Source organism: Peromyscus californicus, unplaced genomic scaffold (genome assembly GCF_007827085.1).
Source record: "Peromyscus californicus insignis strain IS unplaced genomic scaffold, ASM782708v3 Scaffold_22__1_contigs__length_63687245, whole genome shotgun sequence".
Lineage (NCBI taxonomy): Eukaryota > Metazoa > Chordata > Mammalia > Rodentia > Cricetidae > Peromyscus > Peromyscus californicus.
The window spans coordinates 40,625,175-40,697,263 of record NW_026294525.1 but is presented as its reverse complement, the minus strand read 5'-3'; the positions used below and the strand labels follow the sequence as shown (position 1 = coordinate 40,697,263).

Below are 72,089 nucleotides of genomic sequence, written 5' to 3'. Positions count from 1 at the left end.
TTAGCTTCAGTTGTTAACTTGACACACCTGGGAAAAACAAACCTCAAATGAGGATCTGCCTCTTTCAGATTGGCATGATCGCTAACTGTTGCAGGAGGGCCCAGCCCACTATGGGTGGCTCTGTACCTATGCAGGAAGGCCAGGATGTATAACAAATATAGCTGAACCTAAGCCTGGAGTCCAGCCTGCCACCAGTGCCCCTCCATGGCTTTTGCTTCAGTTCCTTCTTCAAGCTTAGTCACTGATTTTCCTTAGCGATGAATTATTACCTAGAAGTATAAGATGAAATCAACCTTTCCTCCCCAAATTTCTTTTGATCAGGGTGTTTATCACAGCAGCAGAAACCTAATCAGAACACCCTAGACTGGTTTTACTGCAGTTTCCCAGGAAGCCGAAAGAAGACAAAGTTATGCAAGTCATACGTGAGGCTTCATTACAGGAATGTGCTGTCTTTTCAGAATTACCTACAACAGATGAAGTCACTGTTGTTTCAGCCCATGAGTTCACCCCTCTTCCTAACCCAAATTACATGAGTCTAATCGATCTTGCTGCTTTCTGGCTGCATGCCTCTGTCAGTAAGTAGCCCAACAAACTGTATTCTGTGCAATCCTAGACCTATCTATCTTCTTCAGTGGTCTCATGGCACCTAGGGCAGGGTGGAAGAAGGGGCAGTCATTCTTATACACGAGAGAGACTGAATTGTTCTGTAACATATAGTAGATGTAGCTATTTGGAACATACTGTTTAACAGCTTTGACAAATATGTAGACTCAGACACTCCCCAAAGTAATCAAGATGAAGAATATTCTCTCCACTCTCTTCTGCCCTTTCAAGAAATAACACAGAACAAGACTTCAAGGTTTTTTTTTCCTGCCTAGTGAAGGATCATTGTACTAAAGCCAATCTTGTCTCGTAACAATTTAACCACTTTACCGTTCTTATGATTCTCATTTGCATGATAAAATTTTTACTTCACTTGTGTGAGAGCCAAAGTTATGTTTTAAGTTTTAATTACTGTGCCTAAGAGATCCATAAAACAAAGATGCCTCTGATCTGTAAGTCCCTTGCCCAAGGACAGATAGTTCCTGAAATGCTGGAGCCTGTTGTTTATGGGAGATAACAAGCCACATGTTTTCACTCCCCTAAACATGTTTGTTTGGCCCATCTGCACCTGATCACGTGTGGACAGGAGGTACGTGATCAGGAAATACATCAGGGTGTACCCTTGCCCCTGATTGGATGTAGGTGAGAGTTACGCTAGCAGGAAGTATGTTAGGATGAGTGCTTGCCCCTGTCTGGACCTCCTGGGAAACACAGTTTAAAAAGTTTACCTTTTTAAACCCCTGCAAATGATGACTTGGGGCCATTTTCTAGGAACCTGGGTATGGACTTGGCCAGAGCTCATCCACCTGGCCAGTATTTAATTAAAGCGTGCTTCAAATTTGACTTTAAACAGTGGTAGTGATCTTATTCTTGACTGGAGTGATTAACACTTGTAATGATGTGTGACATCATACTTAAAGTAAATTTCTTATGGGCATTGTGTATGTGTGTGTGTGTGTGTATGTGTGTGTGTGTGTGTGTGTGTGTGTGTGTGTGTGTGTGTGTGTGTGTAAGAATGTGTGTGCTGCTGGGAACTTAAGGCTTGGTGCGTTCTAGGCAAGTACTCTACCACTGAGCTGTATCCCAGTCTTCAATGGTGTCAGGCTGGATCTCACTATGTAGTTCGGGCTGACCTCAAACTCTTCATCCTGCTGCCCATCTCTCCCAAGCGCTGAGATTATAAACATCTGTCACTATGTCTAGCTGACAATGATGCTGACCTGGGACTCTGTTTTCCATTTGCCCCATCCATCTGTTCTTCCTTCCCTTTGTCCTTTCACCTTTTTCTAGTTAGCTGACTTTCCTTCCAGTTTTGTGTTACAGTCATTCTTGACTGGTTTAGCTGTCTTTCCTTTCATTTTGATTCTGGAAAAATAAGATTGGAGACTATTTCATATTCATCATCCAGTTGATTACTTGCACATCTTGTTTTTTTATGAGTGATTCTTTCAGCAAAGAGTAAATGTCCTCTTTTTGTAACAGACTATTGACCCTTTTCCATTTATGGGATTTCCAGGCTAAAGTCAGGTTCATTTACCTGAAAAGCTCAAATATTGATGCCCAGCTCTGACTCCCTCCCCCATCTCTGTCTTTGAAAACATGAAAGACATTTGTATACCCAAGTGTTATTTCAGTAGAATTGTTTTTTATTTGCCTTGAATTAGAACCATGAAAGCATCTAGCGATTGCTTCATGAGGGTTAGGTAATGTTTTCCTACAAGTAAACTGTTAACATACACAAAGGTCAAAGATCTCTCCTCTTGTCAATTCAGGTTTCCATGAAATTAAACCTGAAAACTGGCAAAATAATGTAGACTTACCAAACAATTATAGGACATTAAAGAATAACCAAAGAGATGATCTAGGGGAACACTGTCATTTCCAAATGATGAATGACAAGTGAGCCTGGTTAAATAATTTATCTAAGGATATATTCTGTGCTTTGAACATGACCAGTAAACTTTTAGTCATAGAGAAAATCTTTTCATAATAGGATTCTAATGTAGGGCATTGAGAGATCAGTATATTAATCTAAGTACTGGATTTAACAGATTTAAGATTTATAGTACAAATCTCTGGTTGCCGAGCTTTGTTCAATATTGTGTCTGCTGTGTTCATTTTTTACAACCCTTAAAGATCGTAATCAGGCCAAGAACACAAACCTATGTAAACATGAGGATGTTACTGAAAGAAATATCAAACTTTTGAATAAATGGTTTAAAATCTCCTCGTGGCTAAACTGGAGACTAAGTATAATAATGACATGATATTCTCAGAAAGTGTATAAATTTTAATTCAATCGTAACCTATTGAATTTTTGACAAGAAACTATTCAAAGGAAATCTTGAAGTGAGACATTGCCAGTTGTTTATGATTTGTCCCCTCTTGGAAAAGATATGCACGTTTGGCTTTGGTGCTGAAGGTCTCAACAGTGTCAAGCAGCCTCAGTCTTTTTCCAGCTGAATTGAGTTCTACATGGACACAGAATCTTTTAGTTTGGGAAGGTGTTCACGTAGCTGTACCTTTCTTTTGAGATAAAATCATTGACTTAATGTATTTGTCATTGTTCACAAGTCTGGAGTTAAGCCCGAGATGTGGGAAACATGACTTGATGGCAACTTTGAGCGTATTTCAGGGGCAGACTCAGTCAACAACCTGTCTTGCAATAAGACTTCACTAAACCTACAAGAGATATAATTTCAGGGGAAAATGTGCACTGCCCAGTGGAGTTTGTTTCTACAGGTAAGTCACACGTGTTAAATGTTATACTAAAAGTGTCAATTAAAGGGTTTCCAAAGAAATGCTTTGCTTTCTACTCCAATAAGGAAATATCAAAATCTTACTGGTAAAGAAGATGGCAAAAGTTCTAGCTATTATTAAAATTGAAGCATCACTTTCTCTGGTCAGATACTTCCCTTATTTTTATGTGTACTAATTTGAATTATATTTGATTCAAATCATTGCTAGGGTTAGAAAATTTGAGGTCTCTTTCTTATCTGTTATCACAAATCGTGTGCCGTACTGACCTATATCAGTAATACTTAATCATCAGCTACAGAAAAACTTCCTCAGAATTTACCATATATCATTATTCCAGTTGTTTTCGTATATTTCTTTATAACACATGTATCTAGGTTGCACTTTTTTGCACTTCTCTAGTTTATAATGTTTCTGTTTATATTATTCATAATCCCTCTGGATTTTAGAAATTCTTCATCAATAATATTCTAGTCATTATTGTCTCTAAACTCATCTAATTTCTTCTATTTTATTATTATTATTTCTGAATCTTTTTTAAAACTTATTTATTCTTATTTTATATTTTATAATATATTTTAAATTTTTTTATAAAAATAAATACCCTATTTTTAAACTTTCCTCCCTGTTCATCTGACTCATCTTCTTACCCCAATCTCTTCTCTCTGGAGAGATTCTTGCTTTTGTTTTGTGGGGATCCTGTCCACCTATGATATACTAAAGACATTTGAGTTTTGTTTGTTTGTTTGGGGGGTATTTTTGCTTTGCTTTGCTTTAAGAAATCATTTTACAAGACTCTGTTTTTATTCTCTTTCTTTAAGGTAATGTATTATTACTATTATTGGTTTGTAGCGTGGATTTGATTGTTTTCTCATCTTTAAAGACAAGAAATATCCAACTGGAGTAGAATTGTTTTTATAAATGTGGGAGAATTTTCCATGTGTTGTGTGCTGCCCATATCGTAACTGACAACTCTTCTTTCAAATGTTTAGAGAGTGGGTTTTTGAAGCAGTTACCCTTGGGGAAGTAACTGTGAAATTAACTGCTATGTGCTTTTGCCCCCACCCCTTGATGCTTCTCTGAATTCATTTTTTTTTGCATTTTATTAGGTATAGCTATTATTTGTGCTCAAGATTATTGTTTAAGGTATTATAAACTACTTGTTCTATATGATAATACTTCATGTTGGCACCACACACTACTTTTAGCTATTGGCTTCCTAGAGATCTGATGTGACGTAAGTGCATTTAGGGAGACAGGACTCAACTTGAAATGTAGTACTCATGTTTGCAACATTCACGGAAAGGTGCCGTGGGATTTCTGGTTTAGACACTCTTACTATACCATAACCAGAAGGCCGGTGGTGAAATAAAACACAGAGCTATCCTAGGCCTCTAAAGTCCACACTATGTTAGATAATAAAAACAACAAAAACCTCATGGAATTTGTCAGCATATCCATTAATTATAAAAGTGATATAGGAAATTAGAAATTTAAGATGAATATATTTTCATAAAAATATTATCTATGAAACACCTGAAGACAACATAATAAGTGGATGAACATTAGAAGCATTCTTTTTTTTTTTTTTTTTTTTTTTTTTTTAAGATTTATTTATTACGTATACAGCATGTGTCCCTGCAGGCCAGAAGAGGGCACCAGATCTCATTACAGATGGTTGTGAGCCACCATGTGGTTGCTGGAAATTGAACTCGGGACCTCTGGAAGAACAGTAAGTGCTCTTAACCTCTGAGCCATCTCTCCAGCCCCCTAGAAGCATTCTTTTAAATATAAAAATGAGACAATAAGACAAGATTTAGTAAGTAATATTTGACTTTGAATTGAAGCATTTAGAAAATACAATAATATAAGAAAATTTAAATTGAAAAGAAAAACTTAAAGTACCATTAATTATATATGATATATTCATTTACATTGAAAATTGTTCAACAAATTATTAAGAATAATAGGATATGAGCCAGTGAGATGGCTTAGTGGAAAAATGTACCTGCCTCCACCATCCCTGACGGTCTGAGTTATATCCCCCACAAGGACTCACAGGGTAGAAAGTAAGAACTGACACCTGCAAGTTGCCTTTTGACTTCCACATGTGCACTGTGGCACAGTAATAATAACAGTAAATAATAGTAATTTAAAATTATTATTAAGAATATATAGAAACATTAAAGTTATTATAAAAATAATAATGCAGTAGTTTTTAAAAGAATAATAAGATTGCAGGAAGACTTCAGTTTGTAAGAATCAAATACATCTATCTGCATGTAGAGATATTGACCTAAGAATACCACTGAAGGAACTTTTTGCCCCAAAACAACCACTTAAAGAAATATTTTTCTAGACTCAGCTACCAAAGTACATAAAAGCCACCATAGATTTGGGAGAAAACGCCAGACAACATCCCAAACTAGAGACAGATATTGTAATCATCCACACAGTCTTGGTTTTTCAGATATTCAACATACAGGAGTTATAGAGATACAAAGGCCTTCACTGAGGTTTCTGAAAGCTGCTGAGGCCAAGCAATGGATAGCAGCATTGCATTTCCTGCAAGGGTGCCCTGAGAGACCATGCTGTATAGGTAAACCCTAGGTTTCAGTGAAGACAGCAGATATTGGAGGTATTGAGACTATACAGCATCTTCAAAGAGAAACTGCCAGCATGGAGTGGAGTTGGACTGAGCCAGGTTACTGTTTCATGGCAAGCAGAACTGTAGGACTGGACCTGCCCAAATCTGTTGGAGCCTAGATAGTGCTACAAAAAGTCTCAGAGAGAAGACATGGTACTGTGGGATTTGGTGCTTGACTTATTGGGTTCCATCTAACTTTGGCCCAACAGGCTTTCCTTAGGTGACAGCAGCAAGAATCTGTAAGTTACACTTAAAAACTCACCTTGAAATTTGATAACATCATGGTGGTAGCAAGGGCTCCTATCACAAATGGAAAGGTTCTGCAGGTAATGTCACTTACTCACCTCCAGTTTTCTCTTACATGCTACATTCTACGCTGTGAGAAAACCAGTATACACTCACCAAGACTCAGACATCTTCTGAAACTGCTGCTTATTTATCATCTGTACATCACGTATGTTGATAATTTATAGTTTAGGGAGTCATGCTTCACTGTAAGTTCATTCTTAAGAACATACAAATATGCAAAATCCATTCTCACGTACATTTTGCCATTCTCTTTGGTGACTACTACCTTCTTGTAGGTACCCATGGTAGTAGCAAAACACTTTCAGTGAATGTTTGAGTTTTAGGAATGCCTTAACTTACTGAGTTTTCTCCATAGATACAGATATTATCAAGATGTTACAATTCCTTGAAATATTTTCAAGGCATTAGCTTTTCCCAAATTATTTAAATATTAACATGGTAAAAAGAAAACTTAGGGAATTTTGCCATTTCCTAAATTATACAGTTTAAATATGTATAAATTCACTCCTGAGTGATTACAAACACCACCAAAAACAAGGTAACTGCAATGACTTCTATTTATCTTGTAGTTTTAAAAGGTTATTGGGGTTGTTGTTGTTTGTTTTCAAGATGTCTGCACAGTCCAGGGTTTGTAGCCTCTGAGGTTTTGAACCTGTCTTCTGTCTCCATCTCTTGAATGCTGGCATCAAAGGCATGCTTTACCATTGTCAGTTTTATGTGGCTTTGGAGATCACACCCAAAGCTTCCTGCATAGTAGGTCTATAAACTGATGACATGTGAGCTCCATGGTATGGTTAAGGGGAAGGATTGTTTGTTCGTTTGTTTGTTTGTTTGTTGTTGTTGTTTTATTGTAGATATGAAGGAGAGAACAGCCAACAGCATCTTGTAGAGTCTAGAGCAGAGATAGAAAGTAGTAGACTGAGCACAGCCGGAAGACTAGAACTGGCCATGAAAGAAGGCGCAGAGCAGAGAGAGGTGGCAGGAGAGGGGTGAAATCAAGAGATGACAACAAGGACAGTGGGCAAAAGAAAAGGCAAAAGAGAGCACGTAGCCAAAATAGTAGGGTTATAAGGAAAATAAGCTGAGGGGAGGAGAGCTCCTGAACTGGAGGAAGTTTAGGGTGAGGGCAGGCAAGAAGAGCTGAGAAGAGCCTAGCTGGGATGCCAGCACAGAGTCTGAAATGTACAACAGGTACTTGTGGTACTGGGGGAGCCTGGAGGCCAGCATGAGCTTTGGTATGCTAAAAGGTATCACAAATAGCCATTTGTTCCTTCTGCCAATGAAAAGGGAAGTAGTTCCTTTTGGGAGAGGGGAAATTGGCTTCACAAGTTTCTGAGGAATGATGGCTTTTGTCTGATGGCCAGAATTTGGGGGAAATGGAATTTCCTTTGGACCTGACAACAAGCACTCAACACAGACTGAGAAACATCCACAGCTTCTGAAAAGTTGTTTGCAGATGAAGAAAATATAAGTTAAAGGCACAGTGTCAAAAATAATACTATGCTTTCCAATTAACTAGCACAGGAAAAATAATCAGAAGTTTCAATGACCTATTTTCTGTTCATAACGATATTACTGTCCAAATTCTATTGGCACTCGCTCCCATAAATTGTCTAGAAAATAATATGCTGCAAAGGCTGTGGTGTTATCTTATTCGTGCAACCCAATAAAGTTTATCTGAGAATCAGAGGAAAAAGCCAGCTGCTGTATTAAACATGGAAGTCAGCAATGGTAGCACATGCCTTTAATCCTATCATTCAGGAGGCAGGGACTGTCTGGATCTCTGTGAGTTCAAGGCCACACTGGGAACAGAGTCAGGCAGGAAAAGGAAGTGATGTAGCTGGACAGAGAGAGTAAATGAGATAGCAGAACATAAAGGCATTTAGGCATGGATAAAGAGAAAGTAGGTCTCTTTTGGAAGCTGAAGGTCGGTAAGGTGAGGTTGGCTTGTGGCTTTTCCTATTCCTCTGATCTCTAGGTTTTAACCCTGATATCTGGCTCCTGGTTTTTTGTTTGTTTGTTTGTTTTTTTAATAAGACCATTCAGTAATTCATCTACAAAAGGCTTAAGATTTATCTGGAAGATATTTATGTAAAGTTCTCATAAGATTTTCTTTCTTCTGTAAAACAAATATGGAAATATCCATCCTAAGCCTGTGTTTTTCAGTAATCTCAGGTCACCTCTGTTGAAATCTTTGTGGGAGAACTTGGGGTTGACAGAAGCACACATATCCTAAAGTGTTTCTAACAATGACTGAATTTTAAAATCTACAACTCTCTAAAAGTATAGCCAGACATACAAGATCTTTTTACCTTTTATTGATTCTTCCCCATGGTCTGTGTGAGAGATGAAGTAGAGTTGATTGGCTTGTCTGTTATTCAGTGGGTTATGAATATTTGTCATTGTCAGGAAAAAAAGCTGAACAAAGGAAATTAGATTCAGGGATCTTGTTCTAAAAAGAAAAAGGGGGGGGGATACAGAAATAGGATAAAAGGGTAGATTATTGAATCTACTTTTCAGCCAAAAAAGCAACTACTAGTCTTAAATATTTTACATTGGTATGGATTTTTGTGTATTGATACAAATATGAGGTTACTTTTGTTATACTATATTATGATTCTACTATTGTTAAAGTACTTTTGTATGTTGATATAAATTTAAGGTTATTTTTGTTAGAACGTACTGAACATATGTTTCTACTCTTGTTCGAGCTATTGTACTTTTGTAGCTCATTTAACAATGTAACATAAATTTCTAGTCCTTGAAAGTTATTATTACAGACTATTTAGGATAATAAAGAAATGCAGGTTACTAATTAGTCACCTATTACAATCAAACTTGTAATCATGTTAGGTATGTTTTCAAGGTCAAATAGATATATTTTAGATAGACAGGTGGTATTCAAACACTTCCAAGATCTACAGAATATGACATTTAAGATGTTTTAGTAACATAAGGTTTTTTTTTATGACAGTGAAACATGTAATGCAGGAAATCCATAGATAATTGAGAAAAGGATTATCTATTAATGGATTGTATGAGGGAAGAACTTACTGATACAAGATAAGGCAAATTCAGTTGCAGAGTCCCTGGAAGGCTGAGAATTGGTCCCATGCTGCTTCATGCTGCCTGACTTGGTTTTCATCCTTCCAAGGGCTCGAGAGTGAAGGGGCCTGCCTATGTGCTCCCCAGATCTTAAGCTAGCCAAGAGACCATGCCCTAGGGGCTGGTATCCAAAGACCATAGGTAGAATGAACAGAAATGGATGATGTAGAAATGATAGGATAAAAATGTAGATTATTGAAAGTTAATTTTGTTATATTGTATATATATTTCTATTCTTGTTTAAGGTTTCATGTTCATGCAGCTCATTTAAAATATAATGTATAATTAAAAATACAAATTATAGTCATCTATAATAGTCAAACTTATAATCATGCTAATTAGTTTTCTAGATATGCAAGATATATTTCAGATAGGTAATCTTTAAGCACTTCAAAGACCTACAGAATATGGCATTTAAAATGTTTTAAGAATATAGACTTTTCTCAACAGTGAGACATATCTGTTCCTGTCAGCACCAATTTACTTCAAAGAGGAAGATGGGCATCAAAGACACTTCATATGGAAGTTTGCCTTTTTCTTGGCAAAACTGGCCATTTGGGCAAGAAACTACTCTTGCCTGGACTGCTTGAAAGTATGTTGGATAAACTGGACCCCTGGGGAAGTGACCACTGAACTTTGCCAAAACAAGGCAAGATGGATCCTGCCAGACATTCTGCAGGACACAGAGGAAACTGACTGGTGAACTTTGCCAATAGGCAAGACAATCTTCAAATTTTCTGCCTCACTAAAAAGTCTGCCAGAGACTCTAGGTTTATAGGCTGAAGATGGATGCCCCAATGTTGCAGAGGAACTTTGGTATTTTATGTGATAGCTTTGCCAGTTTAACACCCTCCCCCCACCTTGGTAGTTCATTAGTTAAGTTTCTTTTTCTTTCTTTCTTTCTTTCTTTCTTTCTTTCTTTCTTTCTTTCTTTCTTTCTTTCTTTCTTTTTTTTTGTTTTTTGAGACAGGGTTTCTCTGTGTAGCTTTGGAGCCTGTCCTGGAACTCACTCTGTAGCTCAGGCTGGCCTCGAACTCAAAGAGATCCACCTGGCTCTGCCTTCCGAGTGCTGGGATTAAAGGCATGCACTACCACTGCCCGGCTAGTTAAATTTCTTATTTAAAAAAATACAGGCAGGTTTGCCTTGTTCACAGGCTTTATAGTAAAGGATAAATGGGTTTCAGATGTAACTTTCCACCAAAGGAACACAGAAAATTATTTAAGATGTATAAATGCAAGTTGTGAAGGTATAAGTAAATGATTTAAGGTATATACAAATGTTTTGGACTTCTGAACCCTTTCTATGCTATTGTTACACTGAGATTTTGAAGGTTCAGAGTTTTAGCATTGATAAATGGAATTCTTATAAACTGATGGAGCACTGATGATTTAAATTCCCTTTCGTTGTCTTCTAAGTATAAACTTAAGGGTGCCTTTCATTGGGCTAAAACATATATCAGGCTCTTTAGACATGGGGGAAAATGCTTATGCCTTTTAACCCAAAGTCATACCCTTTGCTATGACACCAAGGTATAACTCTGTCCCAGCTGTTTTATAGACCCCTGCTGTCTTAGGGTTTTCATTGCTGTGAAGAGAAACCATGAACATGGCAACTCTTATGAATGGAAACATTTAATTGAGAGTACTTGCTTTCAGTTTCAGAGGTTCAGTCCTTTATCATCATGATGGGGAGCATGGCGGTCCTGGAGCTGAGAGTCCTACATCTTGACTCAGAGACAACAGGAAGTCAATTGACATATGCTCAGGTGGTATCCATACCACTCCAACAAAGCCACACCTCCTAATAGTGCCACTCCCTATGAGATATTGGGAGCCAATTACATTCAAACTACCACCCCTGCATGTTCCTAGGGAAAGAGAGTTGCTAGTGTATCAGATGAATCTGGCCTGGTGGAAACTAATATCAAGTCACTCCACAAACTGTCTGAAGAACTTCTCCAATACAACTAGGGCACATGTCCCTTCCATTCTTTCTGGCAATCTTCATTCTTCTCATGGCTATTCCCTATTCATAGGGCCAGTGGTAATAATCTGTCTATTTTTTCTTCTAGCAACTTGCCTTCTCTGCTTTCCCATTCCTCTGGGAATGGATTTGTGAGGTCTCCAGGGTGACAGCTACCTGAATGCTTCTTTACCCATACCCCCTGCTGAGCACGAGCCCACCAACTCCTAACTCCCTCTCCCTACATTGTCCCATGCCTACAGGAAGTTGCCAGATTTGAACTGGCACTCATATACCCAAAAAGGTCAGAATGTTTGGTTGGAACCTTCAGCCCTCTCAGACAATCTCCAAACAAAGGTAAGGCACCAAAAAGCCTAGCTCTGCATTCTTGGTGGCTAAAACAGCTACCTCCCCTAAAGTTGCCAGCTGCCCAAGACCCTGCCTAAAATGCTCAGCTTTTGATCATACTCGGGCACAAGCCCAGCTTGTGGCAGACACATCATCACACCTTGCTTACATCCTATAAAGTCTCCCTGCCTTCGTTTGTGGGTGTGGCTTCTCTGGCCTCCATCTCTGGGACTGGAGAACCCACCTGAGAGTTGCTTTGCTCAAATAAACCTTTTGATATACTTTTTCAGTTTGGCTTGATATGGCTCACTGTGTCAGCAGAGAAACCTATTATGGAGGGCAGGAAACCTATTATTATGTACAAAGAAAACAGAAATCTTCAAGGACTATGAGAATAGCAATAATAAACAAAAGCCTTGCCAATATACAAATGAAAATAACCCATAATAAGCAGACCTGAGAATACACCGAAAGGGCACTGTCTATGTATATTTGTTATCATCAGTCTTCCCCACTTGACAAGAAACAAGATTGTTCCACACTTGCATTAATGAGTGCATGATGCGTTTAAATATTCTCCCAGACTATTGCGTATGTGTTTTCTTCAAATGTTAAAGAGAAATCTAAAAACTAAGAGTCTTAAGTGTCCATCCTGTCGAAACACAATCTATGAATGAAGCTATGTGAGGAAAATTCTGAGAGCTTGTGAGAAAACACCAAGAAAACAAGGGGAAAGTCTTATGACCTCTGTTGCTCCGTAACATGGGTTGTTCTTACTTTCAGTCCCTCTCAGGTGTGGTAAAAAGGAGGGGGCTTGCTTCAGATTAACCTTCTACTATTACTATATCTACAGATTACTTCATCTACTATTATCAATCAGATGATGTTTCCAGATGTGGGTTGTCCTTGTGACTGCATATATCCCAAACTCATGTGAACTTTGCTTATTTGGCCTTGCTTAACCCTCACAATACCCTCAGAATACCAACAGTTTGATGCTGTGAATGCATGAGACCTTAGTCAGCCTCATTTTAAGGCTCCAGTCTCCCGGATTCACACTGCCAACTAGAGAGGTAACATACCTAAACATTAGTGTGATGGGAATGAAGAGGAAGCTTAGTTATTTTACCTTGGGGATCATACAATCTGCAAAGAGAAAAACATCAGGATAAAGACCATATAGATAGCAATGTATCTTTCTGGAGTTTTGTTTCCCTTGCTCACTCTATTTTGTCCATTCTTTTAATGATCATTGAGCACACACTGTAGATTTCATGTTATGCTAGACAATGAGCATGGACTATATTGCAGATTAAAATAGGTGAATCATGAACTTGGGTTCCTATGAGGGAGAAAGGTATTAAACATGAATTGTGAACATATTTAGCTGATATTATGATATGTGGAAAAGACATTAGATGACAAAACCACAAGGTTCTAAACTGGTCTCCTGTGAGGAAATAATATCTGAGCTAGACGCTAAATGACAGCATAAGTTAATAAGGGATTGAGAGAAGAGCTTTTTCTTGGCAGGGCTATTGCACATCAATACTCTAAGGAGGGAAGGTCCTGAAACTTTTATAACAATCCGGGCATAAGAGAAATTGTCTTCTGACTCATTTCAACCTGAGAGGGATCTAAGGACTTCCTTTATATTTAACGTTTAAGAAAATATGGGGAATAGAACACTTAGATAATGGGAAGTAGAAAGTTCAAAACGGTAGGAAATGGAAAAGAGGCTAGAGGAGGTTTCTCCCTGACCTCTTCAAGCTGTACCACATAGAGCTCCAGTTCCTTTCTGGTCCAGGCTAGGTATTTTCTGCACGCACCGCACCACAAAACACAAATTTCACATCACAAAGGGACAGATGGTCCACTGGTTCTCTCTTCACTGCTTCATTCTCCTCCCCATCAAATCCAATTACCAGAATTACATTAACACCCCCTCCCCTCCAAGCACTCAGGCACAGAGCAAATTTAACTTCTTAGTTGTGCAGGTGGGGCTGGGAAGTGTAAGTAAGACAGACAGGTGAGCCCCTAGAGTATCTGTGCCACTATTTCAGAAAAGGGGGGGTGGTATCTGGTCTTTTCTCTCTTGCCAATTATAGGAGAGATGTGCCTCGACAGTACAATCCACACAAGTCACATTTCATTTTAACTGTGAAGATGTTCCATTAGGATTCTGTGTAAGTTCATAATGAAAAGGTCTTGAATGTCGCTTATTTCCCTTAGCAACTGCCTGTGGGAATTTTACAGGACACGTTGGTCATGACCTTAGTTAGTTTTTTTTTTTTTTTTTTTTTTTTTTAATTAAGAACAATGTTGGAAATTTATGGCCACGTTCTGTTGTCTTACAAAGGGGAATGCTATTAGTAAGCAGGCTTCAAGAGACTCAGCCTTGTGTGGAGATTTGCCCCTCCTAAAGCCCCCTCCCTCCTTTTCTAGTTTACTACTTAGAGTAAGTAGATCTTTATAATGGATTTCTTTATTCCCCCTTGGCTTGCTGAAAATAGGGCCTTGGACACACACACACTTTGCCACGGAGCCCCATCACCAGCCCTACCAGTCATGGGAATGTTTAGCGGTCTCACTGTCAATAGTTAACACTTACAGGAATTAGCTCTAGGAAAAAGGTCAGTCTGTCCTTCTTGATTTTATGGGGGATGTAAATTATTAAAGCCCCAGCAGAGTCAAACCTTACTCCAAGGCTTAGGGAGTTTGGGAAAAAGTATTTGTTGAAGCTCCCTTAGTACAACACAGGTTCTTCTCTCTGACTTTCTCTTTAGAGCATCAAATACACTCCTATTTCAAGCAGGAGTTATCCAGTGTTAATATATTACATACTGAATATTTCCAATTTTCTCAGATGTGTTGATTGAGGTAGTCACAAAATAGATTGGCTCTCCCAAAAATTCTACTATAGATATCTATATAACAATATTCTCTTCCGCATATCAGTATGAAATTCCCAAAGTGCTTCTTATGAATTACAAAAGAATTACAGTAATATGCACTTTTAATCAGAACAAACACACCTGTCTGTCATATTCCTTGTCTGAAAAATATAAGGGCCAAACGCATAAGGACAAACATTTCAGTCACTAAGCTGAGTGTCTAACACGTGCACCACCTCCCATGTGTGGCTCACTCTGACTCCTTCAGATGTCAGGGCCAGGTCTGCTTTATGTTTCCGTCTTTAACTCGAGAATAAGAAGAATACATATAGAATGGCTTAAATAAGAGGACAAGATCACATTGGAATTTTAAAAATAACTACATTGAAATTTTAAAAATAACTACACTGTGGTACAATTAACACAAATTCAACTGTACATACCTAAGATGCATACTTAATAAAGTTTGGCATATCGGTGGAAAAAAAATTATTGTAACCAAGAAAATGAAGAAAAATACGAGATTTTTTTGCAAAAACACATACCCAACGACTAAGTTATTGAAAATATACAAAGAATGGCTACAACACCATAGGAAAAAAATAAATCAACTTTAAAGTAGGGAAAATATTTAAATAGTCACTATATCCAAAAAATGCAAAATACAAAAAAGCACATGGAAAAAAAAAAGATCAATGTCCTTAGTAATGAGGGAAAGGCAGACTTGTATTTGAAAAGGTGGTTGGTTGCAGGAGAAGTTGAAAGAAGAGTGAGGTAGTTGTTGTTATAGAATCAGGTAAAGCCAAGAGTGGCTGGCATTAAGATGCCAAACTCGGGGGAAGCCAAATGAGCCAGGCCTTCCGATGGAGAGTACGCTATTAGAAACAATTGGTAGATTTTTGGCTTGTTCATTTGAACAAGTTGGTGGAACTATTCACATACGTTGTGCAAAGCGGCACAGAGCCAGTTTGGGTGTTTATGATAAACAAGGGTAATGTACTGTCACCTAGCTAGCATAGCTAGGTGAGCCCTTGTCTTCTATATGTGTTGTAGAATGGAACACACCTACTGTGACTCCTGGCCCTCTCTCTGAGCTGCAGAAAATGATGTTTCTTTGGGGGCCTGCATCCACAAAGCAGGGAGAATCTCAAGGTGAAGGGGAAATTCACAGACCCCCTCTAAGTCCTCCATGAGAACACTCTAGGAATTCTGCCATTCTTGTGGTGCACTGTGCTGGGACAAACCATAGGCAAAGCTCTCCACGTTCCCACCACCCCAGCCAGTTCCTGTCTCCGCACTTAGGCAAGCAACGTATTTTGGTAGATGTGGCCTCAGGAAACCAAAATGTCCTTTAAGATCTTACTAAATGATCTTCTGTCTAGCTTTTCCACATGGATTGTATAGCCCACTCAAAGAGGTGAATGAAAACACTCTCCTCTTTGTTTCTCTAACTCATTAGTGAACCCTAACCATACTTTTTGAGGTTCCTTTTCCTTTCCGGTCTGGTTCTTACATTCTTAGAAAGAACTACAAGGTCTTTAAATTCACTGCGTTTGTGTTGAGAGGGAGCCAGACTATCACATTTCATTGATACTCTGAGTAGGTTTCAAACAGAGTGCATCTAGGGATTGCACTTTCACCTATCCCCTGTATCTTTTCAGTTTGGCGTATTCGGGTCTGCATTTTGCTCTCCGTGTAAATATAAGAGAAAATTAAATACACCATTCAGACTCCTTTGTCTGAAAAATCTGGCATTTCAGTGAGTTTTTCTTTAAGGGGGGTCTTCATTTGCAACCAGCATGCTGGTTAAGGAAATCAATTTGAATGTCTTATTGTCCTTCTCTTTTCTTGCCTCCCAGTTTGAGACAGCAGTTGCCAAGTTTTTTTCCGCTGAACCTAAAAAACCCTCTCTCATTCTCCGGTTCTCTGCTCTCAGGCCCCGCTGACTTCCTATGGAGCGTTCTCAGGCATCAGGACTGTGGTGTGTGGACTGGGAGGATCTTGACCTACTCCGCTAACCCAGTGGCCTGAGCAAATCACAAGGGGGATTGGAGCCATCTGCCCAGCCCCTCCCCCCGTGACAGCCTACTGGAAAGAGGGACAAGTTAGCAATTCAAATAATTGGCTTTTTGCCTGCTTCGTTTCCAAATAAGAAGGCAGGGGTTGCTGCTGAGGTGCAAAGGGGTTTTGTGAATCACAGTGGTGGCTGAGACCCCAGTTCCTCCAGCTCCTACCTATTTCTGGCTGACCCCGAGGGCAAGGATGGTGGAAGCTTTCTGTGCCACCTGGAAGCTGACAGACAGTCAGAATTTTGATGAGTATATGAAGGCTCTGGGTAGGTAAAAATAAGACTTGCTGTTCTCTTTTTAACACTGTGTTTTGATCCTGGGTTTCTGTGAAACAGGCTAAGTATATCGTCCTAATATGCTAGACTATACATAGCCCACTTAAAAGAATTTTTAATGTGGCGTTTTCTTGCCCTGGACCAAATAACAGGACGGTTTGATATTCTGTGGAAAATGTGAAGCTTCCGTAATGTGGGCGGTGGTGGGTTGTGTTCAATATTCCTTTGTCTGTGCTCAGCTGTTCCATGGCTCATGGACTAATCATTAATCAGGTTTGAATGGAGCCTACACTTCAGAATTCTGGATTCTCAGAGCGGCGGCGGCAAGCAGATTTCTGCCTTATGAACTGTTTTGGAAGTCGCTGTTGACTGCACTGGCCATTTTTGCTCTTTCAGGTGTGGGCTTTGCCACTAGGCAAGTGGGAAATGTGACCAAACCCACGGTGATAATCAGTCAGGAAGGGGGCAAAGTGGTGATCAGGACCCAGTGCACATTCAAGAACACAGAGATCAGTTTCCAGCTGGGGGAAGAGTTTGAGGAAACCAGCATCGATGACAGGAACTGCAAGGTAAGAAGTCACCTTTCTCGGTTGGAGATGCTCAGGAGGGATGAAGACTCCCAATCCCTCTGCTTCCTAGAGGTGGAAAGGGGGGAGATTTCAGAACTTATGTTCAGGGAGAGAGAACCAGAGTTAACATTCCAGCGTACACAAGTACCCTAGACACCAAGTAATTTCCACAGCCAAACAACCAGCCTCTTTTTCTCTTGTCCAACATTTTTTTTTTTTAACATTTTATAGCAACCTTTACCCAGAGAGTATCGAACAGGGTTTATTTGAAAGAAAGACCATGCCATGTTTCCTCTCTTGGATCACCTCAGATTGACCAGTGAGTCAGTCTCACACTAAAGTTTTGCTTAAACAGGAAGAGTAAATAGTTCCGTGTTTTTATTTCGGATATAGAACATTTTTGCAACTGGTTGTATACATTTCAGCCAAATTATATTTGACCACATTTTTGGATAACAGTGAATCTCGAAGTAATAGAGGACGAAGTACTGCTAGAATAATTATTGGTGATATACTCAATTATGGCACTCTCCAAAAGTCCTGTCATTTGACGTCTATTCAAAATCGACTTCTACCTGTTAATCATCCACATTTTTGTTGTTGGTCTCAGTCTGTTGTTCGGTTGGATGGAGACAAACTTATTCACGTTCAGAAATGGGATGGCAAAGAAACAGACTGTGTAAGAGAAATTAAGGATGGCAAAATGATCGTGGTAAGTCCTAAGAGTTCTTCATTTTCTGTCCATGCCCCCTTCTACCCTTCTTTCTTTCTTCCTCTCCTCTCGCCTCCCCTTCCTAAGTTTCTCTCCTGTGGCTCCCTCCCTTCTTTCTTCTATAACAGCATGTGTCTACCCAGATTCCTTAGTAATACGTAAAACAGGAGGAATTAAAGATCGGAACAGGTGTTGCCTCAGTGGCTTATATGAACTCTTAAAAGAATACATCCATTTACCCAGAACTGTGTGTCAAGAACTGTCATCATAGGATCGCTATGCATCTCCAATCTTCATCTGAAACTCAAATATTAAAATATTGTTCAGGAAAGATATGAAGATAGCTGATATTAAAACATAAAACAACTGAATCTCAGAGAAGTTACTTATTAGATATGGTCATAAGAGCATTTTAAACATTTGATATTCCAGTTTACAAAAGCTCAGTGCAAATAATTTAGAGTTTAACAAAAGATGAAACTTTAATTTCTACTAGAACTGTTTGATGTTACTTCCTTGAAGTTTTTTTTTAATGAATCAGCTAAATTTTAAACATATGTTCAATGATAACTAGACATGTAAATGTTATAAAATAGAAAAAATCATTTTATAAATAATTTCCCTAGTAGAAGTTAAGCCTTCATCTAGACTGATAGAGACCATTTTTTAAATTTTGTCTTATATTATTAACTTTTTTATTTATTTTACATACCAACCACAGTTTCCTCTCCCTCTTCTCCTCCTATTCCCTCCCACCACCCTGACTCCCATCTACCACCCCCATCTCCATTCAGAAAGGAGCAGGCCTCCCATGGGCTTGAACAAATCATGGCATATCAAGTTGAGGCAGGACTGAGCTCCTCCCCCTGCACTAAGGCTGGGCAAGGTAATCCAGCATGGGGAACAGGTTCCCAAAAGCCAGTTAAACACCAGGGACAGGTCCTGATCCCACTGCTAGGAGCCTTACAAAGAGACCAAGCTACACAACTGTCACACACACGCAGAGGGTCTAGGTCGGTCCCATTCACGCTTCCTAACTGTTGGTCCAGAGATCTTGAGCTCCCAGGAGCTCAAGTCAGCTGTCTATAGAGACCATTTCAAAAATAGAAATGTGATTTAGATGACAGTGATATTGTTAAACTGGCTCATTGCTCTTGGGGATGTTGAGGGTTCCTTTACAAACTCCTGCTAAGGTAAGATCAACGAGTGTCTTTTTTGTTGCTGTTACAGAACAGATTTCCCTCTTCTTTAAGAGCACAGCCAGAGCTACTCAGAACTGAAATGTACTTACTTCTTCTCATATATGTAAGGTTGGGGGAGCAGAAAGCAGAGCTTTTTCTGGAATCATCAACTAAGGAAGAGTTCATTTCTAACAATAATCCTGAAGCTATTTTTTTTTATGATGTCACCTCCATTTCTTTCCTGTCTATAGAAAGCTGGAGCAAGGTGGCCTTTGGGAATTATGACTGTGATCAGGCAAGACAGAATTCAGAAATGGAGATTAAAGCAAAGGCATGAGACTCATGCCAATCCTTGAAAATCATGAGCATACACCTTAATATTTAAAAGTGACTTTATAGTAATTCTTCAAGTTCAGAGTTAGAGAGCTAACATTCAATGCCATTGCCACATACCACCTGGGGTAGGTTCACATGGGCTAAACACGACAGTCAAAGTAGAGAGAATACTGTAGGGTGTGTTGTTGCTGATTTTAGAATAAATCATTCAAGATACCATGAGCTCAGATGTTTGTATTTTCTGAAGAAATCAATCAAGATTATGGATTGAAAACTGTTATGAAAATTTATCATAAATCAAATCCCCTTTCAAAACCGATAGTTGAGGCCACAGTGAGACACCACCATGTACATTCCTTGCATCCAATTTGTTCTAGTTCCCTTAATAATGTAACACAAAAGGATTTTTTTTTTTAAACGTAATTTCAATTGCAGAGTCAGTTTCTGCCCCCTTTTCATTTTCAGAAACCTGAACATCATGAGCTTGTGTGTTTCACTCATTGAATTTGTGGGGTTTGTTTGTTTGGTTGGTTGGGTGGTTGGTTAGGAAACAAAAAGTGTATGCAACATTTAACAGTTGTGAATGTCTTTGTTCTTCATGCTTAATATGGAAATCATATCCACAATAAAACTTCAGCCATGAATACTCCTGGGTAAAAAGATTCAATTCTCTTTTGACTATTTCAGACTCTGACCATTGGTGATACTGTTGCTGTGCGCTGTTATGAAAAGGCATAGAGGAGACGGCGGTTCTTTGGAAGTTCGCTTTGCTGGAGTTTCAGAGATGACTAGCTACTACAGCACTGCTCACTCATTAGATGGTTGTCTTTGGTGTGGAGGCAGAAAATTATAATTTAAAGATATGCAACTCCAAGCAACTCATAGAATTTTGATATGCAAAGTGTCCCTGTTTTGTAATTTGCTACAATTTTATAATAACTTTTTATAAAGATGGGAATACTTATGATTTTCTTTGGATAACCTCAATTGGAATAAAAAGTATAGACGCATAAAAAGTTGACTGTTGTTTTTAATGTCATCAGTCTGTCTAGGAACTGTCTATTGGAGAGTTTTCAATAAAATAGCCTTTCTTATAGCATAAACTGACACTGGAAAAGTATTGCCTTGTATAAAATATTCATTCATAAAATAACTGGGTGACCCAGAAAATGTGGAGATGCCATGTTTTTGTGGCTTTGATGACAAAACTTGAATCAATAAATCTGGTCAGGGCCCTAAGGAAGTTCGTCACAGTGACTTGGACAACAAAAATGAGCTTCTGCTGTTAAAAAACAGTCCAAAGAAAGAAAATGAGAAGCTTCAAAATGTGATTAAAAAAAATGTAATCTAGTGCCATGCAATCACAATGTCATTTATCAAAGTTTTTGAGTAAAGGTAATTAGGAAAAGGAAGTTGATTTCGCCCTCCATTCTTAGCATGAATCTCCAAACACCTCACTACACTGAACTTTACTAAATCAAGAATGTAAACAGGAAGTAAATACAGAGAATCCTTTAAAGAGTTCAAATTCCCCTTTTGCCTGGGGTTGCGTAGAAGGGATGATGGCAACTGACTTGACAAAACCAAAACAAGTATCTTTTGTAGCTGGTTTGCATTGGTGATGTACGTACAAACAAGTGTGACTACATTTTGTTACTTGCAAAATGCTCTTTGGTCATTTTCTCAACCCATGACATAAAACAAGGCAGGGAATGCTGTACGTATTCTACCGATGGAGTAAAACAAGGATTACAGTTGCCTGGCTAAGTTCTCATGACTACTAAACAATACTGAGAATGGCAAGCTCCCCTGTCTCCCTTTACATCCTCTTGGAACTCAGCATCTTGGCTCAGTTTCTTTCTAAAACAAAACTGTAACATTTTATTCTCCTGCTTATTCCTTAGCCAACCTTTCGTCTATTAGCTTTAGTACATAAGTGTCTATGGGGGGGGGTATAGTAAAATATCTTTTAGGGGGAAATATGTAATGCTTATTTTAATGCAATATTGTGGTTTCATCACATTTTTATAAGTGAACTCAAGGTCAAAATATAAAATGTGAGGAAATGTTCTTTAATTTATATGGTTCACTACGATGATGCCATTACCTGATTGCTGTAAGACTGGCTCAATATTCTTTACCCAAAATACTTGGGACAAAAAGTGTTTTGGATTTTAGGATATACATGTACATGACAAGATATCTTAGAAATGTGATCTAAAAATAAAATTCATTTATGCTTCATATGCACCTTCTTCACATACTTGAAGGCAATTTTGTAAAATATTTCAACGCCCTTGAATTTTGACTAGATTCTGCAACGTAAGCTCAGCTATGGAACCTCCCCTTGGTGGTGTCATGTCAGTTTGGGACTTTGGAGCATTTTGAATTTCCAATTTCTATATTAAGAATTCTCAATGTGCAGTTGAAAATACTTTATAATGTGTGTGTGTGTGTGCGCGCGCGCGCGCACACACGCCGCCGCCTGCATGGAGGTATATGTGGGTGCCTGCAGAGGCCAGAAGAGGGTGTCAGATTTCCTGGAGCTAGAGTAGTTGTGAGCCACCAGACTTGGGTGTTGGGAACCAAACTCTGGTTCTCTGGAAGAGAGTAAGTGCCCTTAAGCATTGAGCTATGTCTCTAGGTACTCATGTACTTTAATATAGAGCACGAAAATACAAAATTAAACATTTAAATGAAAAATTATTACTGTCAAAGTAATAATTTAAAGTCACTGGTCCTAAAGAGCCTAAAGCAGGACTTTGAGAAGGTGTTCATTCTACATCAGTACGGCCACTGTCTCTGCTGCAGACTCTTGCTTTGGAAGCATGGACTCTGGTCTGCTGAACTAAGGGTGGGATTTTTCTTCAGTTCATTGTAATACAGCTAAAACACAGCCTATTGGTATTAATTTCCAAAACACTAAAAAATGGAAAGGTGTTTGAGTGGCCTGAATAGGAAATAACATGAATCACAATGGGTTAAAAAAAAATCAAGAGCTGCAGTGGTAGACCATATGTATATTTATAGAACTAGTATTACTAGATATTTCTATTCTTTAACTTTTTAAAAGTAGTTGGAATTCATTTTTCTTCAAATCAAATTTTATTTCCCTTAATAATGCGTAGATATACTAACTTTTCACCCCCCACCCCTCAACATTGTTAAAGAGAAGGGGATATTTACCATAACCAAGGGCAATTTGACCAAGAGATTAAGGGAACACCACTTTGGAAATTTCAAGCTCTCAACTATATAAACTAAGCTAGAAGCTGTTTTGTAAAATCCGGTCATAGACCACTGTATTAGTTAGCATTAACTGTCAACTTGACATAGCTTAGGTTTACCTGGGAAGAGAGTCTCAATGGAGAGACTGCCCAGATCAGATTGCCCTGTAGACATAGATGTGGGGTCTTGATTGTTAATAGGTAGATAGAAGAGGGCCCAGCCCTCCGGGTGACCCCATTCCTTGGGCAACTGGTCTGGACTCTAAAAGAAAGCTAGCTAAGTATGAATCTATCTGAGATCTGGTATCATTCCTTCAGTTTCTGCTGCAAGCTCCATCTTGAGTTTCTGCCTGAACTTCCCTTAATGATGGGCTGTAATCTATAAAAGAAACCATTACCTTCTGTGGTGGTTTGAATAAGAATGACCCCCGTAGGTTCATAAGGCTTAGGGAGTGGCACTATTTGAAAGGATTAGGAGGTGTGGCCTTGTTAGAACTAATGTGTCACTGGGGTAGGCTTTGAGGTTTCAAAAGCCCAAGCCAGGCCCAGTGGCTCTCTCTTCCTATTGCCTTCATATCCAGATATAGAACTCTCAGCTACTTCTTTAGCACCATGCCTACCTACATGCTGCCATGCTCCCCATCCTGATGAGAATGGACTAAACCTCTGAAACTATAAGCCAGCCCCAATTAAATGCTTTCTGTTAGAAGAGTTGCTGTGGTCATGGTGTCTATCCACAGCAATAGAACAATGACTAAGACACCTTCCATGAACTCTTTTAGTTGAGTGTTTCCTCTTGGCAACAGAGATGAAACTGTAACAACCACTGGCAGTCAGTCATCAGAATTTTTTTTTGCATTTATCTCCCATTTTTCCTAGTTCAGATGAACATGTACGCTCCGGGCCTGGAGACCTACAGATGCAGGCTTCCATTTCAGGTATATCCACATGTGGAACATTGAAGCCTTGAGCTTCCTAATGAGTAGAAAGGAAAACGAAAGTGCAGTAGACAGGAGGCTGTCATTGTTTTTCTCCTCCTCCTCCCCCTTCTTCTTCTTCTTTTTGAGTTTTGGAGACCAGGTTTCTCTGTGTAACAGCTCTGGCTCTGATTGTTCTGGAGCTCACTCTGTAGACCCCCCAAGCCTTCAACTCACAGACATCTGCCTGCCTCTGCTTCCCGAGTCCTGAGGTTAAAGGCACCATCACCAAGCTTGCATTTGGCTTCTTAACTGAAAAGTTATTTCATAACCAATTTACTTCCTGTAATATGTCTTAGAAATTGAAAACAAAACAAAATAAAACTCGTGTGACAGGGCAAGACAGTGCAGAGATTCTTCCATCTTGTATTCTCGCTGAGGCCATTTCAGGTTCACAGGAATTGGATCTCCTTAATGGAGAACCCAGTAGAAACTTACCCAACTCTATTTTAGGACCTGAGGCCAAGATGCCCCAGCTAACTTAGGTTCTCTTAAACCTACCCCTGCAGCTGCAAAGTGAGACACCAGGAAATGGTTTTTGCCTTTAAGAGATTCTTGCTCAGTATGCTCTGGGATACATTTAAGTCTCGATACCTGAGTATAGTCCCAGCCAGCTGGAATAAAAACTTCCAATTGGCTATCAACTGTCTGGTAGGCTCCCCACAGGAATTAGCAAACATTAGTATTGCAATTTGCTATTTTCTAATAAAACATCCACACTCACGTTATCTTACCAGTGATAATTTGTAATCTCCATCTCAGGCTCATGATCTTTTTCCTGGTTGACTTCCCCCTATACTCTTTAGATCACAGACTGAGAAACTGCAGAGACCACTTTGTCTGAGCCTGAAAATGGTTGTGGTGCTTGTCCTGCTGGAATCACCTGGAAGCTACAGCAAGCTTGGGAGGAGTCTGGCAGGATCTGAAAAGGGAGTTCGTGTTCATTAAAAAACTCTTTTCATGAGATACAATCACTAAATTATATAAATGTAAAAAACGTTTTCTCTGATGGAAAATTTATTTGTAAAACACTTTGGTAAAATTACCTGGCGAAAATATAAAAATAATGTATTCTGAACCAAATAGGTGTGCTCCTAGGCTGGGAACACAGATTCAATTTTCTCTAAGTGATTGTTGCGGCATGGAATAGGTTATAGAAAATTGTGTAGTTACAGAATGAAGAAAGTAATAAATCAATACATTTACCAGTTATGTTCGTGGTAGAAAAAATGTAAACCCAAGTAGGTAAATCTATAGCATTTAGAAGTAGTATTCTTCATTTTACAATTGGAGGAATCTAAAGAGTAATTAAGCTTAGTGATGTATTCTAAGTTACCCTGTTAGTCATGAGACTGCTGTGCTAGATACACAAGTTAAGGCAGTTGATTATTAAAGGGACCGAGATAACCTAGGAAAATTTTGGCTCTCTACCTAAAACATCTATCTTCCCCCAGTAAACTCAGCTAAAGTAGAGTATTTTGCAGGATCTTTTAACACAGCACAGCTTCAAGGTGCTCCGGTTCCCCTCTTTTATGAGGTTAGTGTTTCTCAAAGGTGTGGTCTTCTCCTTATAAACCCCACGCCTTATAAACTAAAGTTATTGGCTTTATTTTAAAGAGACTTCATTCTCATAAAAGCCCAAAGAACACAGAATACATGTCAAACACAGTTGGGGAGTCTGGCTTCCTTGCCAAAATAGTTTCCCAAACTTCCGTTGGCGTGTAAAGTCAACAGTCTCTATTTGCATTGACCAGGTGTATTGCATGAGGACGTGCTGTAACTCAGTTGGAGTGGGGGGTTCAGGTGAACCCGGGACGTGTTTGCAAACTCCACCGACGCATCACCTTGGAGGCTTGGGAAGCCAATACGCTGCTGGGTTCCATTCCTGGAGTGTGATTCACCAGAGCCGGCCTGAGGCTTGGGAATTTGCCTTTCTGTCCTGAGTCTCTCGGGTGGTGCAGAAACTGAGGAAATTCAGACCCATCTGCTACTCAAATGTCTTAAACACACTTCAGAGTTTCCCCGCCCCTCTCAGCACCTCTCCTAAGTGGCCCTGTCAGGCAGGCGCTCCTGGGGTTCAGGGAAGATAATGGGCATGGGGTTGGCACAAGAATATTCCTTCCCACTGACCTAAGAAATAAGGAAGCATATTAAAGTAAAATTACAGTCCAGACGGTCAGGAGAACTTACGCTCGGGGAAATCTGTCCTTGCACGTGATCTGCTGGGCGTCTACACCCAGAGCGGCTCTGGCCTCCTCCCCACCCCCAGGGCCTGTGGGTCCCAGCGGCGCCCTAGCCTAGCCTCTCCGGGGCAGTGACCGCTGCTCGCCATGGCGTTGCTGGGCACCTTCCTCTGCTGCCTGCTGGCTGCCTGGCTCTGCCACCCGGGCCTCGGGGTGCCCCTGGCGCCCGCCGGTCGGGCCCCAACTGTGGGTGAGTAGATCGCAACTGTGCACGGGACTGTGGAAGGGACCGGCGAAGTCGCGACCGTGCGTGGGCGGCTGGGCATAGGACACAGCCACGCTGGGCACTGTGGTCCAAGGCCAGATAGTAAGGTCACTGGGCCCCTGGCCACCGTGCGGGGAGGGGGGAGTCCGTGGGAGCCAGTAGCGAGTCGCCTGCTGGGCGTTTGTTTACATCCTGGGTCTGGGTTGTTTTGCTCCCGGGGGAAGAAAGCCCAAGCTGAGGTCGGGCGGGAAAGGCAGCTAAGAATTGCTGTGGGTACTCCCTAAGTCACCCAGTCTGCCCAGAGCTGAGGGGGACAGACAAGAGTCCCCACACCTGGGTCCTACACAGAGCGTCCTTCTGTTCTGTTCTGCTCACTGAAGTCGGAGGCTTTCTCTGCCTCGCCAGGTCTCCAGGCTTCTCGTCCCTCCCATGCTCACCGTAAAACTTGTGAGGTCTTCTTTATCCCTTGTTGCACTTGGGTCTTTGCGTGGTGAACAGTTCTGTTCTGTAACACTTAGCCAGTGCCTGCCCCGCCCCCTGCCCCTCCGTCCCCTCGCCCCTCACCCCCAGCAGAAGCAGCAGCCAACAGTAGCTCCTAAACTTGGTAAGATGCGATAAATTCAGCCCCACTCCATAATTACTGAATCCAGACTTGTGGGGATGGGTACCTGGGGCCAGTTAAACACTTCTGATCTCTCTCAAGCTGGGGAATCCATCTTCAGACTGATTGTTTAGTAAGATTGTAGGATGCCTTCTGGGTTTAAAAATTAAGGTCGCCTCCCCCCTCCCCCCAGCTCTCTTGAAAAATAATTACTCTAGCTTGGGTGAGGCTGCTAGGAGAGGGTTTCTCTTTTGATTTAGGGAGCTAGCTGTACTTGAGACTTTTGGCTGTGCTCAGGACTGAAATTCTGCCGTCTGTCTCCTCTCTAAGCTGCCGTTCTATCTATCTGCACAGGACTTCAGGAATGTTCTGGGGGCGGAGCGGGGGCGGGGCGGGGAGGGCGAAGCGGGGGCGGGTCCCTTATCTTTGCCTGAGCATGAACTTAGTTGTCAAGCCTTTGCAAGCCACAGTTGTATGTCTGGTTTGCCAACTCTGGCAAGTAACAATCATAACAGAATCCCCCCACCCCGACTGTGTATGTATGTATCCTGTTGCCTTGTGTTTTTATTCTGCTGGAATTGTGTCCGTCAGGCAGTAGGCTTAGCACCAGGAATTGGCTATTTAAATTGGTGACTCTTCAGGATTTTGACCTAAAGATGTCTCAGGCTGCACCACAGGCAAAGCCAGTCACCTTTTAGAGTTAATTGCTGAAAGCCTTCGTGTGCAAATTTGCTTGCGGGGGGGGGGGGCGGGGGGAGGATGTGTGTGTGTCATGTGAATCTTCATTTAGTTTCCTGTTTTGGTAGGGGAGGTGACATGGTTGAATCACCTCCTACTGCCTAGGCTAACTGGAGTCCATGACCAGATGTGTTGACTCAGGGGTTTCACATTGCATGGATTATTTTCCATGCTTTCTCTTCTTTCTCCCTGGCACTTGCCCCACAACTTCCACCCAGACTATTCTCTGCTTGCTTTCTCACTGTGTTTAAATTCCCAGGCCTAGCTTTCTCCCTTGCCAAGTCCAGGTGACTGGAGGATAACTACCTTGGTGTTGTTTACTTGAATGTGTTTGGCTCCTTTTTTTTTTTTTTTTTTTTGATTTAGTAGACTGTCATTTACTGGTGTATTTAGCACATAGGAACTGACATTATAAACAGATAAACCAACCCCTATTTAAACAACTACATACAGTTGTCCCTACAGTTGTGGTTCATTGGGTTTGCTGGGACAAGTTATTAAACATTCTTTGACTTAAATTTTTTTTCTTGGAAATTTTGAGCATCTGTCTAGACCAATTCTGATCATTTATCTGTCTAGACATGTGGGAAGCATTATTTCTAGAGAAATCTTTGAAAAGATTATCTGGAGAAGAAAAAAACAATTGTGGTAAAGTATTTTGGACTTTGAACTAGAAAATTTCGACTCGAGTGTGTTTCTGACTGTATCACAGGCCAGACTGGTGGCCTTTTACACACACATACACACACACACACACACACACACACACACACACACACACTCTTTATGTACAATTTCATTACGTTTAGGATGTAAAACCTCCAGAAGTTCTGACTCATTTAAAGCTATCCTTCAGTGAAACTATTATCCACTCATTTGTCTATCCAGCAATGTGGTAGAAACAGCACCTGGGCATCTGGAGAAACTGGTTCTAGCTCAGCTTTCATTGACTAGTCACATGATATGGAGGGAAGCCTGAAATCTGCCTTTGCCTAAATGTCATTAGTTATAAATTAAAGAGTCTTTGCTAAGGGCCCACTCTATCAGGCAAATTCCCAGTTCTTGGAACTCTGTGAACCAGCTACTGGATTCTGTCGGAAGGATGTGCCCTAATCCATTTCAAGTTTCGGATTATGAAAACTTAATCCATTCATGATCTTATTTACCTTAATCTTCACTGCACCTTGTGTGTAGATACCATTATCTACTTTCGTGTGAGGCAGCCCATTTGACTAAGTATGTGGGAGGCAGTGTACAGTGGTTAAAAGCAATAATGTGAGTTCTGCGGTGAGATTCCTGAATCAGTGTCTCAGCCCTCTTTATGATATGCGACTTTAGCTTAATCTCTGTGCACTTCAGTTCTCTGTCTGTTATAACGGACAATAATGATGAAAAGCCTAGAGAACGTACTAAACATGTCATAAGTACTTGATGAAGTTGAACTGTTACATGCAAATGGGGAAATTCAATTACAGATGGCAGGTTTTCTAAAATAATGATAGCAAAACTAAAATGTAGCTTGCTCAGTGTCATGTGCCTTCTAAGGACTTGCTTTCTGCTACAGCTAAGATACCTATTATCTTACAGGACACCATTACATTTCCATCTGACAGATGATACAGGCTAAGATCACACAGCCAACTTTAATTACTGGGTGGTAGAGATTATGTCAGAAGTCAGGCTGTCTGACTTTGGTGTCACAACGCCATTCTGTTTTATGTGTAGTTACTGCATGTTTACATTCTACAAATAGTATGAACACAGGTTTACATAAAAAGTGAGATGGAAGGGCAACCTGTATGATAATTCCAATCAATCTGCCTACTCTGCTTTGTGTACTGGGATACGGTATAACTGAACTCGAGATAAAGTTTAGGGCATTTTCTGCTTTGTGTGGAAAGAAAGAAATTACTCTTGGCTGATGTTTTCAAAGACTGATTAAGTACTGAGTAATTGACCACGGATACTACTTTATTTCAACTTCCATCTGGATTTCAAGTCTTCTATACTTCTTACATGTAAACCCTTGTTATAAAATTATGATGACACTGGCAAGAACTGACCCCCAAAACAATAACTTGTCCTTGCTACTTAACGAGTCCACTGCTGTTTTAATTTCGTTTCTGTGGCTGTAGTCAAATGGTTGCCTCGTTGTTGCTGGGAAGCCAGAGCAGGAACATAAAGCAGCTGGTCACATCCACAGTCAAGAGCAGACAGAGAAGAAATGACCCATGCTTACTTGTACCCAGTTCTCTCTCCACTTACACAATCCAGGATCATGTGTTTTGAGACTAGTGCCTACCATTGTGGCCTGGGTCCTTCTACATCAGGACTCAAGAGTTCCTCATAGGCATGCCTCAAATCAACAGTCAAGACATCGTCATAACTGTTTTCACTGTGTGTTTCCATTGGGTTTTGTTAAGTTTTATCGTTTTTGCATAGATTAAAAAGTTTGCATCCTACTTGTTTTTGCTGTTTCTTCTGATATATTTCAGGTGTAAATTGAAAACAGAGTGAGTTAAAAACTCTTTTAAGTATGTTTTTGCAGCAGATGTGGAGGGTTATTTTGAAGGGCAGTTAAAGAGGACAGTCTGAAAAAATGCAAAGAATATACTCACTAAATAATATGGTAATTAAAACAAAATAAGGAAAATGTTTGATCTCCTGTGATTCCAAAATTCAGTTCTGGTGTCCTAAAGGTTCCTATGCTTTCAGAAAAGTAAAAAAACATCATGGCTTTTAAAGCTGGACACATGTCAGCGTTGAAGTCGTTAATTATATATGAGAGAGCAACACAATGGATGAATTTATATATAAATTATATATAAGGAAACTTGAGAGCTCTTCAACATATGGGCTCCCTTATATGCGGGATCATATGTAAGTTGTGTATGCTTACCAAAATTCCTACTTCCTATTTCAGTGTATTAGTGAACTTTTGTTGCTGTGATAAATGCCACCATCAATACAACTTCTAGAAGGTAGAGTTTATTTGGGTTTCTAGATCCAGGATAGGAAGGCATGGCACATGGGGCTGGATCAGGAAGCTCAATGGTCACATTTTCAACCACAAATGGAAAACAGAGACGGCGGGGGTGGGGGGAAAGGCTATGGACTCTCAGAACCCATCCCACCATTAGGTACTTCCTCAACCAAGGCTACACCTCCTAAAGATTCCTTAACTCCACTTCACTAATTGGGGACTAAATATTCAAATACCTGAGCCTGTGGGGATATTTCTCATTCAAACCACACCCGACATTAGTTTCTCTATTATAAACTCAAAATATTAAGTTCAGCTTCATGGAGTCCCTTTGAGAATGAAGTGATACAACATATACGAATTTCTTAATACCATATCTGTCATATAAACTACACCTGGCTGTCAGGCAGGGGTGGCCCATGCCTTTAATCCCTCCCAGCACTCGGGAGGCAGAGCCAGTGGATCTCTGTGAGTTTGAGGCCAGCCTGGTGTACAGAGTGAGATCCAGGACAGGCACCAAAACTTCTGCGGTGAGGGGAGCAGATGTCTTGGTCTTACTCTAAACACGAATTTATCGGTATTTCTTTTCTAACCAACAGGACAGTTTTGGCATGTGACTGACTTGCATCTACACAGAGAAACCCTGTCTCAAAAAAAACAAAATAAATAAATAAATAAATAAATAAACCTACACCTGGCATATAACACAGATTCATAGTGAAAGATATCATGACTTGTTCTAATAATTCTTTCAATGAAATACTATTTCTTAATACGATTTCCATGTAGGATTACTGCAAAAATAAATTTGGCTTTTCCCTGAGCCCAATAGAAAATTTGTCTTTTAAGAACTGCCTCCCATAATATAAACATTGAGTACAAGTGTATGATGGTTTTACCTCTGATTAGTTAGCTTTAAAGAACATCTAAGCAATCGTGTTTATGTCATGGCTTTTATTCAAGATTTGTTTTTTCCTTTAATGCTGAGAGAAATTAACTCAGTATAAGAATTAACTGAGATAAACATTTCCTGATTCTGCACTCTATCTACCTGTGCAATCTTGGTACAGTAGACAGTATTTTTAAGTGATTGTTTTTCTACAAGAGTAAAGCCAATAATGTCTCAATTCTGCAGGAAGACATGCTATTGAGACACAATAGGATATGATCTCACTGGCCTCTCAGAAAGATGGCACCAAGCGTTTCATTGTGCAATCTCATCTTTCCTGGAGTCTTTGCTGAGTAGTCATGCTAACTCTGGACTCACTGGTTTCACACGTGAAAGTTGTATGTTCTTCCGTTATGTGACGCTTCTTCATCTCACAGGAGAGAGTTGCATTTAACTTTGTAGTATAACCCTGAAATTGTGACAACTTCCTTCTGTGGTGAGGGGAGTAGATGTCTTGGTCTTACTCTAAACACGAATTTATCGGTATTTCTTTTCTAACCAACAGGACAGTTTTGGCATGTGACTGACTTGCATCTAGACCCGACTTACCACATCACAGATGACCACACCAAGGTGTGTGCTTCATCTAAAGGTGCAAATGCCTCCAATCCTGGCCCCTTTGGAGATTTTCTGTGTGACTCTCCATATCAACTTATTTTGTCAGCATTTGATTTTATTAAGAATTCAGGACAAGAAGCATCTTTCATGATATGGACAGGGTAAGAACGTACATAAACTCTTAATTATGTAGTATTGTCCTAACAGTGTGGCAATCTTCATTAGTGTGCTAAATTTCATAAAGAATTGTTTGTGTTAAAGCAGGCTAGGTCTTATGCTACAGTGAAAGGTCCCAGTGCAAATTGGACTCAGCTAAAAAGGAAAAAGAGGGGGCATGAAGTCGGGAGGGAGTGGGAGGTGGGTGTTGATCTAGGATGAGTTAGTGGGAATGGGAAATGACTATGATCAAGGTAAATTGTATACATATGTGCAACTCTCAGACTTAATAAAACATGTTATGTAAAAAAATACTAGACCACATTAGTCAATATTATTAGTGCTAAAAACAGTTTTAGACATCCTGTGGGGATTCTTTTTCCTGTGGTATAGACTTTATAAATATGTTTATGTTAACTAAGAGATGATTCCATTAGTAACACACTTGCATTAGTTTCTTGTAATATGGATTAATACAACAATAAGTTTTGGTTAAATAATTAAGAACAAAAGACAATAATGGGTGTTAACTTGTGATGACAGTTTTGCGAAGCATCATTTTATGGGGGGATAATTAACTAGGTCCATCCATCAGAATACTGTGGTGAGGACTGTATTTCTTTTTTTTTTTTTTAAAGATTTATTTATTTATTTTGTATACAGCATGTATGACCAGAAGAGGGCACCAGATCTCATTACAGATGGTTGTGAGCCACCATGTGGTTGCTGGGAGTTGAACTCAGGACCTCTGGAAGAGCAGTCAGTGCTCTTAACCTCTGAGCCATCTCTCCAGCCCGAGGACTGTATTTCTAATTCCTAAATATGGGCTATAGCTAATCTTTATAAGGTGTTTACTTTGTGTGGAGGACTGTTTTAATTAACTTCTATTCTGCAACTTATTAATATTTATATCCCTCGATCATATTATTTCCATGATAGAGGGGAGGAAATGAAGACACTGAGATTCTAAACAACTCGCCCACGTGTATATAATTACTTGTTGGTAAAACAGATATTTGAGTCTATGTTTTTGGTCCTGCAGTCTGCACTTTTCTGATTCTGTGCTGTTTCTTATAAATCTTCAGCCAGGGGGTAAAATAGGCTAGAATTTCCTGTATTACCACCTACCCCCTTTTCTATTATCAGTAGATGAAGAGTATTTATCTCACCCCATCCCTCTACCCCTTTTGAGGTTGTGTTCTGCTATGTAGTTCAAGCTGATCTTGAAATACTGGGCTCAACCCATCCCTGACTGAATAGTAGGAACTATGGGTATGCCATCACCATTAGCTACTCTTTGACTCTTTAATTTTAACTTGTTATTCTAAAGTAGACATCTATGATAGCTACAACAAGTTATCACCCATAAATCTAGGGATTTTATTCTTTACACTTCTGTCTCCTTTTCAGGGATAGCCCACCTCATGTCCCAGTACCTGAACTCTCGACAGGCACTGTTATAAAGGTGATCACTAACATGACAATGACCGTCCAGAGCCTCTTTCCAAACCTCCAGGTTTTTCCTGCACTGGGCAATCATGATTACTGGCCACAGGTAAAACTGACCTCAGCTTCCAGACGTGCTTAGATGATTTCCCTATTAATAGTGTCAAAATGATGACAAGGGTAGGGTATAAGAATGGATCTCAAGGAAGTACTCCTGTGATAACCATCAAGGAAGGTTATGGGTGTTTTCAAATGATTAAAAAAACAATTCATAAAGTATTATGCCAGTAATGTTCTTTAGAAGTAAATTTCATAGTTTGTGCATTTTCAGTTCTTTTTTTGTTATAAACTTCTTTAGTTTCCATGGTCCTTTCAGTATATTTTTCTTGTTCATTTGTCATTTCCATAACAGGCCTGTAAAGCAAGGTTAATATAGACAGGTGTTTCCATTTTTCCAAACCTGTAGACATATGAAGATCAGCACATTCTGATTTAAGGTAGATTATTATTAAGGACACAAGTAGGAAGACTATTAAAATAAACAAAGGTCAGTCTTCCAATCCAGTTTATCTGATTCAGATGTAATTCAAGACAAAAATTATTTTCAGGATATTCAGTGCTTGATGTGACCTGACTCCAGTCACTCACAGAAGCCATTTTTTAAGCCTGTGCATACTTAGCTATGGTTCAGTGTTCTGTTACAGTTGTGTAAAACTCAAGCTGGACAGTGGTGGTGCATGCTTTTAATCCCAGCACCGGAGGCAGAGACAGGTGGCTGTCTGTGAGTTCGAAGCCAGCCTGGTTTATAGAGCGAGTTCCAGGATAGCCATGGCTACACAGAGAAACCCTCTCTTGAAAAACAAAAAAACAAAACAAAACAAAAAGGATCAATTTGTACAGAGATTTGTTCATGAGAATTTATAGTTCCATCATCCTCTGTTCAGAGACCTTGCTTAGGCAATTCTGTTGCTGGATTTTTTTCCTGTGTCCCAGCCTGTCAGCGGTCAGGACAAATCTCTCCCACTCACATCCCCCAAGTAAGCACACAGAGGCTTATATTAATTATAACTGCATGACCATGGCTCAAGCTTTTAGCTAGCTAGCTCTTATATCTTAAATTAGCCCATAACTATTAATCTATGTATTGCCATGTGTTCCGTGGCTTTACCTGTGTCATATTACATGTTGCTCCTTGGACGGCTCACTGGTGTCTCCTCCGCCTTCTTCCTGTCTCTCTCTTTGAATTTCCCGCCTACCGCTAAGCTGCCTTGCCATAGGCCAAATGGCTTTATTTATCAACCAATCAGAGCAACACATATTTGCAGCATACAGAAAGACATTCTCCTATCACAATTCACGTGTCTTTCTTCCATAGGTCACTCTTCTACAAACAAGAGTGACAATATTTGCCTTGCAAAGCTTTTGTGCATATCAGTGATAATATATGAAAAGAGTGTAGCATATTTCCTGATACCTCATAAGCCCTCAGTAAGTAAAGTTGTGGTCATTAAATCATATCCCAAGTAAATTTTTTTTTTATTTCTTTGAGATTTTATTTTATCTTCATCCTTGTTTTTGTTCAAGTCAAATCTTAAAGCAAGTCAAAGACATAAATACTGACTTCTAAATTGTTCTTTCTGTAGGTAAATTGGGCTGCATATATACAAATTACATTTTCCCCCATTTCTAGATTATAGGTTTTACTGATGGGGATTGAATCCAGGGTCTCCCACATTCTAAACCCAAGGTCTCCCACAAACTAAACAGGTACTCTCCCTTGAATCTGATTTCCAGTCCCTACCTTGTGATTTTTTTTTTCCTATTACTTCTTTTCTTTCTGCCTCTGCCTCTGCCTCTGCCTCCAGAATGCTGGGATTAAAGGCTTGCACCACCATACCCTCCTGATCTTTTCTTAATGTAAAAACGAGTTTTTTTTACTGTTTCATACACGAGTACTGTATTTATATCATTTCCACCCTTTCTTCTCCCCTCCTATAACTCCTCTTGCATTCCCTTGCTCTCTTTCACCTCACAGCTTTAGATATATCAAACATTACAAGAAAATTTCAGAACAAATTTCCCTAAAGACTGCTATCTGGGATATAATTTTAGAGAATGCTAGTGTAAAATTCTGCCATTAAAAGCCCCTAACCCCGCAGGGTAACTCCATAAACATATACAGAGAGGTGCAACTGCCTCACCTGTTCATCAGAGGCAGATTACTTACCCAGGAGTTCTTTCCCATTACTGCTCAAGTTAGCAGTGCAGACCAGGGTTTCTATTTACTTCCGCATTGGTAAGACTGGTGCTGCCAAGCTCATGGGTAAGCATGGGTAAGGTCCCTTCTTCTTATAGCTCATTTCTCTATGGTAGTCAGGTCTCAGCCCAAAAGGAATCTCTCTCTCTCTCTCTCTCTCTCTCTCTCTCTCTCTCTCTCTCTCTCTCGTGTGTGTGTGTGTGTGTGTGTGTGTGTGTGTGTGTGTGTATGTGTGTGTGTGTGTGTGTGTGTGTGTGTGTGTGTGTGTGTGTGTGTGTGTGTATGAGGCTAGAGACATCAGATCCTTTGGGATTGGAGTTACTGGCAGTGTAAGCCACCCAACATTGCTGCTGGGAACCAAACTCAGTCCTCTGCAATACATGTTCTTAATTGCTGAGCTGGCTCTTCAGCTCCTAATTTTTTATATATTTTATTATTTTTTTTTTAGTTACTATATGTTACAACTTAGCTCTCCACAAAGAGTCTAGTGCAAATCACAAGCACTCAGGCATAAATCTGACTCTTGAAGAAATTGTGCAGCTTTGTAATAGTATTCTAAATGACTTTATTAAAATCTTAAGTCATTAAATTTTCTCTAATCTTACAGCATGCTACACCAGTCCTGTGTGTGCAGGCTCAAACCTGTCTTCATTGTCTTGGGAACACACTTGATCTCATCCTCCATCTAAACCCTGCCCAGGCCCTAAGCATGAGCATCTCTCTGCACATAGCGCACACCTCTGCTGTTGTGTTTATGTCTGGACCACGCATTTTGCTTTAATGCCAACTTGAAATTGTTGCTCAATCCCTACTTTAAATGCTGTCTTCATTCCTTGCCTGACATAATCTTCTCCTTTTGTTCTCCTAGGACGCTATGGTAGCTCTTAGCAATATGTCGTACAGTTAGTGCATCAACTTTTGTCTACCTTTTCTCTGCTAGGTTATACAAATTCTTTAAAGACAGAAAATTTAGTGCCTACAGATGACTAACATAGTCAACACTCAAGCAATATTCCCATTAATGAATCCAAATATCTTTAAAGTTTCAATTGCGGACTGTCTTCTTTGTGGCCAGGACCAGCTGCCAATAGCAACCAGCAAGGTCTACAGTGCTGTAGCTGACCTCTGGAAACCGTGGCTGGATGAAGAAGCTATTAGCACTTTAAAGAAAGGTTAGTGGAACAGTCCTTTGCTTCCCTTTTTATTACTTGTTTAGACTTAAATCTTTAACATTTGGTTGGGGCTTCCAATTCTAGATGGTCTTTGTGTCCACTTTGTAGGAAAGATAGTAAGCAGCAGCGAGACTTTAGGACACATGCAAACCTGTGTATCTTGTGAAGGAGTTCTTTGCCTTCCTGTCCCATCCTCAACCACGATCACATGAAGAAAAAGCTGAACTTTGAATGTGAATATAAACGAAAGCTTATGTTTTAAATTGGAAAATGGATTGAGAAGAAAGAGCAGATATTTTTGACCTCAAAAGCACAATGTTATGAAGAAGCAGCTGGTAAAGCAAGAATAGCTAAGGTTTTCAGATGGGCCTTGAGATGTGTAGAAAGGTACCATAAGGAGTACATGGTGAGTCCTTCCCTGGGTACAGTCTTTCCCTCCCCTCCCATGGGCAGCCCATGAGAAGATGGTGTGTGGAGCTGTAGAGTGAAGCTGTGTGGAGACCACAGAAGTTCCAAGGGAAGATGTAAATGTAAGCACAGCCAGCCCCAGAGAGAGCATGTGACATGCAGTCAGGAAGGCCATGGGACTACCCAACTGAAGCTGATGTCCCACTGCTGTGTACAGTAGATGTCAGCCGCAGAGTTAAAATTTAATGCTCATCCCGTTGAATGTCCATCTTGCTTTTGTCTGAGCCGTCTCTGCTGTTTTCCCATTCCTCTCTTTTGGAATAGTAATGTGTGTTTAGTAAGCATTTCAGCACGGTGATAAAATACCTGAGATAAACAAGGAAGGAAGATTCATTTGAGTCTCTTCTTTCAAAGGTCGATTGGCTCATGGTCTTCTAGCCCCAATGCTTCAGGCCCCTGATGAGGCCAAGGCATCACGGCAGATGAGTATGGTGGAGAATAGGTCCTTACTTCATGGAAACCAGAAAAGGAGATAGGGAGGAAAAAAGAGATAGGGAGGGATAAAGAGAATGAGAGAGAGCACAGGAGTCTGTGTGAACAGACATAAGACATTCCATCTGAAGACATTCCTCCTGTGTTCTACTGCCTGTAGTTGACCAGGGCCTACCTCCGGTTGCCTGTTTAGCTTCTCAATGGGTAGATTCTCATGCTGCCTGGTGATTTAGTAACCTCTCAATAAGGCCATCATTTGGGACCAGCAAACACATAAGGAACACATGTTTGGAAACATTCCAAATCTAAACTATAGCAGAATGTTTACTCCTAGCCATTGTATGTTGTAAATATGTAATGTTCTTTTTTTTCTTTTTTTCATTTCTTGGGAAGTGGACACAGGTGGATCTTTGGGGCTCTGTGTTCCTTTGAGCCTAGCCTGGTGAAGTCCAGGCCAATGAGAGTCCCTGTCTCAATAAACAAGGTATATAGCATCTGAAGAAGGACATTAGAGAGGTTGGCCTCTAGCCTCTACATGCAACACACACACACACACACACACACACACACACACACACACACACACACACAGACACGTGCACACACACACACACACACACACACACACACACACACACTCACTCACACTATGATTACTGTGGGGAAAATCATAATATGTTGTGACTACAGGGGTGAAAATGGAAGTCGAAGAGGCTGTGTGTGATCAGTCATGATTGAAAGCTAAAGAAATAGATGCTTGGTGAGTGAGCACAAGACAAAGAAATCAGGCACCAGAACAGAGGGGCTCACTCTAAATGTTCCAATATGACAGCTCCTCTGGTGTCTGTCTCCACTGATTCAGGGGTGGGGTATATGTGTTCTTTTTCTGAGTGGATCTAGAAGGGTCATGTGCATTTCCATTATTCAGATTTTATGTTTCATAGTATCTCTCAGCTTAAGTCCTATTATTTAAAACTAGGAGCTAGTACATGAATTGTTATTTTTTTATTTTTTGAGATGAAAATATAATTGCATAATTTCTCCTTTCCCTTTCCTTCCTCTAATTTTCTCATGTATCTCTCCCCTCTTGCTCTTTTAATGCATGGATGCCTTTTCTTTGTTGTTACTTATGTGACTGGATAAATGATAGATAGATAGATAGATAGATGGATAGATAGATAGATAGATAGATAGATAGATAGATAGATAGATAGATGGATGGATGGATGGATGGATAGGTAGGTAGGTGGGTGGATGGATGGATAGGTAGGTAGGTGGATGGATGGATAGATAGATAGGTAGGTAGATAGGTAGATAGATAGATAGATAGATAGATAGATAGATAGATAGATAGATAGACAAGTATCTATCTATCTATCTATATATAGAGAGAGATGGATGGATGGATGAATAGATAGATAGATGCATGATGGATGGTGGATAGGTAGGTAGGTGGATGGATGGATGGATGGATGGATAGATAGATAGATAAGTAGATAGGTAGGTAGATAGATAAATAGGTAGGTAGACAAATAAATAGGAAGAAAGATAGAGATAGATAGATAGAGATATAGCTTGCTAAATACACGAATACAACCTGCTCAGTCTGTATAATGTTATTTGTATGTATATGTTTCCAGAGCTGACCATTTGGTATTGGATAACCAGTTGGTATCTCTTGCCTGGGGAAGACTATTTCTCTCATTTTCATTATTCCTTAGTTTCCTGTAGTTCTTTATCTAAGGTGGATGCCTTGGGAGCTATTCTCCTTCCATGTTAGCATGTGTACTGGTGGTGTCCTTGTTCAGATTGTATTTAGGCAGCCATATTGGTGAGACTTTATGTATGTAGTTTTTCTGACATTTTTAGAACACACAATCTCATAGGAAACTCCCCAATCCTCTGGCTCTTACAGTCTTTCTTCCCTGTCTTCCACAGTGATCCCTGAACTGTAGGTGTAGGAGTTGTGTTGTAGACGTGGCAGTTGGGGTATAATTCCACTGCTCTGCATTTTGAGCCATTGTGGTTTATTGTAATATAAATTACTATTTCTTAAAAAATCAGTTTAATTTCCCACTACCCAAACATGCATATTCAATGCCACTGCTCTTCCCTCATAATCTTATACATTGGACCTGACCCATGGTTCCTTTTCAGTTAATGTTAACTTGGATTCTTACCCAGTAAGAATGCCAATCTGCATTGTTAGCCTTAAGAATTCACTTTCACAGTATCTGCATTTTGTGTGTTCACCTTCCTAAAGTGTTTTTTACATTTGTTTTTACAGGTGGCTTTTACTCCCAGAAAGTTGCAAGTAATCCAGACTTGAGGATCATTAGCCTAAATACGAACCTGTACTATGGCCCGAATGTCATGACCCTGAATAAGACAGACCCAGCAAATCAGTTTGAATGGCTGGAAAACACACTCAACAGCTCTCTGCAAAATAAGGAGAAGGTAGATCCTCTAGACTAGAATTAGCAGAATCAGGAATTAATAAATGCCTTAAAAATCAAGATTTAAAAACAAAGTTGACTCAGGTCAATATTCTTCTTTTTTTTTTTTTTTTTTTTGGTTTTTCGAGACAGGGTTTCTCTGTGTAGCTTTGCGCCTGTCCTGGAACTCATTTGTTAGCCCAGGCTGGCCTCGAACTCACAGAGATCCGCCTGGCTCTGCCTCCCGAGTGCTGGGATTAAAGGCATGCGCCACCACCGCCCGGCCTCAGGTCAATATTCTTATACCATCCAACAGTGCAGTATAAATGAGATATATGTCATAATGCATCATTACATAATTGCAGCTTTTTCCCTTATTCTTAGAAACAGGAGAGAAAGTGTTTTTGCTTTCTAAATTTTAGTTAATATAGTTAATACTCAGTCATGAGTATCCAGTGTTGTAGAATATTATTTGAAGGTGTGTTACTTTTGTTAATGTTGCATTTGTTTAACTTGGTGAAGCATTGCTACTGTGCCTGTCTAAAACACCTGATAGTCTCAGAAAGAGCTGAGTGGCCAATAGTGAGGTGGGAGAGAGAAATAGGCAGGGCTGGCAGACAGAGAAGATAAATAGAAGGAGAAACCTGGGAGGAAAAAGGAAGAGCCAGAAAAGGAGGAGGACTCCAGTGGCCAGCCACCCAGCCACATAGCAAACCACAGAGTAAGAGTAAGATTTATAGAAATAAGAGAATGGGAAAAGCACAGAGGCAAAAGGCAGGTGGATTAATTTAAAGTTCAGAAAAGCTGACTAGAAACAAGCCAAGCTAAGATTGGGCATTTATAATTAAGAATAAGCCTCCATGTGTGATTTATTTGGGAGCTGGGTGGGTGGGGTCCAAAAAGAGGAAAGCCAACAACAATCCAGCTGTCATTTAGTAATGATAAATGTACAAACAAGCTGTCATGTACCTCCTTGTATTTCTTTTTTCAGGTATACATTATAGCACACGTGCCAGTGGGCTATCTTCCTTATGCAACTGGTACCCCAGCAGTGAGGCAGTACTATAATGAGAAACTGGTGGATATTTTCAGAAAATACAGCTCTGTCATTGCAGGACAGTTCTATGGCCACACCCACAGAGACAGCCTTATGGTTCTTTCCGATAAAAAAGGTAATGAAGGTGATCTGTATGCAGGTTCCAGTCCATCTTGCTGGAGCATAGCTGTGACTGACCAGTGCATTTACTAGTTATGGAATTTAAAGCTTTGTTTAAAAGCAAAGTCCCTTGCCTTTTCTTATTTATCTTGAATGGTTATATGGTGAATGCCCAAATCATAGGATTAGACATGTGACTAGATTTCTTCAACGTAAGCTCTGGTCAGCTGTGCAGGGCTAGTATTGCTTGTTTGGCATTCACACAGAAGCCTCTGAAAGCCTTAGCTTACTCCAAGTTTCTGTTAGACTCTTGGTTTGGAGAAAATAATACTGTTTGTTGTTTACCTGCTACACTCAAATTTCTCTTTATATGACTTTTTCTCAGAATTTAAAGTACAGATCACAATTCACAAACTGTCCTAAAATATTCAGCACATTATTAATTGCTCTTGTCACTTACTCACAGTAAAAGGAAGGAAAACTAGAAGTTATAGCAAAAAACAATAAAAGTTTGCTTGTATATAGACAAGAGGGAAACAAGTTATATTTTCTTCAGTATTTTGACAATATTTTTGAAATGTTTATCTCTTATCTAGAACAAATTATCTTTTAACAATGACTACTTTAAGGTTTGATTTTTTTTTTTTACATCATAATATGACTTTTTTTGTTAGAGAGAGATTCACTATGGAGCTCTGACTGTCATATAACTCACTATGTAGACCAGGCTGGCCTCAAACTCACAAAAATCTACCTGCCTACCCCAGTGCTGGATTGAAGGCATGTGCCACCATGCCCAACCATAAAATTGGTTTATGGTTCTTATAATAGACATGTTATAAAATATGTTAATATTTTGATTTTGATTTTTGATTTTTTTTTTGAAGCAGAGTCTCACTGTGTAGCTCTGGCTGGCCTGGCCTGTAACTCATTATGTAAACCTGGCTGGCCTCAAACTCACATCTATCTGTCTCTCTCTCCCAAATTCTGGGATTAAAGGCTTGTGCCAATCAAATTATTATATAATTATTGAAACTTTGCTTTAGTCATGATAAAAAAATACCAGATTGTTGTTGTTGTTGTTGCTCTGTGTGTGTCTGTGTGTGTAAGTTATGGTGGACTTTTTTTGTGAAAAATTTTCAAATATATGTATAAAGGCTGAGAATATGATCAACAAATCCATTTACTTATCATTTGTATTGAATATGTATCAAGATCCTGCTGTATTTATTTATCATCTATCTATTGTCTTTCAAGATCTTGCTGTATTTCTTTATTTAGCATCTGTCTATTCATTCTCTATCATCTTTGTCATCACTATCATCTATTTATCGATCAATCATCTGTCTGTCTAAAACCTATTATTTATCTGTGTTCTGTCATCTATGTCTGTATCAATCATGTATATCTCATTTATCTGCTATCTATCTATCTATCTATCTATCTATCTATCTATCTATCTATTTATCATCGTTTATCTATCTAATCTATAAACTACCTGTCTGTCATCTATCTGCTATCTATTTATCTGGTGTTTAAAGGTGACTTTCAAAAATAAAGTCAGTTATAGATCTGTATAATTGTATATTCATTGTTAGAAAATATAGGTAATTTATATGACCATAATAACATTAATCTGCTTAACAAAATCAGTAATAGCTCTTTGGTTTTGGTATTAATACCCTTATTTTCTCAAAAGCAACACTCAGTGCTTTGAGGCAATTACAATTGGAGGATTAATCAATGGGCACATAATATTTGTCTATTGATCTCTTAACCTACGCTATTCATATTTTTACGTTTAAATTAAAATGTTATAATAGATACCTGATTTTGTTGTTTTTTTTTTTTGTTTTTTTGTTTTTGTTTTTGTTTTTGGTCCAGGAAGTCCAATAAATTCTGCATTTGTGGCTCCTGCTGTCACACCAGTGAAAGGAGTTCTACAAACAGAGACAAATAATCCTGGTGTCCGACTATTTCAGTACAAACCTGGTGATTATACATTGCTGGTAAGTTGGAGCAGTTCAGTTGACCCCACCTGTATACATTTATATATATGTCTTTGAAGTTTTCATTCTTTTAGTAGAATGTTTCTCAGCTAGCCATGAGAGAGGCACTTGATGTTGATATCTCATGGTGTCCTTATTTAAAGATTACAGCTGAAGGTTTCCTGTGTCCACCCATCTCCTGCAGCCGCTCAGACCCAAGTAAACACACGGAGACTTATATTACTTACAAACTGTATGGCCATGGCAGGCTTCTTGCTATCTAGTTCTTCCATCTTAAATTAACCCATTTCTATTAACCTGTAAGTTGCCACGTGGCTTGTGGCTTACTGGTACTTTTATATCTTGCTTCCTCAGTGTCTGGCTGGTGACTCCTGACTCAGCCTTCCTGTTCCCAGAATTCTCTTCTCTGCTTATCACGCCTATATTTTCTGCCTGGCTACTGGCCAAGCAGCATTTTATTTATTAACCAATCAGAGCAACACATTCACAGCATACAGAGCGATATCCACAGCAAAAGATGTTATGTCTGTTGTCATCTCTATGGGTGGGTAGGTAAACTTTGCTTGTGGGAGGTGACCATCTCTTTAAGACCATTTTTATATGTTTGTTTTAAGACTAGGTCTTATGTAGCACAGGCTGGCCTAAAATGTACTGTATTCTTGATACTTCTGATCCCCTTGCCTCTATCTCCCAAGGGCTGGGATTCCAGGTATGCATTCCCATGCCCAGATTTATAGGATGCAGAGACTGAGCTCAGGACCTTGCATATGCAAGGCAGGCAGGCACTTTATTAATAACTGAGCTACATCCTTGTAGCTGATCTTGTCACTTTTTCCAAGCTTTCACTGGATGGATATAGCCTTATTTGTGTACTTTGATACATACTATTGTCCTCCCTAAGAATAAACATTAATTCTTCTTCTTCCAAACTGCTGCCTTCAGTACTCTACTGAATTCTATCAGCTGTAAGTGGTCATCTCTAGGCTGTGAGATTTTAAGGTGCTTTATTTGTACATCTCACTGTGTATCTGGATGATGTACTATTATACTTTTTCATTAGTTTGAAAATTTTAAAAAGCAATACAAGTTTTTGGTATTGAGACGTGTGTGTGTGTGTGTGTGTGTGTTTCAAGACAGGTTTTCTCTTTGTGTAGCCCTGGTTGTCCTGGAACTAGCTCTGTAGACCAAGCTGGCTTCAAACTCACAGAGATCCACCTGCTTCTGCCTCTCAAATGCTGGGATTAAAGGCGTGCATCACCATTGCCCAGCTGAAGTGAAGTTGTTAGAGAAATGTATTTGGGCCATATTTTGAAACCACTCTGAATTGCGGTTGTTATTTTCTTTATTATAGGACATGTTGCAGTATTATTTGAACTTAACGGAAGCAAATCTAAAAGGAGAATCCAACTGGACACTGGAGTATGTACTGACTCAGACCTATGGCGTTGCAGATCTACAGCCAAGGAGCTTGCATGAATTGGCTAAACAATTTGCTACCATAGACAGCAAACAGTTCCTGAAATACTACCATTATTTTTATGTGAGTTATGACAGCAGTGTAACTTGTGATCAGAAATGCAAGATCTTACAGATTTGTGCAATTATGAATCTTGATAACATTTCCTACAATGATTGCCTTAAACGACATTTTATGAAGCCCAGCCAGTAGTATTTCAGTCATATTCTTAGTAAAAAAAAAAAATCACATCATGGTGCTTCAGCGATCAGTTTGTGAAGTACTGACCCAGGTCAGAAGAGCTACTCTCTGTGCTTTCTTATTTGTGAGTCTCAGATACTGACATCAGTAACATTCAGAACTTTTACACATTGAGTACATGTAAATTGTTCATTAGCAGAGTGATATCTGCACATAAATACTTTGTCTTCCAATTTTGCACAATTATACCTACCTTATGCCCTTGTAAAAATTTTCATCTATGTAATAAAGCAGGTGACTTCTCTATGGATGTTACGAAGTTCTGTCTATTTTTTTTGTTTTGGATTTTGAGACAGGGTCTCATGCTATAAGCTCAGGCTGCATGGGAACTCACTGTCTGGTTTAGGCTGGCCTGGAATTCAAGAGTAATCCCCTTGCCTCAGTCTTCTAAGGGTTGGAATTGTAGTCATAAGCTACCGTGTCTGGTGGTACTTTTAATGCCTCCTGTATTTTTAGGGTGATAATTTTCAATCCTTTCATTCAGTCTTGAAAAAGCCTCTGGTTTTCATCATATGTGTAAATGGACACTAGTATTGTTTGTATGTCCCATCTACTCTTGGGAAAGCATCATGGTCTCCTTAGGGCCATCTCTGAGTCTCTAGATCATCATGTGCATGTCCTGCCCAGTTTTCTTCCTTCTGTATTCTCATACTAGTAATCTGTAAGAATGAGAGTCACATATGGTGTACTTATTGCAAATTCACTGCAGATGCTCCTTAATGATGATACTATATCCCAAATAATCCACAGTCAGTTGAAAACTGTCACATGTTCTTTGGATGACTCATTTTAGTAACGTATATTTTGCCAAAAGCATAAAGCTAGCACTTCAGTGGCCTTCTGTATAGAGAATGCAGCTGATTCTGGACCTCTTTTCTGAATAAAACCTGAGGCTTGCTAGTAGTGAGAATTGCAAATTTCATCCCATAAACAATGTTATGACGGAAAAGGCAACAACCTCATGTTCTTTGAGCACTGAATCACTGTGAGTCACTGGATGGCTCAGTTTTCAACACTGAGTCGAAGGGGTAATTCTTTAATGCTTGGTAATTTGATTCTAGAGGCACACTTAAAAGTAAGCTCTCAAAAATACATACAAAAAGGTACACTTAAAATTCACAGAGCATCATTATGTAAAAATGACAATGAAGCCAAACCTATAAACCATAAATATACCTCACACAATCACTTTTAGTAGGGATATAGAAGTCTAGCTGTTAAAGATGAGTGGGTTGTTTCTTCTTTGGAGAAAGATTTATGGTGAAGTTACAGAGACATTGAGAGGATTGAAACACTCTAGCTAAGAGGAGGTTGTTTCCGGACTGAAGTGGTGGCAACCAGTTCCTGGTATATTTTAGAAATAGATTCATTGATAAGACTATGTAAACAATAAGTACCCAGAGTTCTGTGTCTCCAATTGTAGTTGGCATTTTCTTTGGGCTACCAACCAGCTCCTAAATAAAGACACAGAAAATTATTATTAATTATGAATGCTTGACCTTAGCTTATAGGTCTTGTCCCACTAGTTCTTTTAAATTAATTTAACCTGTTTCTATTCATCAGTGTTTTGCCTTAAATCTTTTTATCTTTCTTTCATTCTGTATGTCCTACTTTCCTGCTTCCTCCGTGTCTGTCTGTCTGGCCCCTGGCATCTCCCTGGCATCTTTTTCTTTCTTCCCCCAGCCTAAATTTCTCTTCCTACTTACTACCCCCTGCCTAGAAGTCCCACCTATATGTCTTTGCTCACTATTGGCCATTCAGCTTTTTATTAGAACAATCAGGTGCCTTAGGCAGGCAAGGTAAAACATCTTTACATAGTTAAACAAATATTCTACAACATAAACAAATGCAGCACATCTTTACATAGTTATATAAATGCAACATATCTTTACATTGTTAAACAAATATTCCACAACATCCAATGGAGCTAATATGAGAAGGGAGTTGGGCTTACTGAAAGAAGTTAAGGCTGATGGCAAGGTATTATGGTCAGAACAACAAATTAAGAGCATTATTGTGTGTTACAGCAAGCTCAGAGTATCCAGGAATTCCTGTGTTCATTAAATGTTTGTTCCCACATATAGGTTCTTGAATGAGAATGTCTCCCCATACGCTCATGTGTTTGAACACTTGGTCACAGTTGGTGCTGTTTGGGAAGGTTTAGGGGGTGCGGCCTATTTGGAGGAAGTACATCACTGGAGGTGGCTTTGAGCATTTCAAAGACTCATGCCATCTCCAGTGCATTTTTCTCTCTGCTTCATACTTGTGGCTCATGATGTGAGCTCTCGGTTTCTGCTCCAGCTGCCATGCCTGCTGCTTCCCTCTGATGGTCATGGACTCTGTAGAGCTGTAAACCCAAATAAACCATTTCTTCTATAACCTTGGTTATGGTATTTTATCACAGCAGTGGAAAAGTAGCTAAGATATACAATTATCTTTAAATTTTGGATATTAAAGCTTTTTTTTTTGAGAAATAACTTCAACTCCTAAGAAAGAAACCAAACCATCTCAGACTGGTTTTGTAAATAAGATTATTTCTCTGAGACTTTATGTTTGTTAGTAACTTACAGGAATGTATCCTCTACCCACTTCTCTACTGGTACAGTTCTAGGTGAAACCATTCTAGACAAACCACTGGAGGGCATCTAAGTAAGGGAATAATAAATAGTGTTGATTTAATTATTGATGAGCCATTCATTCTTCTGCTGAGTGAATTCCTCAAATAGACTCTCCTACTTAAATACCTTTCCAATGGAGCAACTACTTGTGCAAGCAAATGTCAGTAAACCACTCCACAGAACACTGGAAAAGCTAATGAAAAGACTGAGTTTATTCATGCTGTAACTTCCATTTTCTCAGACAGGCCTATCGATTCTACTTACAAAATTGTCTTCATTAAATGAACTGTGACTCAGCATCTTTACTTTTGAATGGAATGGAGTTTTCTATAATATATATTTGTTCCTGGAAACATTTAAATCTATATTAAACTTTATATTTTATTACAAGAATTCAAGTCTCCTATATTCTAATATTTACGTATGCATCCCTTTTTGAAGGTTTTATTTCCTTATTTTTAACCACTGGTGATTTAGGAAAATGACTCTGGATGCCCCTGACATTTGTCACGTAGCTCTGGGGACTTTCTTGAAAGACCTGGAACTGATAGAGCTGATTGATTTCTATAGCCTTTCTCTGCCTCGGTGCATTCCTGCATCTCTCATGTTTTAATTTGAATGGATTGCTTTTTTCCTTTCTAAATACAAATGTAATTACCCTTATCCTCATCTTTCTTTACATTTTTTTCTAAGTCTTAATTAAGAACTACTCTATTTCTTTCTTTCTCTCCCAAACTGTTTTCTAAAAGACGTAACATTATAAATTGCCTCTGCTGTCAAAATTTTCCAAACTTCTCAGTCAGTGTTAATCTCCCCTCCCCAAGGCTGCCATAGTATCCTCTTTAGTGGGCTTTGTTAGTAGCATTGATCATCCCTCCTTTCCTCTCTTTCCTTTGCTCCCATTAATCAATAGAGAGAAAGCCTCTGTTTTCCTCAGTCTGTACCCTTATTATGAAGCAGAGTGCTTAACAAATAGCATTTTAGGCTTCCCAGCTGACAATAAAATACACAGACTTGGTGTCTGGGTTGTGTACAAAACAAATTTATTTTCTAACAGCTCTGGAGGTTGGTAGTCCACGTTCCGTGTACCTGCAAGATTGATTTGGGGTTTCTGATAAGGAAACTCTTCCTTGCTTTCTGTCCCATAGTACAGTCTTTTCTCTGATATATGTATGTGGTGGGAGGTGGGGAAGAAACAGAGAGAGAGCAAGAGTGAGTGAGTCTTGCTTCTTTCTCTCATAAGGACACTCTTCTAGGGGAAATGAGGCAGGCAGGAAGGGGAAAGGGCCCATTGTTAATAACTGCAGGTTGCTTATATTTGTTATGGTGAGAGCAGACACTGGAGTTGAAAAGATTAAAGATTAAACCTACAGAGTCCAGAGCACCTAAAAAGATGAAAAAAAAAAAAAATGCAGCTGAGCGTGAGATAGCCAAGCTAGGCATGGAAGAGGAGGGACAAGACTCTGGACCACTGAAGGCAGGCCAGCTGGCTCTCCCAAATCCTTGATGCTCTACTGTCCTTTCAAATCTCTCTACTTTTAATTCAGCTGTTTGTAACAGACTCAATTGTAAGAATAGCTTCTAGCAAGCCTCCACCCATTGTGAAATGTTACTTTAACTAGGTAAAGATGTGTTATGTGTGTTTATGCTGCCTTTGTTTAACAATGTAAAGATATGCCGGGCGGTGGTGGCGCACGCCTTTAATCCCAGCACTCGGGAGGCAGAGCCAGGCGGATCTCTGTGAGTTTGAGGCCAGCCTGGGCTACCAAGTGAGTTCCAGGAAAGGCGCAAAGCTACATAGAGAAACCCTGTCTCGAAAAACCAAAAAAAAAAAAAAAAAAAAAAAGCTGAACTGCCAATAGCTAGGCAGTAGAGTAATAGGCAGAGTGAGAGAATAAATAGGAGGAGAGGAATCTAGCTTCCAGAGGATCAGAGGAGGAGAGAACGAGGGAGAAGAAAGGGAGATGCATGGGACTAGACATCCAGGCAGCTGCCAGACAGACAGACTTGAAGTAGGACATGCAGAATGAAAGTAAGGTAAAAAGCCCTGAGGCAAAACATAGATGAAGAGAAACCGGTTAAGTTATAAGAGCGGGTGACACAGCATAAGATAAGGCTGAGCATTCAAAATTAATATTAAGTCTCTGTGCTATGATTTGGGAGCTGGTTGGTGGCCCAAAGAAAGCCTGCTACATGCACCTACTTCAAGAAAGAGACCCCCAAACCACCATATAGACAAAATAAGAAATAACCAAGAACCATTGTTGCTATATCCTGGTGGCTGTGGCGGAGTTAACCCTCTGCTTGGTGAAGCTACAACTGATCATGTAGATGTGAGATAAACTGGAGCTTAGAATAATTCACTGCTCCTGACACACTTGCAAGGTCAGCGGGTCGTGAACGCCAGTCAAATGACTAACAGCTAGCCGACAGTCACAGGCAATCTCTAATACGATTGGAATCAGGATGTACACAGGGAGGCCTCAACCACCTATTTGGGTGGGCAGCACATGAACAGTGCATGATCATCTCCCTGGGATGGGCCAGGCAAATGCAGAGTGTGTGGAACCTCCATTGACTCAGTCCTTGATTGCTCAGAGAATGAACCAATGTCAGTAGAGATTACCTCAGCCTTTGTCTAGTTTCTGCTGTTGCCCCTATAAAATTCCTAAACAAAGGAAATTCAGTGGATTTTTCCCCTTGGAATCACTTCCCTCTTTAATTTCTCATTTTCCCTCAGCTTTTCACTGCTTGGCAATAATACTTGATATTAATGAAGCCTGCTTCTACTGGGATTACTCCCATGGAATTCTGAGTCTTTCATTCATTTTCACTGATGTGAGACACAAACTAGGAGCTACTGTCTCAGGCTGACCTTTGATGAACCTCCTTATCTGGCATCTTAGATCCTTAGGTCTTGTAAGCTGGGCTTTGAAACATTCAGCTTTACTAAAAAGCCATGCATCAGAATCAGGTCCCACTCTTTTACCTTGTTTAACCCTGATTGTATTCTGTTTTGTACTTTGTTTTGAGGCAAGATCTCATCATGTAGCCCTGGTTGATGTGGAACTTGCTATGTAGACTGATAGTATGGTCTTGAACTCTTGTCTGCCTCTGTCTCCCAAGTCCTGGGTAATAGGTTTTCTGTAATAGGTTTCTCCATCGATGCAGTGAGCCAGATAAAGCCAAATTGAAAGAGTAAAAAAACAAGTTTATTTGAGCAAAGCAACTCCTGGGTGAGTTCGCCAACCCAAGGGATGGAGGCAGGAGAAATCCCGCCTTCAAACTAAAGCAGGGAGCTTATATACCCTGTAGTCGAGGGGTGATGAAGTATCCTCCAAAAACTGGGTTTGTGCCCAAGTATGGTCAAAAGCTGACAGGTTTAGGCGTGGTCTTGGGCTACTGGCAACTTCAGGGGAGGAGCTGCCATAGGCACCAAGAATGAGGAACTGGGCTTTTTGGCACCTGTTCTAGTTGGAGATTCTCTGAGAGGGCAGAGTTTGGAGAGAGAGAGGAATGGAGGTGTCTGGATCAAGCAGGAGTGAGCTGGAGGTTCCAGCCCAACACTGGGATGAAAGCCATGTGCCACCATGCCAGGCCTAAGTCTATTCACAGTCTTGAATGAGCCATCTCTATTACCCCCTTATCTATAAGTCAGACAAAAAGACTGTACTAGCCAGAGGACGGGGAAGACTGCTGAGCAACAGTGTCTTCTGGACATGACATGTCTGATACACTCATGATCTCCCTGACTTTGTGATCAGTGGGACAAGACCTGTACAACATTGAGCCCATCCACATTTCATCAAAGGAGGATTTGTTTATGAGTCCTCACCCCTCCCTGAGGGATTCTCCTGGTTACTGTTCTATTGCTATGACAAAACATGATGACCAAGGCAGCTTCTTAAAAAAAAAAAAAGCATTTAATTTGGGGCTTATGGTTCCAGGGGGTTAGAGTCCATTGCCATCATGGCAGGGAGCACAACAGTAGGTAGGCAGACATGGTTCTGGAAAAGTAGTCAGTGTGGAGGGGTCCAAAACAGCTTGACCACATAGTTGCCATGACAGGCGTATGGGCCCAGACACAGCTGCTGTGACAGGCTTACTGGCAGGCAACACCCGGATTCAGGAAAAGCCATAAGCTGACACCACCCAGGGATGGGCCAGGGAAGGGGAAGTACCTGACATCCCAAACATTCCAACTGTTAAGATTAGATAACATTGCCAGATGTCCCTGAGCCTAGCACTATTCTCCCTTTTTACCAAGATACTCCCTAGACAAATGTCAGTCAATCAGGGCCCTGAACCCTAGAAATCCCCTCACCCCAACTTCTGCTATGATAAAAACCTTACCCCGCCTGGGCTTGGGGCTCCCTTCTCTCACTGCTGCGTTGGATAGACAGAGAGACCAAGCTCTGAGCTTGAAATAAAGGCTCTTTGCTTTTACAAACTGGATTCAGTGTTCATGGTAGTCTTTTGGGGGTCTCTGTAATCTGGGTATGATCCACAGCACCAGGCAGAGAAAAAGCTAAATGGGAATGGCCGAGGGTTTTGAAACCTTAGATCCCACCCTAATGATAAACCTCCAATAAGGCCACACCTCCTAACCCTTCCCAAATATCTGAGCCTGTAGGAGTCATTCTCATTCAAACCACCATGCGGACTATTGGCAGTCAGTGGTAACTGGGAGAATGGGTGTCACTTTCTTCCATGATGAAGGTACTGATTAGCTGCCCGTGCATTAGTAAATAACCTGCTTCTCATGCTCATGTAAGCAACCCTTCTTTAACTCAGTGGGTCTTATACAAAAAGGACATTAAAGTAAGATGGGAACTTATTAGAAGAAGGATTTCAACAGGAAAAGGGTAAGAAATAAGACAGGAGAAGAGGGGGATAAAATATAAGTAAAAATAAATTCATCTTATATATATATGAAACTATTAATGTACAAAAAAATAATGATTTATAATTTTTCCTTGATAGAAGGCTTGACTACACTAGGAATAGAAAGAAGATACCTCAACATAATGACAAAACTCTAGCCAACACAATTCTCCATGGGGAAAAACTGAGAGAGTGTGTCTTCTAAAATCTGGAATGTGACAACCCAAAACTACAGATCTGCATAGTTCAAAATACATTAGAGACCAGAATCGGAAGCTAAAACCACCAAAGGGAAAAAAGCAAACATGATAAGACGTAGGCAAGACTTTTCCAATAAAGACCCCAACATCATAGTAGGTAATCACAGGAATTAACACACGGGAGTGTGTGGAATGAACAACTTCTACACAGCAAAAGAAAAAAAGCACCAGGGCAAAAAGACAGCCTACAGAATGGGAAGAAAGCTTTGCTAACATATGTCAGGCGACAAATTAATATCTAGTGTGGATTGTGAACTGCAAAACTTAAACACGACACAAAGAAATCATCCTTTCCCTAAGTAGGCGAAAGAGTTGAACATAGAGTTTCCAAAAGAAGAAACACAGAGGCCAATACATATTTTAAAAGGTGTCCAACACTATTAGCCATCAGGGAACTATAATTAAATCTTCTTTGAGATTGCTTCACAATCAAGAAAATAATGACAACAAATGCCAGTAAAGATATAAAGAACAAGGAGGCTTCTCAACTGTTGTTGAGAGTATATTGCGGATGCTATGGAAGCCAGTGTGGATGTTCTTCAAAAATCAAAAAACTGAAGTAGCTCTAATACTCCTAGGTATATAGCCAAAGAATTCTAAGTCAATACACCACAGAGATACTTGTACACCCATGTTTATAACTACGTAGTTCATGATAGCCAGGAAACTGAGTCAGCCTGTATGTCCACATAAGTAGAAAGAAAATATAGTACATGGACACAATGAGATTTTATTCAGACTTAAAAAGTAGATGAAATCATGACTGGTGTAGGAAAATGGATGCAATTGGAGATCATTATGTGTAAGTGATCATCATGTTAAGTTAAAACAACTCAGAAAAGCCAAGACCATGTATTTTATCTCACAGATGGTCTCTATATTTAAAATCTCTGTGCCTGTATGTTCCTGTGTATGTGTTGAAAGTAGAAAGGGAACTATGAAAAAGGAGGGATAAATATTAAGGGATGAGAAGGGAGAAAACAGAAAATACATGTGACATAAAAGCACAAGGGGTCCTATTTGGGGAAGGAAGGGGACCAGCCCTAGGGGTTAGGAGGAGGAGGGAATGTACCAAGGGAGGCAGGTGAATAAGAACAAAGTGCATTGACATATTTTGTAGTGGTTTGAATGAGAATGTCACCTATAGGCTCAGGAGTTTGAATGCTTCGGCCCAGCTGGTAGCACTGTTCAAGGGACTTAGGAGATGTGACCTTGATGGAGGTAGTATATCACTAGAGGAGGATTGTGAGAGTTAAAAGGCTCAGGCCATTTCCTATTACTGCTCTCAATTTCCTGCTTGCGGTTCAAAATGTGAGCTCTCAGCTATACCTGCCACCATGCCTTTGGCCTGCTACCATGCTTTGTAGCTGGAGGATTTCTCTTCGGTCCCACCAATCCCCCCCCCCCCCCGCCCCAAAGTCCCACAGCTCACTTATAAAATAATCACTCAGAAGCTTATATTACTTATAAACTGTATGGCCATGGCAGGCTTCTTGCTGTCTTAAATTAACCCATTTCTATTAATCTATAAGTTGCCACGTGGTTCGTGGCTTACCGGTATCTTAACATCTGCTTCTCATGGCAGCGGCTGGCAGTGTCTCCTCTCTCAGCCTTCCTGTTCCCAGAATTCTCCTTTCTCTTTGTCCTGCCTATACTTCCTTCCTGGCTACTGGCCAATCAGCACTTTATTTATTAACCAATCAGAGCAACACATTCACAGCATAGAGAACATCCCACAGCAATGCTTCCCTGTCATAACAGATTCTTTTTTTTAAAATAGTAAAAAAATCAACTTTACTTTGTTTTCTTACTGCTTCATTAACTTCTCTGAAGGGAAAATTTTACTTTGCTTCTTGATCAAAATTCCATTAGGACCCATGACATCCAACTTACCTTTAAGTACTCGGAACAACATCATGAATAATAACAATAGTAGCAAAAGAGTGGTCTGTTGATAAATTCAATACTCAGTTTCAGTTCACTAATTAAAAATGTCCACAGTCTTCCAAATCATCAAACATTTAAATCTAATTTAACTTAAAATGTTTTTTGACCTGTGTTCATTGAGTTGATGAAGACTTGTAGTTTATGGTAGGCACAACATGACAGTCTGTTCTTTGTCAATCAAGTTATAGGCCGTCTGTCTCTTAATGTCACTAATCAGGACTTGGAGTACTGGCAGAATACAAAGGAATGGCCATGATGGAATCTTAGCCTTCTAGCACTGTAAGTTCAAACACTCTTTTTTTTCTATATGTTATCTTCATCATGATGTTTTATCACAGCAATAGAAAAATAACCAGTACATATATGTATGAAACTGTCATATTGAAATCTATTATTGCTGACTTAAAAAAACAGTTTTTGCAGTGAAAAAATAGAATAGTTTCAGATCTCATTAAGTGACTGAAAAGTGGACGCTGAAATGAAAGGAAACAAAATCTCACACTTCAGTCTTGCTCTGGGGACATTAAGCTTTTAGGTCCCAATAAAGTCATAAGCACCATTTTATGGCCCAGTCTTTCCACAAACAACCAGTTAGGTGTTTTCAAGTCCCAGATCCTGTGTTTGAAGCTCAGGGTATAGCAATAAGCAAAGCAGACATAATTTCCTATTCTGGTGGAGTCAATCAGAACGGACCTGTGTGTGGTGAGCAAGCATACTTCTGTGTGTGTATGAGTGTGTGTGTGTGTGTGTGTGTGTACAGCTGGCATTTTTGCCAAGTTGTGTATAATGAATGCTGGTGTTAATAGTTAATGCGTTTTCCCCCCTTCATTTCAGTAGATTTCATTTCCTGTGACCTGGTTAATGGAAGTCATGCCAGCTATATCACAAAGAAGTCCACTTAAGTATTAACTGCTTGGGAAGAGCAATCCAAAGTTACTGAAATAATGGGCTTTTTTTCCCCTCAGACCATGTAATTATATCAACATGGAGATGGCTATCACACTACAGAAGAAAACCCCATTTTCTGATTTTTCTCTCTGGCAGATTTCATTGTTCATTGGGCAATGTGGAAGAACCTGTCTGGTACTTACAAAGTTCCCTTTACAATGTGCCTGAAAAGCATTGACATTCACATCACCATGGCCACGGTGAAAGATGCTGGGAACAGGGTTTGCTCCAGTGCTAGCTCCTTTGTCTTCTCTCCTGCTAAGCTCTCAAATTGCTGCCAAGGGGTGTCAAAGCACCATGGCAACAAACCCAGGCAGCTTCTAGTCACCTGATAATTCATTAATCACCCTCTGACAATCTCTGTAGAATGTTTAGCCGAAATCTCTGTGGATTCTAATTATGCTGTATGTGGGAAGAGTTGCTAGCAGTTACGTTAGGATATTTGTATCTAAAAACCATTTGGGGAATAAAATAAATGAGTTTAAAAACTCAAAGCAGCATTTGTTGATAATTTATATTGCAATGCATATGCTTCCTCTATTAGAGCCTGAAGCTTTAAGTTAGAGTCTTGATGCATTAGGAGCAGAAGAAAATCCTTTGAGTAAAAGCATATTTAAGATTCTATTTGTCTTTTTTCATTTAAGGCTGATAGGCCATCGAATAGTAAATTAAAGATTCTACTCTTTTAAAGGAGTGTGCTGACGTTACATTTATGTTCAATAACTCTTTTTATGGAAAAGTATTATCTTCAATCCTACCATAGGGATGAGAGTTCAAAGGTAATAGAAATAGAAAACAAAAGAGAACATGCATCTCTAAGTAGAAAAATAAATTATTACAGGGGAAAAAGGTTTTATTGATTTATGTGTCAATTTTGCTCAAACTTTTGGAGTGTTTGAGTTCCTTCCCTTTTAAATCTCTAATTGAGAATTTTGTTTTATCTTATTAAGATTTTTATTATTTTTTATTTATGTGTGTATGTGTATTGTTTATGTGTATACAAGTTCTTGTGCCCAGAGATCCAGAAAAGGTTGTTGCACACTCTGGAGCTGAAGGTACAGACAATTGTGAGCTTCCAGATGTGGGTGCTGGGAACTGAATTGCTGGTCCTCTGCAAGAGGTGTATGCATACTTAACCACTAAACTGTATGCCTAGCCCCTTTAATTGAAGATTTTAACATGTTTTCACTTTTTTATTCTGGTGATGAATTATTTTAGAAATAAGTGTAGGTATATTTTTCTTTGTGCCACCAACTCACAAATAATAACACAGAGACTTATTATTAATTATGAAAGCTCAGCAGATACCTTAGGCTTGTTTCTTACTAGCTCTTATAATTTAAATTTACCCATTTCTATTAATTTACATGCTGCCACATGGCTCATGGCTTGTTACCTCATCTCCTACACATCCTGATTCCTTGTGTCTATCTGGCGACTCTGCCTTCATCTTTCCAGCGTTCTCTCTGCCCTGAAAATCCTGTGTAGTCATTGGCCGTTCAGCTTTTTATTAAGCCAATCTGAATGACACATCTTCACAGTGTACAAAACGATTATTCCACAACAGATATGGTATCCATGTGAGTCTTAAAAACGTTTTCTTTCCTTTAGTTATGCAGGTTGTATATAATATTTATGGTAGACTTTCTGTAAGTCAGGTTCAAGTGAAGTACACCTGGTTATCTAGTTCTGGGTTTCATAAAGAGTAAGACAAGAGTTTCCTTAACTATAAGAACTTTGTACAGAATGGTGAGAAGATTGGGGTAAATGGTTACAAACATAGAGAACAATGACTGCCATGCAGTCAGGACCCCCAAAATGGAGAAAATAAAACAAAATAATATGTTTTTATATATGGGTTAATTAATTAATATATGTATAACTACATATATATTAATATATATAATTACTCATTACCTGCCTGATTGTTTTCCCAACTCTTCTCAGGTCCTCCCCACCTTTCCATCCACCCAACTCCATGGCTTTTCTTTCTCTCCTTAAAAACAGACAAGCAAACAAAACAAGCAGCCAACCAACCACACACACACACACACACACACACACACACACACACACACACACACACACACACACACCACAAAAACAGAACCCAAAATATACAAGGAAAATTTCACTAAGACAAAAAATTGCCCAACCAAAGCAATTTGAGACAGTATACAAAAATACCATTGGGTTCATTTCATGTTGGCCATCTACTGCTCGGCATGAGGCTTCCCTAAAGTGCAGTTAATATACCACTGGATTCCACTGGAGAAGACTAATTTTTCCTTTGCAATCAGGTGTCAGTTGTAGATAGTTTCACCGTCAGGGGTGGGAGTGTGTCCACTTCCTCCTCTCAGTGCTGGGATCTTGTCTATCTTGGTCTGCATATAGATATTTAAGAATAAGTTTTAGTAACCTAACACAGAAAACAATAAAAATGAAATGATCAATACTTTGTAGACCTTATATTCTCGAGAAGCACAAGTTCTATGTCCCGGAGTGGTGCTACCAGCAACAGCTTGAGTGGAAGTTCTGCCGGACATAAATAGTAAAGATCTAGAAACAAGGAACTTTATTTAGGCTTTTAGCCTTTTAAAAGCTCTCTGTCTCTCTGTCTCTGCCTCTCTCGGCCTCTCTGTCTTTCTTTGTCTCTCTCGGCCTCTTTGCTCCCTCCTGTGAGTGTGTGTGAATATGAGCACCAGTGTACCACAGTATACATGTGGAGGGCAGAGGACAACCTTGGATGTCAGTTCTAGCTTTCTACTTGTTTGAGATGATGTGTTTCTGTGTGCTGCTGTATATGTCAGGCTATCTGGCCTGAAAGCTTCTGAGGATTCTCCTGCCTCAACTCCCATCTTTACACAGGATTATTGAGCCTGCAGATGAATATTACAGTTCCAGCTTTCTGTGGGTCCTGGGCATCTAAACTCAGGTCCTCACACTTGAGTGGCAAACACTACCTACTGAGCCATCTCTCTAGTTCTTTTAGGTTCTTTCAATGTCCAGAAATTAGGAGTGGGGTGTTGAAGTTGTCAAATTCATGGAGTGACCAATAACTCAGTGACTAAAACTAATATTTTAGAGTTGTATTTTAAGAGAAAGGAGGCAGAAACTTGCCATGAGAAATATAAAACTTTTAAATAAAGTCAGGCTGTTGCTATTTGTTTTATGTCTATACATTATTGCACAACAAGAGAAGTCATTCCAGGTATTCAGTAGTACCTGGCTTGTAGTAGGGGTTCTTGAAGTTTGACAGTACCATGGTTCCTTGGGCTCTGTGTCATGCAGCATGGCCTTAGGTTTGGCCTTGATCTTTGTTGTGGAGATTGTATTTTAGGATTTAAAAAATGTGTACCGAAATACAGGAGACCACTTTAATAACTGTATGTAAAGATATACCTTTTTCTGTCTTCTGTTTTGTTGTCTGAGATCCTAAACCATCTACCACAGGCAGTCGTATTTGGGTTCATCTTGCCTGAAAGTATAACTTCTTTTGTAAAAATTTGTTTTAGAGTCTTATACATATTTCTCCATCAGAAACGTTACCCAGCGATTTTCTGGAGATATTTCTCATAGACAGAGGAAGTTACGCAAGCATCTCTGCATCCTCCATGCCAACAGAGTTGTCAATCCATGGGAAGCAAGAAGGCAGTTTAGGTCAAAGTTGCTGGGGGAATGTCCTTCTGTACACTGTGAATATATGTTGCTCTCATTGGTTGATAATAAAGTTGTTTTGGCCTATAGCCCGGAAGAATAAGGGTGGGTGGGAAAGCCAAACGGAGATACAGGGAGAAGAAAGGTGGAGTAAGGGTAGACTCTCAAGCCAAGGAACAAGATGCCAGAGAACCGGTAAACCACAGACCATATGGCAATTAATAGGTTATATTTATATATAGGAAATGGATTAATTTAAATGAAAGAGCTAGCTAATAATAAGCCTGAGCCATTGGTCAAGCATTTATAATTAATATAAGCCTTTGAGTGATTTTTTGGAAGCAGCTGCAGAAAACAGTGGGACAGAGAGCCTCTGGTTGCACAAAGCAGTGAGTGTTGGTACAGATTTTGGAGTCTGACCTCAAGTAGTTTATTTTAGGAACATTTAACCGTGGCACAATTTGGTAAAAACTTTCCTGGTAATGATTAACTCAATTCCATGTGTACCATAAAGCACACATAAATCTTGCTGAGGAACAAAGTAAGCTAAATAAAGATTGGACATGACTACACTGGAACGCTTTGTAAAGTGCATGTGACACCTTCCATATATAGGAGTTCTATAGATTGACTAAGAAAAACAAGCTTGTGATGTGGGTCTCAGGAAGGGCTCCATCTCCACAGATGGTGCCAAGGTCACCAGGCTAAATGCATGTCTGCTCCCAGATTTCTAAGCAGATAATAGATTATGCATTTTTTTCCCTTGAAGGAACAATCCTGTGTGCTAACATTCCAGGTTCCCCTACAGCTTATCTGTGAGCACAAAGACCTCCATGCCTCCTACAACTATGATTTTGGATTATGAGATGTGTATCCATTGACTTATTTCTTTCTGTTTTGAAAAAGTTTTATTTATTTACATATTTATTTTGTGTGTGTGTGTGTACATGCATGTGCATGTGAAAATGTGTGTGCCTGTATGAATATGTACTACATACATGCAGGTGCCTGCAGAGCCAAAGGAAGGTGCTGGAAGCAGTGGAACTAGAGTTACAAGTGACTGTGAGACACTTGATGTGCATACTAGGAAATTACCTTGTTCCTCTGCAAGGGCAGGAAACAAATAGTCTCAACTACTGAGCCATCTCTCTAGCCCTACGCATTGACTTCTGATTGACATATGCCTTGTGCTTCTTGCCAGTGCCTCTCTATGAAGTAGATCTCTGTTCATTATGGTAATATTTTATGTATGCTGAAATGTGATTTTATTTGTATGTTAATAAATAAAGTTGCCTGGAGGTCAGAGCTAATAACAAGCCATTTAGCAGAAGTCGGGCAGTGGTAGCACATGCCCTTAATCCCGATCACATGACAGGTAGATCTCTGTGTGTTCAAGGACACCACCAGCACAGAGACACACGCCTTTAATCTCAATACCAACCATAGAGACCTGGAGGTCTGTATAGACAGATAGTGACGAGGAGGTCATGTGGTTGGGTTTACAACCAATGAGAAGGCAGAACAGAAAGTCAATAAAAAGACAGACACACAGGAAGTAGGCCTCTTTCTGAGGGAAGGACAACAGCAACAGTGAGGGGTAAGAAAGGGTTTTAGTCTCAGTTCTCAGCTGCTGCTCTGACCTCTTGGGCTTTTAACTCTGCATTCGGCTCTGTGTTTCTTATTTAATAAGACCGTTCAGAATTACATCTACAATTCATTGCTTGGTTGTATATTGTACAGGGGTCAGAATAGGCAAATTGTCAATTTCAAATACTAGTTCTTTAAAAAAAAAAACTTGATTCTCATATAGTAAGGTATGATCATTTTCAAGTACATTGCTAGAAAGCTTTATTTTTTAAAAATTTTATTCATGTAATTTTACATGCATGAGTGCTTGTATATCTCTATATGTACCACCTGCATGCCTGGTGCATGCAGAGGCCAGAAGAGGGTTTCAGATCCCCTGGAACTGGAGTTACTGATGACCATGTAGATTCTGGGAGCTCTGTAAGACCAGCCAGTGCTCTTAACCACTAAGCCATCTCTCCAGCCCCACAAGCTTACTTTTACACTTGAACAGCCCGTTATGTATTTAATGGGGCTCAGCCAATTATTCATTTGGCATAGCCTATTAAGCATCCATCTTATGCAAAGTGTATAATTTGTTGCAATAAACCTAATTACTCCAATTTATGGAACATTTAAATTTTTGTTCTTGTACTAGGTTATCAAGGACTTTAAAACTATTTTATATTAAAAATAATTCATCTTTTGGATAGCAATTCACCAATCTCTTTCTTCAGAAGATGAAAAAAAAAAAAACCCTACGGTTACAAGGAAAAAAAGAATTGTATTGGGGAAAATAAACATGTATTTTATTGATGTTACAGCCCAAACCTTCTTTCTTTCCTCTCTCCCTCTGCCCTCTCTCCTTTTATCTCCCATCCCTCCCTCTGTCCTGTACAGCACAGGCTAGCTTTGAACTCACCATCCTGCTGCCTCAGCCTACATTCTACTGGGTTTACAGGCATGTGCTACCTGCTTGCCTGCCTTAGAACTACTTTAGGAGGTATAAATGTGGGAAAGATGAATTTCTATATTTCTCAAGAATCCAATTAAGTCATATGTCTGATCAAATTGTTCAGATATTTCTCAATATTTGTAAAGGTGTGAAAATGAGAAATAATAAAGTCCAAAATTCTTTTAAAATTTCTAGTAACAAAATTGTTTTGCAGGAGGTACTGGAATGATATTTCTCTTAACACAATAATTACTTGAAATGAGTATCAGCAAACTAAAGCTATTGGGAGAAAGTCTTTATTTGTTTTGGGTTTTAGAGAGAGAATCTCACAGTGTATTCTAGGATAGTGTTAATGTCAATTCCCCTGCCTCTGCCTTGGAAGAACTTGGTCCAGGTAGTTATTGCCTGGCAACAGATTAGGGGATCATCTTAAGAGAAACAGTGTATTTCATTAGCTCAAAATGTCTCTACAGATGAGAAATGACTTGTAAAACGTAAAGTTTCAATGTTGTTGCAGAGAAACCTGCTTATGTGAGGGTTCATAGTAATACTGTTATCACAGGTGTCAACTCCAGGCCTCCTCATGTGATGTGCAAAGGGTACACTCTTCCTGTCTAAAACACACACCATAAACACAGTTAAGGACACAACTCACACTCACATTGAGGCATATGTTATGAAATAATTTTCCTGTGGTCTTCAAGAAACATCAGGGTCAGGGTAGGAAAAGACATAAGAAATTCCAAATTAAATGAGACTTAAAGAGAATTTACAGGCAAATGCAATCCCAGAATGGAACGATTTGCATAAAGAATGTATTTAGAATGACTGGCAGATATTTTTACATTATTATTTATTTATTATTTAATGTGTGTGTGTGTGTGTGTGTGTGTGTGTGTGTGTGTGTGTGCGCGCGCGCGCGCGCTTGCATGTATGTGGAAGCCAGAGGTTGACATCAGGTCTTATTCTCAATTGATTCTCCATCTTATTTTTTCTAAGACAGTCTCTCATGGAAACTGGAACTCCTCAACTGGGATAGACTGGCTGACCAGCAAGTTTCAGGGTTCCTTCTGTTTCTGTTTCGCCTGCACGGGGATCACAGACACACAGAACTGCTCCAAGTTTGTGCATGGGTGCTGGGGACCCAAACTCGGGTCTTTATGCTGGTGGTACAAGCATGTGACCAGCCAAACCCGGTTCCACAGTGCCCTGAAGATATTTGGAATAAACTGTGCATATTATAACTATACATAAATTTGAATACTACTAAATTACATAAATTCATCACACACACAACTGTGTATGTGTCTGTAAACATGTACAAATAAAATATTAAAAAGTAAGATGGAGAAAAGTGAATTTGTGAAAAACCTTGCAGGACTGACAAATGGCTCACTGGGTAAGAACATTTCCCGCACAAACATGAGGATGTGAGTTTGGATCCCAAGCACCCACAAAAAAAATATCTAGCATGATAGGGCACACCTGTGACTCCAATAATGGGTGGCTTGAGGATGGAGACAGGAAGATTACCAAGACTTGTTGGCCACCAGACTAATTCCAGGTTCAGTGAGAGATCCTGTCTCAAGGGATAAGGTGGAAAGTGACAGGAGGCACCTCACACCCTACTGTGATCTCCTTAGGCATGTACACTGATGATGCACATACATATAAACTCAATCATACATATCACACACACACACACACACACACACACACACACACACACACACACACGTAATAACAATTTTAAAAAGAAATGCATCGAAAAGCAAAACAAAAGAGAACAAAAATTATTAAAATTTCAATGGTTGTTTTATTCTTTGGTCTGTGGCTCGTTTTGTTTACAGTTCTTTACTATGGAAAGCAATCTTTTAAATGCTGTTATTTTTGCTTCAGTGAAATGAGCTATTTCATAGGTGCTTTACATAGCTGGTGAAATGTCACGTGGGAAGCAACTGAATCACAAGTCCTTGACAGCTCTTTTCCTCTCTTGCTACACTCTCTCTCTATTGGGGCAAGTCCTGGGTTGTGGACAGCGTTGGCCCCATGCCTTTGTGCGGTCTATTCTCCTGGGCATTTTTAGCATTGTTTGTAGCAAGGCTACTTGAACCATGGGAACCTCTTGTAACTCAGTAAATAACAGAAATGAAACAGATCATTCTTTATGTGGGCATGTAGTGAAGTCATCCAATTTATTTACCAGCCTTTTTGTGGGGGTGACAAGGATTAGCTGCTGTAAATGCAATGCAGAAAACCTCAGTCCTCCCAGAGGCCAAGTTTAGGATCTGCAGGAATCGTTCCTTTCGCTTTTCCCACAGCCACGTTCATTTTCTCTCTGAGCCTTTAAAATGGAAAACCTTGCATACTATGGCTTCTTTTCCCTTTCAAAACCTCTCAATTGAGTTTTGGTTCCTGAATTGAAATCATCTAGAAGAAAATGTCCCCCCCCCCCATATTTTAATTCAGTAATCAGTAATTAGAATTAATATGACCCCAAACTACACTTTCCTTAGAGTGTACCCCTTTCCTCTCTTATTTTTCTTTCATTTTGTTGAGATGGGGTCTCATGTATCCCAGGCTGGACTCCAATGGAGGATGATCTACTTCTACCACTTGAGTGTAATGATTACACTGTGCTCAATTAACACAAGACTGGGGATCTAACCTAAAGCTTCTTGTGTGGGAGGTACAGGGGTAGGGGTTTTTGTACTCAGAAATAAGCACTAGGGGAACCAGGAATGTTAAACACACAGGGTTGTCCCTTCAAAGGGAGGGATGCATAGTCTGTTTTCTGCGCAGAAGGCTGGGAGTGAGTGTGCATCTTAATCTGGTGAACTTTGGGCTATCTGGGTGGCAAGACCACACTGGATCATCCCCCAGATCTTATTGTGAGTTTGGCAATTCATAGAACCCATCTTTATGGGAGACATCACAGGTACTTTACAAAAAGTTTCAATGCAATCATGTCATAAACTTTATTGGATATATAGGATTGAGTTGATTACTACTAGGAATTTTTTCATCCAATTGTGCTATGATTAAATATGCCTAAAATGACTTGGGGTCAGACTCCTGAAGTTTTAACCAACACCAGCTACTTAGTCATGTTGAACCAAACTACCTTCTTGGCTCATTACTCTGCTGGCCATGGTAGTCGCAAAGACCCCCCACCCCCCACACACACACATTCATGCATGCTTGATGAGCACTCTCTCAGCTAAGCTGCATCTTACTTAAAGAACTATAAAGCTTTCTTTGTTCATGTGGTTGTGGTTTTGCATACCATCTTATGCAAAATTAATCACATACAGTGTTTTCAACATTCTCAACAGTTTTAAGACTGATTAAAGCTGGGAGATTATAACAAAAGAATGCACTGCTATAAGAAGTGTTTATGTAACAACAGTGACCTGGGATTCTCATCCTTTTCTGGTGCTTCTTGTTCTTATGAAGTCCTTATGATCAAAAGAGACATGCTCTTTAGCAATAGGGAATTTTTTTTTTTTGTACTGCTTTTGAGTGCAGAATTTTAAAGTACACGTAATCAGGCCTACTGTGCCTCTTTTACTATCACAGCCACTAAAGGCATGTTTCCCTTTGACTGTATTTCTCTTGGAAGCATCCTGAATTTATAATTATATACTGAGCTATAACTACTATTTTTAGGGAAGGAAAGGTGCAGACATCTGGCTTTGGTGAAAATGAAGGAGTTCTTTGAGGTGGGGACCATCACTTAAAACTCCTTCTTATGAAGCCAGTAGTAAGAATCTGTGAGGCTGGGATTGCACCTCAGTAGTACTGCACTTACATAGTACATAGGCAGCCCTGGCTTCTGTCTCCAGAGACAAAAATGGTAAACAAGAACCTGTGGCCTTACTCAGAAGTTTCAGAAATGTTGTGGACGTTGGCATGTGTAGCATTATCTTAGTTTTCCTGAACGTAGGTGAAAGGGCCTCATAAAAATCCCAAATATTTTTCCTATATCTAGAATTACATGATGACAGTGATTAAATCTTTAAGACAGGATGGCTTTATACCCTGAGAAATATGAAGATGGTTTTCTGGGTGTGTGTTTTCTCCTGTTTTTACAAAAACATGACAATGTTCCCGACCATTCAGTGCCACTTCAAGTTTTTCTGATGTCACTGGGTTAAAAAAAAACGATTGCATACAAACTCAAAAAAAAAAATTTAGTGTTGAAAAACTGAATACCTTCAATGACTGGAAAACAAATTCTTCTATCAGCCAGGTGGATCTAGTTTTATTTTTTTAAGCAATGTAATGATTTCTAAAAATATTTTTGGTGATAGAACACGGTGGGATTTCTGCAATCTGTTTGAAAGGAATTTCAGGAATGAATTAGCATTTCTACACTATAATAGTTTGTGTTCAACTATGAGTTTCATAAATAATGTTTTTTTAGAATCTGTATCCAGAAAAAAAGGAATGGAGATGAAGTCACTTTTCACTTTTGCATGCTTGCGCAATAGGATGTATTTATAATATGTGTGATTAGTGGAAAGAAACTCCATGGTACTATCATAGCCTTAAGAGATGCCACAATAAGTCACATGATTAGACCCAACTCTGTCCTCTTTCCTTGGAAACGTCATAGTTCTTGCTGCCTAAGGAATCAAGTTTACTGCTAAACTGGAAAAACTCACTCCTCTTGCTCTCACAGCACTCTCAGTGCTTTACTTCTGAGATCTGCCTTGGATTTTCTTTCTCTGTCCCCTTTCAGTTCTTCAACACTAGCTGGATACTCCGTGATCACCTAATAATGAAGACACAACATGAACTCAACAGTAAGTACAAGAGGTTAGGACCCAGGAATCTGCTGATAGTCTTAATATGGATCATAGTTCCACATCACTGGTTCTACAGAACAGCTGTAAGTCAAGGGCTCTGTGGGGTGTGTGTGTGTGTGTGTGTGTGTGTGTGTGTGTGTGTGTGTGTGTGTGTGTGTGATACCCACGTGTGTATGTAGATACAGTGAATGTCAATGTGCAGATGAGCGGTCAACATCCGTTATTCTCTATCACTCCACCTTAGGTTTTTGAGAGAGGGTCTCTCACTGATCCTGAGCTCACTCATTGGCTAGAAGGATAAGCTAGTAAGCCCCCTGGAATCTGCCTGTCTCTGGCCCCCTGCTCTGGCTTATAGACACACACTGTCATATCTGTTTTATTTTTTTATTGTTGTTTGTTTGTTTGTTTTTTCACGTAGGTGCTGGAATTCTACACTCAGGTCTTTGTGCTTATACAGGATGCATTTTACTCACTGAGATGTTTACCTAGCACATGTTGAGACCTTCAGGTTTGCTAGAGACTCTCACAGAGCTCACGGAAATAGTTTACTGACTGTAATGCAGTTTATAATGGTCTCCTTTTATCCACTATGTCCACATTCCAAGGCCCCAGATGATACTCAAAACTGCAGATAGTAAAAAAAAAATCCAATATGTACTATGTTTATTACTATCCACTTATCCATATAATTAAGTTTGATTTATAAATTAGACAAAATAAAAATTAGCCACAATAATAATAAACTAGAACAATATCAGAACAATTATAACATTATTCTGGAAGAGAAGCTATATGAAGGCGGTCTCAGTCTTCTCTCAAAATATATTATTGTATTATGCATATCTTCCTTGGGATGATGCAACATGATTCTGTGTCTCTCTGGTTACATCAAGAGCTTCTATGAAAGGAAAAGGGAAGTGATGACTAAACACCATTGAAAGAGGTTTTGAAATGGAGTCAGGAAACATAAACATGGGAGATTTATTTAGCATTAGCTGCTGCCTAAGAACTTTGGTCATCTCTACACCTGGACCATAGGCACTGACACTGTGCCCAGAGGCTCAAGATACTCATAAAAAGGTCATCAGACTCTTGCTTTATGGACCCTGTTCTTCTTGTTACACATTCCCATCTTTATCGTCTATCAGTTGTATTGGTTTTGATCCTTCTCAACACTTAATGTCTCACAAAATCTCTCACTGTTTTCTTGCCCTCTTCTGAATACTGATTCAGAGATAGTTGAACCCGTACCACTCCCCCCAATTGAAATGTCTATGCTCCTAAATAAATTTGTTTTCATTTTACACTGTTCTTGGCTTTGGCTTCATTGGCCACAATTCAGGATCAAAGGATGAAAAATATACACAGAGTAGAGAAACTGGACAGAGGTACGGTTTATATATTTTGTATCCAAAGTGACATGGGAGTTCAACATTACTCAGGTTGGAAACAAATTTAAAATTTATGATTTTTTTCCTAGAATTTTAATATTTGGAATTTTCTATAACAGTTGGAATTTTCTGAAACATTTGGAATTTTCCATTCAGTATATTCACTGGGAGGCTGACTGAAACTGAAAACATGCATGAGAAGGAATTAGTGGATCACAAAACAATACAGCTTAGAAACAAGCAGATGGTAAAAATGTATAGGGCAAGATCTGGGGGGAGAAACAGAGCACCTTGAGATGTGCCACGCTCCCAGCACATGCTCACCAGCAGGAAGGCTCTCTGAACTTCATTTTCTCTAGCAACTATGGAGACTTCGTAACTTCCTATTAAGTTACAGGAAATTCAGAAAGAAAGGTCAACCCGTAGTCCTTCTCTCTTCCCGGGGGTGAATGAGAGGCCTAAAGTTTCCAATCCTCTAACCAGCTCCCTTCCTTTGAGACTTTCCAAATGTCATAAATGACATGAACTCAGTTGTGTTGGAAAGAAACCTATAAATAACAAAAGATGCTCTGTCACCTTGATAGTTTCACACTACTTTGGAGATTCCAAGACTTTTAGTTGCATATCAGGAAGTAGGATAGAGACAGAATAAATATTCTTTATTGTAAGTTAGAAATCAGTTTCCCATCCCTTGCTTCCAAGTTGACTTTGTGAGTTGACGTTGCTATGAGACTTGAGTAAAAGGGATACTCTTCCTGGGGCCTTACATGTTCTCACTTGCTTTCTAGTACACCTACCAGCTTGCAATTAGCAGAGCAGAATAGGCAGCATCTTCAAGAGGATGATAGAGACATACAGCAAGCTTCTCCCTGACAGGACCAACCTAGGACAAAGCTGACTTCCATTTGATTCATTGACATATAAATTAGAATGACGAATAATTGCATTACTCTACTGAATTTTGGTTTACCAGCAGAAATGAGCAACCCATGTGCTATCTAATAATGGACAGTATATTTTTATAATTTTGACTAGTTGCTTACTAATCAAAATTAAAAGTGGTAACAAGAAAAATCCATGTCATGATTTGGATCCTTAGAATATTAATGTCACTGTGTTGGATCAAGTGAGAAATGTCTTCTCAAGTGCATGTATTTGAACACTTAGTCCTCAGCTGACGGCACTGTTTGGAGAGGTAATGAGGAGGTGCAGCCTTGTGGGAGGAAGTACATCACCATGGGTGGGCTCTTCGAGTTTATATCCTCCCCCTTCTAGTACTCTTTCTGCTTCATGACTGTGGTTGCAGATTTGTCCCGCAGCTTCCTGCTGCCATGCCTCCCCTCCCTTCTTGAAAAACGAAGTAAATTTTTTCTTTCATAAGTTACTTTGGGTTGTAATATCTTATCACAGCAACAGAGTAACCAACGCACTCACAGACTATAAGAATAATTTATGTACCTCTTTCTGTTGAAGTTTGGGTGATAACATTTTGTTATGCTCTACTTTTGAGTTAAAATGGAATAACTCAAAAATTTAGGAAATTAAAATGAAGTAGCGTTCTGATTTATCAAAAAGAGATAAGGCTGGAGAGACGGTTGAGTTGGTCAAGTGCCTTTCCCACAGCAAGATGACCTGAATGTGGATCCCTAGCACAAATTAAAAGTTGGGTGGGTGAAACCATGTGTGTTTATAATCTCAGCTATGGAGAGGTAGAGACCGGTAGGTTCCTGGATCTTGCGGTCAACAAGTCTAGCCAAACTGATAAGCTCCAGGTTCACTGAGAAACCCTGTCTCAAAAAATTAAGTGAAGCCTGATATTGTTCTCAGGCTTCCACAAGTGTGTACACATGTGTGAATGTGCACAGATACGCAGATACAATCTATGTACACATATGTACCTATACGCATATGTGTGCACACACATGAACATGTAGACACACAAATGAGATTTATTGTAATTATTGCTTGTAATTACTATAACAAATAAAAGAAACAATCAACATTCAAGAAGAGGAAGTCCATTTTGGTTCACAGTTGTAGCAGTTCCTATCTACCATTGGTTAGTCCTTGTGATATTGTGTCTCCCAATATATTGTGCACCCCAATAAACTTATCTGGGGTCAGAGAACAGAACAGCCACTAGACAGACATAGAGGCCAGAAAATGGTGGCACACACACACACCTTTAATCCTAGCCTTCTGGAGGCAGAGGTCCATCTGGATCTCTGTGAGTTCAAAGCCACACTGGAAACAACCAGACATGGTGACGTACACCTTTAATCCCAGCACTTGAGATCTCTTGTCTTGCTTGGGGAAGACATGCCTTGAATCCCAGAAAGTGATGGCAGGAAGCAGAAAGGTGTATAAGGCATGAGGACCAGTAACTAGAGGTCTTTTTAAGCTTTTAGGCTTTTAGCAGCAGTTCAGCTGAGATCCATTTGGATGAGGACTCAGAGGCTTTCAGTCTGAGGAAACAGGATCGGGTGAGGAATTGGCGAGGTGAGGTTGGATGTGGCTTGTTCTGTTTCTCTGATCTTTCAGTATTCACCCCAATACCTGGCTCTGGGTACTTTTTATTAATAAGACATTTTAAGATTCATGTTATGAGTCCTGTAGCTTTTGGGCCCGTGGAAAGGAAGTATATCAGAGTAGGAGTGCACACTAGAGCAAGCAGTTCACCTGATGCCTGGTAAGCAAAAGAGAAGGTTCCAATAATGCTTTGTGAAGTCAGGCTTCCAATAGCATACTGCCCTCCCCCACCCCAAGCTCTGCCTCTTAAAGTTTTACTACCTACCTACAGCACTGAGCTAGAAACCAAGACTTTGGGCCTTCAGGAATCATTCTACCTGTAAACTATTCCAATGCCACTTCAAAAATCAGTAATGGAGGTCCAGGTGAGTGAAGGACACCCACGCAATCCTCCTGGTGCTGCTTGCCCTGGGCAAGTAGAAGAAACTGTACATCTCCTTTGTGTCTACATGCTCATGTGTGTGCATATGTGTATACAGATCGTGTGTGTGTGTGTGTGTGTGTGTGTGTGTGTGTGTGTGTGTGTGTGTATGTGTGTGTGTGTAAGCCTGAGGTCCAAAGCTGCAGGATCTCCATGACAAAAGACAGCAACAGGATACATAAGGGGAGGCCCAGTGAGGGCCCAGTATTGGTAGGGTAGCAGAAGTCAGCACATCGAACAAGATCAATGACTCATTGCAATGAACACTTGCAAGTAAAGATGTATAGACTAAAGGGTGCACTGTGTGACTCACTGGGTCACATTACAGCTTCCGCAATGAGATATATCTTTTCCTTTTAAATTATATTTTATTTTATTTTGGGAGGCAGGTTGCAAGGGCAGAGGGTGGATACAAAGGGATGAGGAGATGAATGGGATTAGGATGCATGATGTGAAATCCACAAAGAATCAATAAAAAGTTTTAAAACATCAAATAATGGTTTCAGTTCATTATGGCGTTCACAGTTCTACACAAAAATGTAGAAGGACTGAGACATCTATCATTCCATCCACCTCTATGTCTGTATTCTCCTGTACCTATTTTG

At 39.7% G+C, this 72,089-nt stretch overlaps 2 protein-coding genes and 1 long non-coding RNA gene across 3 annotated transcripts; 2 read left to right on the top strand and 1 right to left on the bottom strand.

The window, feature by feature from the left end:
* Positions 1-16,581: 16,581 nt before the first annotated feature.
* Positions 16,582-22,014, top strand: Fabp7 (fatty acid binding protein 7). The gene is made up of 4 exons (XM_052751307.1): positions 16,582-16,961; positions 17,367-17,539; positions 18,150-18,251; positions 20,456-22,014. The coding sequence occupies exons 1-4, from the start codon at positions 16,889-16,891 to the stop codon at positions 20,504-20,506; spliced, it is 399 nt and encodes a 132-aa protein (XP_052607267.1). The 5' UTR covers positions 16,582-16,888; the 3' UTR covers positions 20,507-22,014.
* Positions 17,496-26,948, bottom strand: LOC128118574 (uncharacterized). The gene is made up of 3 exons (XR_008221263.1): positions 26,858-26,948; positions 24,707-24,894; positions 17,496-17,605 (listed from the first exon to the last, which is right to left on the bottom strand). It is a non-coding gene; the product is annotated as an uncharacterized LOC128118574 (long non-coding RNA).
* Smpdl3a (sphingomyelin phosphodiesterase acid like 3A) lies at positions 26,054-45,747 on the top strand. The gene is made up of 8 exons (XM_052751306.1): positions 26,054-26,405; positions 32,197-32,410; positions 33,816-33,960; positions 37,184-37,280; positions 40,468-40,637; positions 41,607-41,787; positions 43,656-43,780; positions 45,132-45,747. Exons 1-8 carry the CDS (start codon positions 26,303-26,305, stop codon positions 45,447-45,449), a joined length of 1,353 nt encoding a protein of 450 aa, XP_052607266.1. The 5' UTR covers positions 26,054-26,302; the 3' UTR covers positions 45,450-45,747.
* The last annotated feature ends 26,342 nt before the right edge of the window (positions 45,748-72,089 follow it).

What these genes read in the sequence shown, in the direction of transcription:
- Fabp7 (XM_052751307.1), top strand. Translation starts at nt 16,889, where the DNA reads ATGGTGGAAGCTTTCTGTGCCACCTGGAAGCTGACAGACAGTCAGAAT. An exon ending in TGAGTATATGAAGGCTCTGG is followed by an intron (nt 16,962 to 17,366) that starts GTAGGTAAAAAT and finishes TTGCTCTTTCAG; the next exon opens with GTGTGGGCTTTGCCACTAGG. An exon ending in AGGATGGCAAAATGATCGTG is followed by an intron (nt 18,252 to 20,455) that starts GTAAGTCCTAAG and finishes TGACTATTTCAG; the next exon opens with ACTCTGACCATTGGTGATAC.
- Smpdl3a (XM_052751306.1), top strand. Translation starts at nt 26,303, where the DNA reads ATGGCGTTGCTGGGCACCTTCCTCTGCTGCCTGCTGGCTGCCTGGCTC. An exon ending in TCTTTCATGATATGGACAGG is followed by an intron (nt 32,411 to 33,815) that starts GTAAGAACGTAC and finishes TCTCCTTTTCAG; the next exon opens with GGATAGCCCACCTCATGTCC. An exon ending in ATCATGATTACTGGCCACAG is followed by an intron (nt 33,961 to 37,183) that starts GTAAAACTGACC and finishes CTTTGTGGCCAG; the next exon opens with GACCAGCTGCCAATAGCAAC.